The 63,652-nt window shown below is 35.7% G+C and overlaps 3 protein-coding genes across 4 annotated transcripts in view; 2 read left to right on the top strand and 1 right to left on the bottom strand.

Annotated features, from left to right (window-relative positions):
* Positions 1–3,024: 3,024 nt before the first annotated feature.
* Positions 3,025–22,584, bottom strand: LOC140150206 (mpv17-like protein). The gene is made up of 5 exons (XM_072172215.1): positions 22,345–22,584; positions 18,310–18,750; positions 13,504–13,604; positions 5,965–6,063; positions 3,025–4,877 (listed from the first exon to the last, which is right to left on the bottom strand). Exons 2-5 carry the CDS (start codon positions 18,644–18,646, stop codon positions 4,818–4,820), a joined length of 597 nt encoding a protein of 198 aa, XP_072028316.1. The 5' UTR covers positions 18,647–18,750; positions 22,345–22,584; the 3' UTR covers positions 3,025–4,817.
* Positions 22,585–25,781: 3,197 nt separating this feature from the next.
* On the top strand, positions 25,782–42,005 carry LOC140150192 (E3 ubiquitin-protein ligase CHIP-like). 2 transcript variants are annotated; one of them, XM_072172200.1, is made up of 7 exons: positions 25,782–26,028; positions 31,756–31,954; positions 32,645–32,810; positions 34,147–34,255; positions 38,798–38,854; positions 39,976–40,092; positions 41,195–42,005. In XM_072172200.1, exons 1-7 carry the CDS (start codon positions 25,918–25,920, stop codon positions 41,318–41,320), a joined length of 885 nt encoding a protein of 294 aa, XP_072028301.1. In that variant the 5' UTR covers positions 25,782–25,917; the 3' UTR covers positions 41,321–42,005. The 2 variants fall into 2 exon arrangements, with proteins under 2 accessions (XP_072028301.1, XP_072028308.1); XM_072172207.1 differs by lacking the exon at positions 25,782–26,028 and adding an exon at positions 31,426–31,552.
* Positions 42,006–48,210: 6,205 nt separating this feature from the next.
* LOC140150185 (uncharacterized) overlaps positions 48,211–63,652 on the top strand; it is a 21,555-nt gene continuing 6,113 nt past the window's right edge. Inside the window, exons 1-3 of the mRNA XM_072172192.1 lie at positions 48,211–48,396; positions 48,613–48,731; positions 51,506–51,603. Of these exons, the coding sequence (XP_072028293.1) occupies positions 48,626–48,731; positions 51,506–51,603 (204 nt within the window). The 5' untranslated portion in view covers positions 48,211–48,396; positions 48,613–48,625. The remainder of the gene's footprint in view (positions 48,397–48,612; positions 48,732–51,505; positions 51,604–63,652) is intronic.

The raw sequence follows: 63,652 nt of genomic DNA, 5'->3' as shown, positions 1-63,652 counted from the left end.
TGTTTTACTTACACCTATATAGATATATAGAGCTTTGCATTTGTTGCAAACTATAACTGAAGCACATGGCAGCTTTGAGGCCTTAATTACATGTATTTACATCCAAGAACACAAGTTTCACTATTATATTACTTGCACGCTGAATGTTATGCCAGATATTATGGCGACACAAACATTCTAATAACTTAATACTACCGTAATAGTCACTTGGGCGGATGGCAAACGGTCCGCTTTCTGTGACACATTGCAAGCACATTTCATACTTCACAGAAATGAAGATTCATACTTCATTTCTCTGATTTTGATCTTGTTCCTGTCTCATAGCAACATTTTTTTCAGGTTTCCCCCTTGTTGAAAAGTATACATGGCCTACTTGGGGGCAAAGCCAATTTCATCCCCATTTGTCAATTGTTGTCCCATTTTTAGTCATTTTCATGACACTTTAATCTTTGCCATCCCCTTTTTATCCTTGAAAATTTTCTGGGGGAATTTGCTCCCCATTAGCTACCCGTCTATGCCACTACATGCCCTATACACCACCTATCATGTGCAAGAAATGCCATAGGGATAATTATTGTTTATGTATAATAAATTGTTTATGACATTTATCTTTAATGAAAAAATGTGCAAAATACTAAGTTTTCACTAAATTTGCCTCAAATAACTTACCTGATATAAAAGTAGGTAAACAAATAACATAATGACATGTACTGACCCATGGTATTTCTCATACATCATAGTTGGTGTAGGTCATGATTACTTTTCAACAACTAAGAGGCTAACCTGTAAAAGTTCACTATAAAACCCCTTAACAAGAAAAGATCAAATGAAGTACGAATCAAAAGATTATTTTGTATTGTAGTTTTGTACTCAGTTTCTGTGGACAACAGAATGAGGGTGATTTTAAAAACTTGAAAAAAACAGTAAAACACAGCTGAGCCCATTTTATATGTTATATTTATGAGTTGCTGTTTTGCATGAAGCATTCTAGACAGGAGAAGATGAAACATGGTGAGAACACAACAAGCTTTTCCCCTGGACCTCTTCATCCCAGAAGAGCTTTGATCCGGTCCGTCGTGAGGATACAAACATTTCAGTTTCTATTCACCTTAGCATCACATCTCTATAAATCCCTCATGATTCAAGACATGCTTTTTAACCCATGCATGCTTATTATAGGCCCAACTGTCCTAAGATGGCCACTTCACAGACCCAGAGGTATACACAGGATTTTATTCATGTTATGGAGGAAAGGGGGCTCACCAATCTGCCAAACTTAGTTTCCACTGTCTTTTGAATATGGAAAGAGCTGTAGAAAAATGTGCTAAAGTTTATTTGATCATGGTGATATGAAAAAGACTTATCAGTGCTAATAGAGAGCCATCCATCAAATAACCGGGTTTGCCTTAATCTGAGTGAGGTGCTTTGACAAAAAATATGCCTTTTGGAATATTGTCAAATATAAGGGACTGAGGCTATATGAACGAGCTAGTATTGCCAGTACATTTACATACATCAGCATCAAGTTTACTGGGCACCTTGCAGATGAACAGGTAGTGACTTAAGTGTTATCATGGTTTAATCACCGATGACCAAAACATAACCAGTGTCCTCCTCAATCAGGTTTTATGCCGCATCTATCATATAACCTGACAGGCAATTGACAATTACACACATTTGACCATCACTATCGGAAAGTAGCCCTTATTTCAAAGACCTCTCAAAATATAGCTTCAGGAAAATTAGTTGCTAGCAGATTGCCTGTTTTGACCATTTCAATTATAAAAGTTTACATCCTATAGCAGCATTTTCAACCTCCAATTCCTTTAAAGCCATCTTTGTGAATCCAACGACAGGATGGCAGCTGCAGGTCAGGCTCTTATTATCAGAGCAGATGCATTCAAATATCACCAGCATACAATTCCACAAAAACACTTATTTATTACCTGCCCTTTTGATATGCAGGTGTTTGTATATATTTAAATATGGAGAGTTCAGGTGTAAAACATATATCCAATGCTGCCTTCTCTATGTTTTGTATTGATATTAATTTTCCTGGTTATTTTATATAATTGTAAACACTGAGTGATATAAAGGAGAGGTACTAAGTAATTGTTAAGTTATAACAGTACATGAAAACATAGACCATTTAAAATGGTCTATGATGAAAAGCTCTTAATTTTTAGTTTAAAAACAATAATTGCATTTACAGATGGGTGGTCCGATGGAAACACATTGGGCTTTCTGAAGCCCATCACCCAAACATCATTCTTATTCCAAGTTTTGGGTTATATTGCTTCAGCGGTTTAAATTCTAGAAGCAAAACTGTGTGTGATATTGGCCCATAGAACAGTATACTTCGGAGAACTTGTGTTAACCACTTAAACTACCTTGCTTTTGTCCATACTGCCTAAATAAAACATATTTCAGACCTAAAATCTCACTGCAGTTTATGTTGACAAAAATATGAGCTTTCACCTGAATATAGACTCATATGTGGATACTACAAGGCAGCACATACCATTTATCACATTTTGCACCCTGTACTCATCATATAGAGCAGGACCTAGAGGCTATGGCCAGCTGCAAATCATAACCCACCATTTTGTAAACAAGATTTATTATTCATAGTCAAGAGATTTTTACTTTTTTTAAAACAAGATTTGAAATTTTGAGCTTTAGCAATGGCAAAGACATTGTTGCAAATTTGTTTGGTGTTTTGTTTTTTACTCCATAAAACATTGTTACTATCGCTTATTATTTTTGAAATAAAATAACTTGTACCAATCATTATAGCCAACAGTGATTTAAATGATACAGCATATATGAGGTATCTTTGTCATATGCTGTATCTAACGTAAACAAGTTATGTATGAAGTGTGTCTCCAAAAAAATATATGTCTGGAGATCTGTACATGTACCACAATTATTTTAATGTAAGTAAATCCATAATTTTATTTTACTAGTACGGAAAGTTGTGTGAAATTTCATATGCACACTGACCCCACCACACACAAACAAAAATTGTGGAAAATTACAAATATTTATATTTTGCAAAATGTTTGCATTACCAATACAATTTTACACTACATGTACAAAGAATATTCCAAAATTTGTTCTCACATATTTGGTGAACCATATATCCCACAACCAGGATCCTTTTCCTCAGAATTACAATTAGAATTTCCTTAGGATTTTTTAACCTTACAATATTGTCAGTTCTGGTTGTAAGCCCTCACAAGATTCCTGCATTCTCCCAACAATGCTTCCTTGAGACAATTATGTGCATTTTTTGGTGATCCCACCGAAAAATCTTGTGCACACAAGTTGACTCAATGTTGATGTAACTGCTTGGAGAAATTAATAAAGTACTATAAAATGTTTAAGAATTTTAATTATTTCAAATGATGATAGCAGTGGAGTAGAGGTACCAGATTTTCATTACCAAAGTGGAAAAGAATTCATGTACAAAAATCTCACATGCACCCTGAGACTCAAGTTAAATTACACTAGTAATTTAGATTCATCATTAGTTTGTTATCAAAAACAGGTACACAAGTTTAACATACAATACAACAATACACTGTATATTATTGTTCGCAGGTACAAACAAATTAGATATTAAACATTTCATGATTAGAGAATGATATAAATGTTTAGTTCCATTAAAGATTGAATTACATTTTGGTCCAACAATACTTATTCAACATCCCATCACCCATGATCATTGGTTTCTTAATTCAATTTTTGCATTTGAGAGGACAGGGTGGTCTTCTCACTCGCTTCTCACCAGTGCGATCCAGGTTCAATTCCCTGTGTTGCTACATGTGAGTTTGGTTGCCGATCCATGACTCGTCCTCACTGGTTTTTCCCCCGGGTGCTCCGATTTTCCTCCTGCATCTAAAATCGGACTGCTTCCCATATCCCTGTCCCGTCATATTTGGTTGGCATCCCTTTAATTTAGCGACCTCTGAGCAATATTTGGCTTTGCATGGCTTCAGCCGATTGTTATAAATAAATGTTTGTCCTATAGTTTAAATGTTTTATCATAACCAGCCAACCTTACATTTTTAATAGCCTTTTCATTAAAACATAACCAATTCTTCTTATTCAGCAAGAAAAACATTGACTTTTTAGACTTTCTTAGAATAACACATTTCTCCAAGTGACAAGTCTGCCACCGGCAAACTTGCTTTGTATTATATACTTGTATCATTTCTGTAAGGAGCCATACCTTGTTATGATGACCCCTAGCAGACCAGCACAAAATTTGCTTTTTAAAATCTTCCCTGTAATTAGTATGTTTGCCGGTATGTTTGTTGCTGAATAAATGTGCATGTTATTCCAAAGAAGTCCTAAAAATAATGGTTTTCTCCCTGTGTAAGTAAATATGGTTGTTGCAATTATTCAGCAGGAGATGAACCGCTAATAGAATGGAATCCTTTTAGTAAGGCCAAAAATGTGCAAATCAATGAAAAAAGTTACATAAACCGATATGTAACATATCTCTCCATTTCCACTATTGCATTATACTTTTGTCCAATTTTCTTCAACATGATTGCTTGCTTGCTTTCATATTTTATTTCATTATTTTTCAAAGACTTTGTAATTATGTTGAAATTAATCTCTTTGATTTATGAAAACATCATACGGACATACAGAATAGAACTGTATCAAAATTGTGTGGTGTCTAACCCTGGGTGCCCAACTTAACTTGATTGCACAAGGAGTGCATTATTGTTGAAAATTCAAAATGGCGATCTATTATCATAAATATTTAGTAATTCCTTTGAGTCATGGAGAACCACAAACCTAATTCACCTCAAACTCTCCACCTCCTTTAACTGTTTGGCGTGTGTCAAGTGACTATCTTCTCCCTGTATAAGAAAAAGAAGAAAAAAGAAATGATTTATATTTTTTCATTTAAATTTAAATTTCCATTAATTACAAAGCACTATGTCTGACAATTTATATAAGAAACTTCCTTTTGCCATGGTCAGACAACCTTTAATAATAACATCTTGAGTGTTAACTCAAACCTCCTCTTATACAAAAAGTCTTGATGTATAATATTTTGGTACACATGCATAATTCCCATGACAATATTACATGTATGGCTACATGAAGTCTTTTTCTCCCATAAATCTTTTAAATTATTTTGTAAAATGATCTTGTATTTTGACAATAGTCCTGCAATCAAATGTTTGCGCAGCGAAGATTAAAGAAATTTTGCTTGTTTATAAATTATTCCTATATTATAATAGACTTTTATGAAACAGATTCACACATTTTAAATTTCACACTGGCTTATAAGATTGCCATAAGTGTGAACATTAATGTATCATGAAAATGTGCCCTATGCAGTACATTACTGCTTTATGCCCAAATTAGATCTGAATCTACACTCCACATTTCCCTGGTTCACAAGAAGTCAACCACCCAGTTCAATATTTGATTTAAAATGATTGGGAACCATCAGTGCCACATATGAAGCGCTAATGTATGCTGAAGTTCTCACTGCACTGCAAACTACTAAGTAAGTGTACATTGTATAATATACTTTCCGGCTTGTTGATAAATTACATCTAGAGGTAAAATGGCCATTTTGGTAAGGACTGTAAATAGTGTCTCCTGATAAAAGTGATATAGTGCCATAGAATAGTTTTTTCTCGTTGTCATCATCATTATCATCGTTATCATCCTCCTCCTCCTCCACATCATCATCCATATTGGCATCAGTGTCATCATCATAGTCCTCATCATCATCCTTGTTTATCATCAACATATTTGTTATATTCTTGTATATTCAAGAGAAACAATCTTGCTTCACAAGAAACAATGCATTGCTTCACAAAAAACAATGCATTGCTTCATGAGAAACAATGCATTTGAGTATATCCTGTTAAAACAATACACTTGGACATATCCTGTTAAACATATTGTTATGACCCTTTATCAACTTACCATTCTCTTCATATAGCAAAGGAAATTGCTCCAAATGAAACCTAATGATGCTATATACAAAACCCTGTATTGAGTTGGCAGGAAATAGAAATTCAACACCTGCAAAAAATTAAAGAAAAACAAAACCATAAGTAGACAATTTAAATTTCAACAATTCCATCAACTCTATCAACAGATCAAATTGACAATTCTGAAATTTTCTTTACACAGCCAAATTTCTCCTCCCTGGAGAACCTGGGAAATCAAATGTATGTACACCCTCTGGGTACCATACCTAGCCTGTACTCTCTGGAATACTACAACATGTACTATGTGTACCTATGTGGTAGTCAAAAAATCATCAGCTAAGTATCGGGCCAAGTAGTCACTTACTGGTTACCAAACAGGTTATATCAAAAGAACCACTGCTCCACCGTGCATGAATGGCCTACTGGTAGCAATGCAGTTAGTATATACTTCTGAGCAGGCTCGTCGGATCTATTTCAAAAGCAGTACTGCCACATGTTTGTTTTGAGTTGACAGGGATGCTTATCACAAACAGATTTTTGGTGAAATTCTAATTCATTAGATTCTAAATTTGACGGATTTGCTAAGGATGATATAGTGGATCCTGCAAAAAATGCCAGTTCTTATGATGAGTAGCAAGCACACTCATGGTTAAATGTAAATGAGGGTTGTCTGTTTTTGTTTTGCTTTTGGTATGTTTTTTAGGCTGAAAAGTGTAATTGTCGTACCTGCCATAGCGGTTCCGACAAGCTTGCTTCTGAGGTACCCCAAAGTCCGCCCAATGGTATTATTGTACAACAAACAAGAAGGGGACTATCTCATGCACAAAAATGAATTGCCAGAAATTATGGTATCAAACAAAGGATTATTGCTGTGAATTTGGAAGTCTAGAACTTCCTTCCACCTTTAGACACATGCATAATTCAATGAAGGCTTCATGTTGGTTATATAATGTTCATTAAATATTTACAAGCAGAGTCAGGTTTATAACAGAGCTATAAATATCCTACCAAAGTGAGTTATTAATTATTGACAATGTGATTTCAGATGTAATCTCCAAGTAAAGAAGTAGATTGAATTATAATTCCCCATTATCGTCATCTCATCATTGCCTCCGGTGAATGAAAGTAAAATACTGGGCCAGGCACTCAAATAATTTCATATATGCCAGAAAACAATCATTGTGTTTACACAAGGGTAAATGAAATATAATTCATGTTTTAATAATGAATAAGGTTTACAGAAACTCATTTTTGCTCTAATTATTGTATCTACAAAATATTTTCTGGTGAATACATTTGTTCCTCTACAATTCCTCCCCTGGCGATGATGGAAACTGGGTAATTCATTTCTTATTTGCTAGGAAGCAATCAATGTATTTATAAAATATGGGAGAGAGAATATTGTTATAGACAATTGTTCCTAAATATTTGTTCTATATCATTATTGCTCTAACTAGCAAGATTGGGTTTTTTCTTCTTCCTCTTCTTTTTATCTTCTTTTTCTTGTGTGATAGTCTTAATATTTTTTTAATCAATTGTGTTAGGGGATGGTCCATGCTGGCCTTATTGGCATTTTGAGTATCTTCTCCATAATTGTCTCCGTATTATTTTATATTTTGATGTGTATTGGAAATAACCATTCATGGCAATAAAGATTGATTGATTGATTGATTCCTTCATTCACTCCTCCTTTCCTCCCTTCCTTCCTTCCTTCCTTCCTTCCTTCCTTCCTTCCTTCCTTCCTTCATTCCTTCCTTCATGCATTCATTCATATTCAAATATATTCTGATATTGGTGTTTTTTTTCTTTCAAAACTGATCCAAACAGCTGATCCAAAGAGAGCATGAAATACTAATAGGATTAGAATTAGGGTTAGGGTTAGGATTTAGGGTTAGGGTTATGGTTATAGTTAGGGTAGGATTAGGGTTAGGATTAGAGTTGGGATTTGTTTGGTATTCTCTTACACGAAGGATACACCCAAACATATTTTGTCTTTTCAGATAAAATTTAAACTTTTTGCAATGTTTTTATTACAAAAAAGCAACATTTCAGTTTTGGGACTATTCACAAATTCTGTCAAAATCGGGTGCGACACAAAGTTGTGCATACTGACAGTCTCAATTTTCTTGAAATCTACATAATTCAAGCGATTTGTAGTACTGCAGATGAATTCCAAATTCCAGCACTACAGTAAATTACTTGGTGAAGTGTAATACATCCTGATTTATACAAGTCACTGTATTGTAATGAGATTTGTTTGAATTCATTTGATTTTCTTCTCAACTTACATTTAATACAGCATCTTTTTGACATGATCCCTTGCCGAGGGCTCTTAGCAACCTGTTTTCGTGTCAACTAGAGGTGTCTCCCGTTTTTTATTTTCTATAAAAAGGTTTGAATGGGCTTGATAAACTACACTGAAAACTGGTTGTGGCACTATAATAATTCAACTTCATGAACTCGCACACGGCGCTCCAAACGCTATGTTGTAATTTAATCGAAACAGTCTATGCTATGAGCATGAAGCTTTATACGAGCTATTCTACTCAACAATATCACTCCCAATACAAGTTGAGAAAAAGTAGATTTCATCTTCTCTTATTGTTTGTTGTAAATAATATAACTCAGTTGAGGGTTTTTGAAGACAACTCCTATAATAATGTTTAACACATATAAAATGTAAGATGCCTTTTGAACTTCAGAATTAAGTTTGCAGGGACAAAATTAATGAAAATTTCTTAAGTATGGCAAATTTGGGTATTTTGGAATCCACAAAATCCAAGCAGTCAATTTTAAAGGCCCATTCAGTGATTTGCTCATCCAGACGATCATAAAAATGATCCAAATTCATATTTTGGTACTTTTGTCATTGTCATAGATGTGCTAACATAACATGCTTGTGGTTCAGCCGAAAGCCGTGCATTTAAGACAAAATAAGACATTACACATGAATCTGTTATTTATATACTGACAGTATATAAATTAGCTACGTGTATTTGAATGTGGTTCAACTTCATCAATACTGCTGTTCTCTTCGTATTTTGCCAAATTTTTCATTTCAAAAATACCAAATGACAATTTGAATGACTTATCCTTCCCTTTTAAGTAAAAATTTTCATTTCTTTGCACTTGTGCTGGGATCACTGAATGGGTCATTAACTGTTGGACAGCTTGTTTTGTTGCTTGTTTGGTCAGATGTGTGTTATTTATTTGTCTGTAACCCTTCTACATGGGAGCGGGTGGGCTGTTTAGAACAGCTCATTTCACGAACTCTTATACTTTCTACTTACGAAGTGAGATATGGACTTTGACGTAAAATAAAGTCAATTAGATCAAGAAAGCTATTAGCAAGTCAAATTCCATTAGTAGAAGAGCTAAGATGTAAAGTAGGGATCCAGTTTCACCCACCACATGAGCGCACATCAATTCCATTCCCATTATATTGATGATGAAAACCGAGAATCCAAGATAGTCCATTTAAATTGGCAACTTGTGGAAAATTATATGTTGGTTAATGTTTGGCTCTTTAGGTTCTCTGATTTGTATTTTATGAATATAATGCATTGCTCAATCAGTTACAGCCATAATGTACGATTTCCATTAAATTTTAATTTTGTAATTCTTTACTCATATTGCTGAAATAATATAAGTAATCGGAAAGATTTAATTCCATTTTAAGCCAAAATAACAAGGTAAAGTGAAAGAAACCCCACTGGCTATTTTGGCTCTTTAACATAAGGGACTTAATATCTGAATATAATGTAAAAATTGCTCTCAAAAATTGCTCCGAAAAAAGAAAATCAATTTCATATAATAAGATCGTACATTATGGCTTTTAGTTGTTAATCTATTGTTTAAAAGTACTGTATAAGTGGAAATGTTTGTGCACATAAAGCATTGTGCCCAAATTCTAGTGCTTCCATACACTGAACTATACATAAAAGGAATATATTCCCTCAATGTCATTTTCATGGTAGCTGCTTGGAATGCAAAAAGCTTGAAAATAAATGTATAGTCTGTTTTGGATTTCTTTTCCTTATAGAACGAAAATCTTGCTATCACAAAATATCAATCGAAGTTGTTGTAATTTTGACAATTTTACACTGCAAAACAGATATTTGATACCAGGGGGTACTCAACTTTAATGATGGTAGGGATGTGTGGCGTGGAGCCATTGACTTCGGAATTGAGCGCTGATTCTTGGGCAAAAGACTGTTTTGAATGAAATTTCACCCATTCTTGTTTTGGTATAGTGAACTAAATTGGGCCATTTTATAGGCTGTGGAGCTAAGAAATTCATTTTTTTTCCAAATTTAAGCTAAAGAGCTGAATTTTGTGAGTTTTACTCAAGGTAAAGTTGATAGAGCTGGAGAATAATTCCAGAATGTTGGTCTTAATGCAGAACTGCTAGAGAGACTAAAAAAGGGACCCTTGATTGTTGCACATACCCGTACCACCTTCCCCCCTTCACCTTTACATGTGAGTTCCCCGCGGGACTTGATGCAACGTACCTAGTGCAGACTACTCGAGTCAATTGTGGATGTTTAATCGCTTGAGGAAAATGTATTAAATTTCTTGAATATGAGGACGGCAATGTTATTTGTTTCCTGCAATCATCTCATGAGTACCCCTTGGGGGCTACGGAAACCATTCCCTATTCTATGGAAATCAATCATGTTCATGAGAAGCTATAAGATGTCCCTTGTGGGCAGCAGCAGCAATGCATACCTTCGTTTTCTTTGCGTTTGCTTAAACATTATATGACTATGGAGGTAAATTGGCTTGTAAAACATTCAACAATATGTGGGCCAGTACAAATAATTCAAGTGTATTTCTATCCAGTTATTGTCAACATAGTCACTCTGCAATATTTGAAAAATATCACTGTTAAATTTGCAAGAGTTATCTTCCATTAAGTAAATTAACTTTTCCATCTAGAAATTGAAATGTGAGTGAAATAATTGTGATACGATCTGGTCCATGGGGCCAAAGGCGGCAAATTTGAAACTGAGATAAAGGTAATAATATCGAGTAAAAAACCAATGAAATACATAAGAAAATAGGCATCAAAAAACTTCATAACTTTAGAACCAAGTATGCTAGACCTTTGGTGTTTTCAGTAAATGATAACCTATTGTAGGCCTATGTATAATGTAATAATTACAGTAACTCAAATTTCAAAAATGCCTTCTTTGGCCCCATGGACCAGATCGTGTCACAATTGTAATTATCAACAGCATTTCTGGTTCTCAATCTATCTGGACAAAATATATCCAACAACATCAAGACTTGCTGCATAGCATTTAAAATTGATATCATAAAAAAAATTTGAATTCTTTTTTCACATGTACTAGTATTTGTTTTGTTTTTTATTTAACATCAAACTCATATTGCAAGTTTGATAAAGCCTGCACCTATCACTTCTTCTACTCAGTGAAGTGTCACAAATTCAATAGCATCATTTTTGTCACTCAGTGAAGAGTTAAAACTTACTGGGAAAAAAAATCAAAATGGCTGCATGGTTGTTTCTGTGAACACATGTCCCTAGAAATATTTTTCCATGGGGGAGGACATCCCTCTTAAAAATCCTAAGAGAAGAAAAAATGAAGCAAGAACTGCCTCATGCATCTTCCTTCTTAGCTCAAAAAACACTGTTTTGAGCCAAACTAGGGTAAAATTGCAAACTTCTGTGTGCTTCACGCACACTGGCCATGGCTAACCAAATAGCAATTTTAATTCACCTCATTTTGGACTAAAAAAAGTCTGAAATTAAAACTCTTTTACATCAATCCTTTGTGCACAAATATTGCAGTTGACCAAAATATGCTTGTCCTCCCCTAAATTGTAATGCTTCCGCTGCAACTGTACTGGCAGTGAACATTGCATTTGTGATGGTTTATAGCTTGTTTGGACCATGTTGATAATATAGATAGCCTTTCTATGTGGGAGAGGGGTCAGTGGCGGCACCAGGATTTTTTCAGGGGGGCAAAGTGAATTTTAGGGGGGGGGGGCAAACTACCAATTTTGCACAAAATTGCTGCAAAAAGTGGAAATTTGTGTGTTTTACATACATAAAAAATCACACCTCACACACAATGAGGTGCAATTTTTATGTATGTGAAACAAGTTGGTTTTGAAAATTGCAACAGGTTGCAAAGGCACTCCTGATGATGATTAGGGAGGATGCCATGAAGGCATAGGTGAGCATCTTACAAGAGTTTGCTTTCAATTAATACTGTGGGTGATTTTGCTCCTGCTTTTTTTAAAGTCCTTATATTGCACATAAAATTACAGAGGAGCCATTGACTTCATATTCCCGTGACAGAATATCACTTGACACAAATCAGTCTGTGGTTATTGGATCTGTCGCATCAGGCAAACCACTGTCACCAGTAAACGTGCCAAATAAGACAGACAACACGCTTTTTATTGAAACTACAACAGTAGCCGCCTGCGAGGAGTGTTGTAATACTCTATGACAGGTTTGAACAGGTAAAAAAGGTACTTGACCTAAGTAACATGAAGACTTGGGACCACTTATTTGTTATGCTGAGTCTGTAAAAGAGGCCAACATGGATTGTATGATGCCAAGTTTCTTGTAAAGAAAATTTTACAGAAAGGTAAACAGTGTATGCCATTGTATATAAGTGTACTAATGTAGAACAACATTATTCAGGTTACTGCAGCACTGTTTGAGGTTTCTGTAGATAGAACATCCAACAGAACCACTGACACTCATATGGAATGGACCATTTCATTTTTATAACTTCAAATAACAGTTTATATCTCAGAGCTAAATTAACAACAAATAATTTAAAATCAAATTCTCTCACTTATATGACTAAAATTTGCCATCTGTTGCCAATCCTTTTGAATATCCCTTACATAATTGATGCTGGCCACTGGGCTGCAACCTTTCATGGTGAAAAAGGTATAATTGCATCTGCTCAAAATGTCCAGTAGCAAGCAGTATTTCTAAGTTATTATGTAGAAGACTTTGACTCAACCGTGAATGAATTTTAAAAATTATGTAGGCCCATCACAATAAAAAAAAAAAAAAAAATAACAAAACAAAAAAAAAAATCCAATATAAACTCAAGTTAAATTTGATATATTTACAATATATATATCAAGTGTTCTGTGCACACCTTATGAAAATAACATGGGAAACTTGTCCTTTTGTCTGTTTCATTGTTGTCTGTGTTCGTTTTGTTCTGTCTTTTCTGATGTTAAAAAATTGTATATATCATAAAATCAGCCATCATTTATATTTTGTAAGTTGTTTAATAATAAATCATAGACAGTAACACTATGGCTGTCCAAAGATAAAAAGTGTTACAAGGAGAAAAAACAAATTTATAGTAAAAGACTGAAATAGATAGCATTATATGCAGTACTATAATAATGAACAAAAAAAGAAAAGGCTATTTTATAACTCATCAGTAGAAGGCGGACTCAACTCAAAATAGAAATGGGTTGTTTTATAATTCGGTAAAACCACTTACCCAATAGTTTATTAATCAGTATTTACCTGAGCACCCGGCCAGAAGCAGCAACTTGCAGCAAACGTTGGTGCAAATTTCTCTTTCAACTCAGATGTCACATCTTTCTTGCCTTCCAGTAAATTCATGACTGAGAAAACAAACAAAAATGTATAAATTCTGATAAAATATTATATCATATCATTTAATTTAATGCCTGCATAGCGACCATATTGTATGCATAGCATCACACCTGAAAAATAAAGATCAGAAGCATCCATTAAATTATGCATACCGTACACTGTTTGCCGCATTGAATTTGTAAAATGATCCTGAAATAAAATCAAATAACTTGATACAAATTTTAATAATGAAAAAATCCATGAATTTAAAATTGTACATGCTTTTGTAGTATACTTTGAAAGGGGATACTAAACATATGAACTTAGCTACAAATTGTAATATGGGACCCAATCAAGGGGAATGAGTCTAAATGCACTCAAACTGATTTTGAGTTAGTAGCAAAAAAAAGGGGCTCAAATTTCTTTGCTTTTTTTTTAACACCTGATAAATTGTCTGTAACTTGAATACTTGATATCAAAAGTTCAATTTTTGTGGGGTTTGCATCAAATCATGTGATCTTTAAAGGGCTAGTAACTGAAAACTTGAAATTGAATATTTTTGACATAGAGACTCATTTCCCTTTATTGTGTCATAATACACATATGTATGAAAATAAAAGCTCTATCAAACTGTCTTTTGTAGCATAGCCATTTAGAGAGAAAATAAAGTAACATAAACAGTAGGAACAACCAAAGATCAATGGAACCTTGTGAATGAAACTTGTTTTATTAGGGAGACAGGGCCGGCTGCCAGGGGTTGAAATATTGATATCTGTCTCCTACACTCTTAAACACATTAGTGTGTTTTTTTATATTGCGCAGGCTTATTCTTTTCATCAGTTGCAATATTTTTCTTTAGTGAATATGCATATTTGTTTTAAAGTATATGAAAGGTGTGCTCATGATGTATTTAATTTATTATAGTAAAATAAATTCTGAAATATATGGTTATGATATCTGGAGTATATTATACTATGCATATTCATTTTATATTACTATGCCATACAATGTAATCCTATTGCTCCAACTCATTTATTTTAATAAGCTACAAAAATGTATAGGAGACACACTTCCATATTAATCTTTTTCTTGGCAGAGTCTTCATCATATTCATATATATACCAATAGATTAGAATTAGATGATGTTGTGCTCTTTGGTCCCGAGCCCTGCAAGTGTAATACTTGAGCCAAAAATAAACTTTGGATGTGAAAATATGGTAACACATTAGGCAAGCTCACTGTGCAGTGCATCAGTGCTATCATGCATCAGTGCTATCAGCAGTAGACAGCAACATAATTACACACATGTATACAGAGGCCATTAACGTTTTCATAAAGAATGCAAACATGTTTTGACTTTAAATATTTTCAGAACTACTATATCATAGACAGTGATCATCTAAGAATGTCAATTTAACAATTTAACAGCAGTATGGTCTTTGTAAAAAATCCTTCTGGGGGTGTTCAATTACTTTACATGTTCAGTGGCTTGTCAGGGCCGGTTGTTTGAAGGCAAAGACAAAAAACATTTCCCAGTGAGAATCATTTTGGCCCTGTATTACTGTCATAATTGCACACAAAACATGCATTAATTTTCAATTGTACACTATTTTAGCTTTAAACAAATACCGTAAAACCCCCGTCTACAAGCATATATAGTGTTTTTTATAAAAGCTTAATTAATTCGAAGCAAGCGTTAATATACCAATACAATAGATCGGTCTTAAAATAATACTTGTTTGTACATGTATATGCTTGGATCCGTAATTTATTTGCTCAAACTCCATACTGGCGACTGGATTAATGTAGCTTTCATCAGAAGCACACTATATGCTTGTAGACGGGGTTTTACGGTATTGTTACAGCCAGGTAACTTACTTGGGAACAAAAATGAAAAAGATAATTCAGACCATTCACTTTTTTCAAAATACAATTTACCAAACCATTTTCATTCAGGTAGCTTTTTTATTTTTTATATAATTCTTTTCTTAGAAGAACCCTAGTCAAGCAAGCAGGTTGATTTCTTGAGAAGATGGAAGATTAGACAGATGGTTCAATGATGCACAGATAAGTACAGCATGATTAACTCTCAGTGGAAATAAATGCATATGTAATGCAACCAGGTGGGTAGAGAAGGGGCTTAGTTTTACTGCTTTACTTTCAACAGTGTAGGATTACTATGACTACACACTTTATGGGAAAATTCTGACTAGCTTTGGGTTTGCACTTACTTAGGAAGATGATTTTGTTTTAACATTTATTTGCACAATTTTTGAAAGTAGAATTTAGCATACCTGTCTTATTATCAACTTATCAGATGAGATGGAGCAATATTAAGATGTTTGAAATCTGAGATGTATTGATTGACAAAATACATTTGTAACATTTTAGCTTATTATTATCAGAAATACCAGTATTATATATTTTATGAGACATTTTCATTATTTACACAGCCTCTACTGGCAGGTGGCTGTAGATTTACTATTTAAAGAGCACAGTTGAATAGAAGCACTTTACTGACTAGTTAAACTGCATGCCGGAAAAGGATATTTGACTTTATCATTGAGTGTGGCTTTGAGCTGCTCTGCACAAAATTGAATCTAGGTTTGGGTGTCTTAACTAGGATGGTAAAATCTATCAATTCACCTACCTCAAAATACAGTTAGCACTGACATTAAGCCCATTATGGAGATATCATAATCAACACATGAAGAAGTTCATCTTTAGGAATGCATTTTGTATCACAATACATGTACAATGTAGTTGTTCTCCAAAAAAAAGTCCACATTTTATAGTCGGAACATTTCTAGTAAACTTGCAGCAGGCCATGGGAAAAAAATTGGAAATTATGAAGCTCAGTCCACAGAAATGTTACCATTGAAATGAAGTTGTTTCCCAAAAATAAACAAAATACGGTGATATAAAATTACCGTCATGGAAAATAGTACTATTTTCCAGGCCTGAATAGCAGAATCTAGTAATATATTATGTGCATCAGCAATTAATAAATGCTGATTTTACCCAATTTTGGTTCACCCAATTAATTTGATTGATTGGTTAAATTGGCTCCTAAAGATCACTTAGTTTGGCAGATAACTCCACTGCCCCCTCCTTCACATTGGCATGGCAATCACAATGGACAACTCCACTTCCCCCTCCCTAAACAGCTCCACTGCCCCTCCCTCACCTTGGCAATAGCAACAAACAGCTCCACTGCCCCCTCCCTCACATTGGCAAGGCAATAACAATGGACAACTCCACTGCCCCCTCCCTCACCTTGATAATAGCAATAAACAGCTTCACTTCCCCCTCCCACCACCTTGGTAATCGTGCAACAGCTCCACTTCCCCCTCCCCCACTTTGGTAATAGCAATAAATAGCTCCACTGCCCCTCTCTCACCTTGGCAATAGCAATAAACAGCTCCACTGCCCCTCTCTCACCTTGGCAATAGCAATAAACAGTTCCACTGCCCCCTCCCTCATCTTGGCAATAGCAATAAACAGCTCCACTGCCTCCTCCCTCACCTTGGCAATAGCAATAAACAGCTCCATTTCCCCCTCCCTCACCTTGGTAATAGCAATAAACAGCTCCACTGCCCCCTCCCTCAACTTGGCAATAGCAATAAACAGCTCCACTGCCCCCGCTCTCACCTTGGCAATAGCAATAAACAGCTCCACTGACCTCCCTCACCTTGGTAATAGCAATAAACAGCTCCATTTCCCCTCCCTCACCTTGGCAATAGCAATAAACAGCTCCATTTCCCCCTCCCTCACCTTGGCAATAGCAATAAACAGCTCCATTTCCCCCTCCCTCATCTTGGCAATAGCAATAAACAGCTCCATTTCCCCCTCCCTCACCTTGGCAATAGCAATAAACAGCTCCACTGACCTCCCTCACCTTGGTAATAGCAATAAACAGCTCCATTTCCCCCTCCCTCACCTTGGCAATAGCAATAAACAGCTCCATTTCCCCTCCCTCATCTTGGCAATAGCAATAAACAGCTCCATTTCCCCTCCCTCACCTTGGCAATAGAAATAAACAGCTCCATTTCCCCCTCCCTCACCTTGGTAATAGCAATAAACAGCTCCATTTCCCCCTCCCTCACCTTGGCAATAGCAATAAACAGCTCCATTTCCCCCTCCCTCATCTTGGTAATAGCAATAAACAGCTCCATTTCCCCCTCCCTCACCTTGGCAATAGCAATAAACAGCTCCATTTCCCCTCCCACCTTGGTAATAGCAATAAACAGCTCCATTTCCCCCTCCCTCACCTTGGCAATAGCAATAAACAGCTCCACTTCCCCCCCCCCCCTTGGCAATAGCAATAAACAGCTCCATTTCCCCTCCCTCATCTTGGCAATAGCAATAAACAGCTCCATTTCCCCCTCCCTCACCTTGGCAATAGCAATAAACAGCTCCATTGCCCCCCCCCTCACCTTGGCAATAGCAATAAACAGCTCCACTGCCCCCTCCCTCACCTTGGCAATAGCAATAAACAGCTCCATTTCCCCCTCCCTCACCTTGGCAATAGCAATAAACAGCTCCATTTCCCCCTCCCTCACCTTGGCAATAGCAATAAACAGCTCCACTTCCCCTCCCTCACCTTGGCAATAGCAATAAACAGCTCCATTTCCCCCTCCCTCACCTTGGCAATAGCAATGATGAGGCTCTTACCCTCCCTCACCTTGGCAATAGTAATGAGGTTCTTACAATTTAAACAAATTTTGAACTTACCTACAAAAAATATGGCAATAAATCCAGCGGAGCAAACCAATTGGTCTATCAACACTTTCCTGACTAAGACCCCTTTTGCCACACCGGGCAGGAAACCATCCAACCATTTATACCAGTAGTAACCAATAGGTCCAAAAAACCCGGTACCAACAATAGTGAAGTGACTGGCTCTGGCAAAGTCATATTTATCTACTCCAATGATAGTCTGTTGGGTTAACTCGGCACATGTATAAATGGTCCCGTAAGTGATTCCATTTGTTATTACTGGGTGTTTGGTGGCAAATCTTCGACCAGCATCCCATATTTGACGTAGCATAGATGGTTTAGGAGCAGCCATGGTGGATAGCGTATGATGGTTGGTTTACTTCACTGATGATAGTTTCATATGCTGCTACTTTGTGCTAGCTTGATGCTTATTTCAACATCCAGAAGACACAATCACTGTAAATCAAGAGGTTATGTACTGTTATTTATCAGAACCACAACAAACTTTAAACAAGTCTAGCTACCAGGACATTTACAAGAAATCCCACATGCAGTGTGACATACACAATGTGCCCCTCAATCAAAATTAATGTCAAAATTTGGAAAAATATCCCACTGATAGTACAATAAAACAGACTGCCCATTCAACCTGGCTTGGTGCTCCCCGTTATATGTCCCCCTCCCAAGCCCCTACAGACAGTGCCCCCTTAACCAGGCTTGGTGCTCCCAGGCATATGCCCAAGTCCCCTACAGACACTCAGATAGTGCCCCCTCAAGCAGCCTTGGTGCTCCCAGGCACATGTCTACCTCCCAAGGCCCTACAGATAGTGCCCCCACAACAAGATTTGAGTGCTCCTGGGCACATGCCCCCTCCCAAGCCCCTACATTTGTACAGACAGTCAAGCCTTGAAATAAGCAGTCTGGAACCAGGAGCAATTTGTTTCGAACATTGCTCCTGGTTCACTGGGATTTTACAAGAACCAGGAGCAATTTCTGAAGACACAGGAGCAATTTTCAAATATTAAATTCTTTTCTGCATATTACAATACAGCATACCAGCACGACTGCATTTAAGTGCAAAACTTTAACCAGGAGCAATTTATTTTAGAAAATTGCTCCTGGTTCATGTGAATTTTACAAGGACCAGGAGCAATTGGTGGCTTTACGAGAGCAAATTTGCTCCCCGCGCCTGCTTATTTCAAGGCTTGCAGACAGTGCCCCCTCAACAAGGCTTGGTGCGCTCTTAATTGGCCAATTGAATATTCAATCAAAAGATTGAATTTTCAATCTCGCCATCCCGAATTAGGGACAAATCGTTTTCGACTGTATATTCAGTCGGGTAATTTGAATTTTTCAACAGGAGTTGATTCTCAATCTTTTAGCAATTAAAAGTTAGTGGCAAATCTTTTTCGATTGAATTTTCAATAGAAAGGATTGATTTTCATTGTTTTTCAAACTTTTGCCGTCCCAAATTAGGGACACATACTTTCCAGTTGAAAATGCTCACTCTAAAACAGTTTGAAATCTCATTCCAAATATAATGCAACACATGTCATTTGGCAGTACATTAGGAATAACACTTGATTTTAGTGACATCAGTCTATAAAAAGGGGTTAGAGTGAAAACAAAAAACATTTCAATCTATTTTTCAATCTATTTAGATTGATTCCTATCATCAATCGTTAAAAGATATTTCAATCGGCCAATTTAAGAGAGTGCTACCAGGCACATGTCCGCCTCCCAAGCCCCTACAGACAGTACCCCTCAACCAGGCTTGGTGCTCCCAGGCACATGTCACCCTCCCAAGCCCCTACAGAGAGTGCCCCCTCAACAAGACTTGGTGCTCCCAGGCATATGTCCCCTCTCAAGCCCCTACAGATACCCATCAACCAGGCTTGGTGCTCCCAGGCACATGTCCCCCTCCCAAGCCCCTACAGATAAACCCCCTCAACCAGGCTTGGTGCTCCCAGGCACATGCCCCCCCTAGCCCCTACAGACAGTGCCCCCTCAACCAGACTTGGTGCTCCCAGGCACATCTCCACCTCCCAATCCCCTACAGACAGTGCCCCCTCAACCAGGCTTGGTCAGTTGGTGCTCCCAGGCACATGCTCCCCTCCCAATATTTCATTTCAAAAATACCAAATGACAATTTGAATGACTTATCCTTCACTTTTAAAGGAGGATTTCGTGATCCCAGCATCCGGGGGCACTTGTATTTCAAGGTGGACACCATGCTAGTTTAAAAAAACAAGTAAAAAACGGTTGTTTTTCAGCATTGGGCAAGTACAGCGCTGTACCTGTTTAGGGTGTCAAAAACGCGAAAAATCAGGAAAAAGGGTATACTTTCCCAAGCAAAATCTTGCTTAGGCCTTTTTAGGGTGCCAAAGTTTAATGGCAAAATAAAAAAGGGTTAAATAGGCTGATAGCTTCTATCAGAACAAATCGTAGGGTAAAACATTAAGAAACATCAAACTACTTATAATATTAAACCAATACAAACTATCGGTCCATTTTTCCTATTCCACTCCGTATTAAACCAGATGACCTCTACAAACCCCTGCATGCTACGCTATAGGACCAGCAACAGCCGTCTGCGGTTTAGTGTTAAAATCGGGAAAATTGTAATAGTCACAATTTATGCAGAGGTGTATATGGATTTCATATATATTTGTACACTTCGTGTATTTTTTTCGTGAATTTTGATGGCTGTTATACACACCGACCGATTTTTTTTGTACTAAAAATACTACAAAATCACCCATACCACAAAACATGCGACCTTGCATAGGACTGAGCTAGTCTCGCAGTGCACCAGCAGCTCTCTGCAGAAAAACTGCCCTGGAAAAGGATTGCAGTGTCGCATCAAATATGCAGAGGTGTCTGAACCTAGTTAACAGTTTATATTAACTAAATTTACCCTAGTTTACTTCAATAAGTAAACTATAAGCTCCGCCCATCAGTTTCAATTTGATAACGGTAAGATATTTCAGCAAGTTTTCAGGTCAAAATTTCTCTGCTTGTCAGGTCACGTAAACTTAAGGTTATTGAACGCCGTTCTCCACATAGGATATTTTGGTTGATTCCAGTTTTCAGCGGGTATGATTTTATAAAATATTTACTACGTGGCATGATTATATATGCTGCTTTTTTGTATATTTTAACAAATAGTGATTACTGTTACTTATATTTGTCTTTGGATGAACTACAGAAAACATATACTTTACGTTTCAGCGCATAAAAACTATTATATTGTTCCACTCTTTGTAATACCAACCACCTACTCGTGTGAATAATGCTACAGTCTGAATGGATATGGTAAATGGTAGCAAGGTCGTCCTTCGGTTAAGTTGCTGTTGAACCTGGTATATCATGGAAGGTTGTGATTAACCCAAATTAATAGACGTTTGTGAGACAAAGGTCGCGCCTATGCGCCACACAGTAGAAAGATTGAATTGACAAGAACCTGAACATGAATTTGTACCGGTACTTTCTTAGTGTTAAAAAAAATGGCAAAATACTTGTTTAGGGTATGTTTTACACGCGCTGAGTAATACTCGTTTAGGGTGCGTTTCGAGAGTCCATACATGAGCATGGTGTCCATCACGTAATGTAAGTGCCCCCCGGCAGCATCCTCTTTTATGACATTTTTTTTTACTGATCAGGTAGGCAAAAAAAAAAATTTCATCTCACTAGTGGGCAAATTTTTTTTGCTCACTAATGGGCAAAGTTGTTTTTTTCAAGAAACTCCCATGCCACCCCCTGGAAATCTAATGGTGCACCCATTATAAGATTGTCAGAGGATTGAATTTGCCAATCAGAACACCATTTCCAATAGTGTACTCTGATGCTATGCAGCAAGTGCCACACAATGTAGTCAGACCTTGACCTTGATGATAATTATTGACTGAATAGTGCACTCACAACATAGTCATCATAGACCCTATACTAGCTACGTGCTCAATGCATGTTACCATGATAATGTCGTGTTTTAGACTGAAGTCTTGTTTGCAGGACAAGTGCAAAGTTTTTGGTAAACTCAGAAACACTTACCATTTAAAAGTTGAAGACTAGTGGTGAAGTTCAATACTGAACCAAGGATCGCACAATACTGCCTAGCAGTAGCAATGATAAACTGGAGAAAACCAGTACCAGACTGCTGCTGTTCAAATCAGGCTTGCAATACAATGATATCTATCAGCTGATCATAACATCCAGTTTGCATACATGCACTGCACTGTTCACCCCTCCGTGCCGCCGTTTTCTATGTTCCTGCTGTGCACTGCATCTCTGTTTACAACAGGCCTGGTTTACAAATTGTATCCCGGAAGTCAACGGACTTGTTGCACGGAGCTATAACAGCAGATACACCACATTTCGCCATAAAACATTCTAGAAACGCTTGCTGTTAGAATAAGAAAAATTTTAATGCTAATTTATTGCACATTCTAGGGAAGCGTGGTTACCTTTTTAAAATAACCGAGTGAGAGGGTTTTCAAGAAAATATTTTTCCTGTCAAAACTGAAGCATCCTCTGTATAAAAGAAAATATGAATATTAACTGCACATCATATATAACGATTCGTGATACCCAATTGTGGCACATTTGATGTCGTTTAAGAAGCAGAGAATTTTATTTCAATTTTATATACGCCAAAATATTTTTTTAATTGAGCAAGAATAAGGATAGAAAAACGTTGAAAATCCTATGTGAATATTACATTAGACCCGGCAAAAGATTACTGTTTCGTTTTTATGGTAATCTAATCTTTTATTTCCTGAAAAACATTTGGGGTCTAAAATGGACTTTTTATGTAATTGATAAAAACATCGAACGTGTATACAAGAAAATGGTAGGTTTTCCTCTATAGTATTTTACTGACCATGGAAATGTACTGAGACACAAGCACGTGTCAAAATCGATATAATGTATTGTCCATACAGACGCCCAGTTATGTTTATTATTGGATTTTTTTTGTATAAAACACACAGTTAACAATAATTGAGCGCTAATAATACACATAAATGTTTTTAGGCAAATAAAATTCCAAAATATGGTACGTTTTCTGCCTTTGCTTGTCACGTGGTAGGCCTATGTTGAAGTTGCGATTATATGTTCAAATAAGTTTCAAATGAATTACAAGAAGACAAGTGGCCGAGTGGTCTAAGGCGCTGGGTTCATAGTGTATCCAAAGCAGTCCGCCGCCGTGAGTTCGAACCCCGCCTCCGCCAAACTTTAATGAAGTAAAATTAAAATTAAAATTTTACTTTAAAAAAATTTCATATTGGGGAAATGTGACTGGCAGAATTTATGTATGGCGTGGAGTGGTGTGAACAGCAGAGATGGTTATTCAAAAGATGGCGCTATCCTCATGTTGCGACTGGAACTGGACTAGAAGCACCACCTGGGAAGCACAGAAGCTGATCTGACTGGAAGCCTGACTGTAAGGCCGTATAAAATTAATGTTTTGGTTCTCGTCCAGAGGATTTTCATGAATTGATGAGGGAGGGAGGTGTTTTTTTTGTTTTGTTTTGTTTTTCAATGTATTAGCATTGTTAGTAGTTTTCGGTCTTCTCCAACAGTGCTCGAGGAAACGATGAGGCCCTTTTTTTTTTTTTTTTTCAAATGTGAGATTCTGAGGATAAACCCCTAGAGTACCACAAAAAGACTTGGAAGTGATGCTTGTTCTCTAATAAACTTATTTATATGTATGAAGATTTCATAAATCATTCCAAAGTCTAAAAAAAATTGAAAAATCTAAAAAAAAAAAAAAAATCTGACAAATCCCAGAAATTGAGGAGGGAGGGACGAGAACCAAAATATTAATTTTACACGGCCTAAGCATTGATTGCTTGATTGATTGCTTGATTGATTGATTGATTGATTGATTGATTGATCGATCGATCGATCGATCGATCGATTGATTGATTGATTGATTGTTTACCGGGATTGATTGATGATTGATATGTTGATTGATTAATTTATTGATTGATTAATATGTTGATATGTTGATTGATCAATCATTCGTTCGTTCGTTCATTCGTTCGTTCGACGTTCATTCATTCGGTCGTTCGGTCGGTCGGTCGTTCGTTCGTTTGTTCGTTCATTCATTCATTCATTCATTCATTCATTCATTGGATTGCTTGATTGGGTGCTTGACTGCTTGCTAGCGTACTTGAGTGCTTGCTTGATGATAGGCCTATGTACCGGTATGCATTGGTGATTATTGATCTATTGATTTTTCTTCGGAAGGGGGTCTCAAATTTATTAAAAGTCGGCGTCAATAAAATTGTGACCCCCCCCCCATTTCGGAAAAAAAATTGACCCCCCAACCAACACCTAGCCTGAATCCATCTGGCCTCTAATGGCGGCGCCTTTTATTTACCCACAATCCTTCACGTTGCCTAACCCGATGACCGTGCGTAGTTGTTGAAAGACTGAAGGATCCAGTCTAACCAACACCACCGATGCACCTTACCCCTAAACAGGCTAAAATTGTATTGAATTGTATAAAGTAACACACTATATTTAAGAAATGAAGGGTAATGCATTATCCTTTACACGCAAATAATGTGTCTCGCCCATTCTTTAAAAGTTTTTACTGCCGAGGACACATTATTTGCGTGTAAAGGATAATGCTGCACCCTTTATTTCTATTCTATTACCACAAAATAGTGCGATATAGTAGAGAAAATATCACATTTTTTGCCCAAATATTTCAAGTTGTTTACCTCAAGGTGGAGCACCTACGCGTAGCCAAAGCGTAAGTGATAGCGAGTATTGCAGAACGCGTATTAAACCAAGCGTAATGCTTTGCGTATAATGCATAACGACGCTGATTATACTACACCGCGCTTTGCTGTGCATGCGCTGTGATGCGAGAAGAACATAAAGTTTGTTGCCCTGGCCACTTTATTGCTAATTAATGGTCTTTCACGTGACACGTTTCAACAAATCAGAGTGCGCGATTTTGAATAATGGATCGTGGGGGTAATAGAATGTTTTTTATTGTATTTCTATCTGTGACTCCCTACATTTTGGTCATCAAATTTTTATGACCCCCCCCTATTTTTCTTTCCAGTATATTAATATATTTGCCCCCCCCAAGAAAATTAGCCCCTTATTGATATATTCATTGATTGATCATTTTGATAGGGGCCTAGAAAATTGATTGATTGAATGATCGATCGATTGATTGATCGGTTGGTTGGTTAATTGATTGGTTGATTGAAGTTGGTTGACGTTTGATTGATTGATCGTTTGAATGATCGTTTGAATGATCATTCGATTGATTGATTGATTGATTGATTGATTGATTGATTGATTGATTGATAAAAAGCAAGGTTGGTTCGTGGTTGGTTGCGTGTCAAGGAATTGACAATTCTTAGTTGTTGACATGTTCAATCAATCAGTAAACAGTTCTGCAACCACCCTCCTCTGAATCTGAATAGAGAAACAGAACAGCATTGTGGGTAATATTAAAGGGCAAATGGCGACCATATAAACACAGACATGACAGAATAGAGCTGGTGTTGATGCGAATAAAAACTTCTTTTTCAGACTCTTGTGGTATTTTAAACAATTCATCAATAATATATACCATGATATAAGATATTTACATTAATAATGAAGACCGAAACAAATAAGATGAGCGCTGGGGAGCTGAAGGAGCAAGGAAATCGTTTGTACGGAGCTCGCAAATACGATGAGGCCATTGCATGCTACAGCAAAGCAATAGTAAGTCTACTAAATTGTCATGATAATGTCGAACATGTTTTTATACAGAGCTATGCATGTAATATTTAGCTATAAATAATGGGCCTATTGGCTGTACATGTATGTGTAGATTCTTTATATTACGGTACTTTGGTTTAGAAAAATTAGTTTAGAAAAATTCGTGTACATCGTGGAACATTCAACTACATCATCCATGTATGCTTGTTACTCCGTCATTCCATGACTAATCATAATCATGCTAATACAGGAGCATATAATAGGTATGCTAGGTGAATTCAAATTTGCCATCAAATTGCATCATTTTATATATCAAATTAAAGCCCTTGAGTAAACTAAGCCAAAACTGAAAACCTTTTTTTCATAGCACTTTCTCAAAGTTACATCTTGTCAAAGATTGACTTTCATCAAAAAAGATTCAGCTAGCAAAATTCCCCAAAACGGCATTTCGGGGTGTTTCTAGATCTTAGTCTCATGGCGATAGCAGCTTTTTTAATGGAACTGCTATCAAAATCCTCTAAAATTCCATGTGCGACTTGATTATCACCATAAAAAATAATATATTTGGGTCAAGTGAAGTATAGAAAACATATTTATGTAGGTTTCCTTCACCCACCTATTCTCGAAAAAAATTCAAATTTCTATGTAAATATGCATTGTGTTGGGGCCCCGGTCTCGGCGAATTCGCTGACTAGTAAATGTGTTAACTAAGGTTTGCCTAGGTTACCTACATATAATGCTACTCTACGCATCCATATTAGTGAGGTTGTCTGCCTACACAGCTTACTACACACAGCCGTGCAAAGAGTGTGACAATGTACACGATTTAAATAATTTTTCTATACATTTAGGTATTTATGTCAGCTTAAAAATAAGTATCGTACCGCTTAAAGGCTTAATGTATGATTCCCTACAAATTTTAAATTTGTCATTATATACTCAAAATGCTGAAATAATACTAGTAATAATGATCGGGAATGGTTTCTGTCCATTTTGAGCTGAAATAACGAGGTAACGTGAAAGAAACACTGCTTGTTATTTTGGCCGTTTAACACGCAGTTCTATGGGTGGACATAAAGTCATAATTTCTTGAATTATGACTTTATGTCGAACTTTGCTCTCTTTACCTACAAACACAACAAATTTGGCTGATTCCATTTAGGTGCAAGTTATTATAAGATCGTACATTATGACTTTAATCTAGAACTCATAAGCTTCGAACTTGTGCATTGCGCATGGTAGTCACATATTCGATGCAAGAGTATGTTGCTATCATTTTTCGGTAGGACAGCGTTGACATTTTTTGTAACAGATGTTATATATGTATTCTGTTCATGTTGAAATTTGGATGAAAGTTATTTCAATGGTAAAGTCAACTGTATCTTTTGAGTAAAATTTGCCTATTTTGAACAGTCTAAACTTTTGTTGAAGTGCAATTTTAGCAACATTTTTGATGCGATCGCCCATTGTGATTGGCTGTGTTTACTTCTGAACTTCTATTGCTTTACACGGTGTCAATGCTTCAGCAAATCCGACTAGATTTTGAATGCAAAGGTCTCTAGCCTCGAATGTGAAGCTATCGGTGAGCAAATTCGTGGCTAGACTTCTCAAGTAAGTACTGTTAGTCCGAATAATCAGACCCAGAACAAAATATTAATTTCTGACATGATCCTGTTCTGGGTCTGAACTGTTTCGATATGAAATCGTGATGGCAAATAGGACAAAAGAAGCACATGGTTCTACTTGACAGCTTTTTAATCCCTATAATTCATTACGTGAATCACGCTATTGTGGACCATCCTTCTGATACTTGAGTGTTTGGACAAGCGGAACGGTCTTTTGTCTACCTCTCTGTTTGTAAACAAACCAGGAGGTCGAAATCGCCCTCCTCGCCGAATACGAAAGTCAGTGTAATAGTACGGCACTAAAGTACTGGTACATATTGTGACTACGTCGGTCGGTGCCAGAAAGCATGTAGTACCCGCCACTAGCAGTTGCTGACCGGCACTCAACTCACTCAACTTTCACACGCTTTCTTCTGACCGGCACAAAATTGAGCTAATAATTTATGATTATGTACTGGTACAGAATTTAGTAAATGGGCAATTCCAAGCGCATCATTCCGCAATGCAAAGTTTGCATTATGCAAATTAGGAAATTAGGGTGGTTTGGAAAAGCTTCTATTTATTACCGTAATCATTTACTTCCAAAAATAATTTCCATTTAGGTATTCACCTACATGTATTAAAAAGAAATTCATATGCAAACTTCGTGTTGCAGAATGATGCGCTTAGATTTCCCAAATGTCAAAAATCTAGGCTATAATCTGCTTTTCACATCCACATGCTTACAAAACTGCAATTTGCAGCAACATACACATTACACAATCGCCGTAACATTCACTTGATGGGTGTTTCCTTGTAAGTAAATTACCTGGCACTATTAAATTTAGGCTGGTCACAACCCTGCATGCTGGGCGTACATGTTACTCAAATTTATTTGCACACGATGCGGATGGGGGAAATGTTCACAAACAATTATGTCAGTATGTTATGAAACATTATTACACCTCATACATGTATATTCATATTTATACTATAATGGCTAGAATCTTTAATTGCAGATTATATGAAAATAAAATTATTGTCTATCCTAATGGTCAAATAAAGTGTTGCCAAAGTTTTGCATTCCTTGTGTTTCATTGTCTCTGTCTGAGGTTAATCTAATATTAGTCATCTTCGGTAGATAGCAGCATTTTAACATGATATCGTCAGACGATAACAGGATTAAAGCTAAGTATCATACAGTTAGAAATATGATTGTTTTAAGTTTTTGGTTTGGTCAAATGTTATGCTTACAATGCAATGAGAGTGCAGTTTTTCATTAAAATGCTTCTTGTTGCTGTTTTAAGATTTTATTTTCAATCTTGGGCATTTTGTCCTTAAGGGGGTACTACAGCCCTGCCCAATTTTGTGCCTAATTTTGCATTTTTCTCAAAAATTGGTGACACTGGAAATTTTATTTCAGCACAGACAACAGTTGTGGAGTTACAGTCAAAAATGAGGGAAACCAATATTTGATCAATAAATCAATAACTACTTGCCTTGAGTTGCTGAATTTTCAGTGCAGTAGTTGTAGTCCTTGCCCCTATAATACATGTATACATATCTTACTTGTCACCAATGTGCTATAATTTTTGAGAAAATTGCAAAAATAGGCACAGAATTGGCCAGGGGTGTAGTACCCCTTTAAGTGAATTATGATCATGTAAATGGGCATCCTTTAGGGGAACTAGCAGGACACCTGCGCTTCGCGCAGGTCCCTGCTAGATGAGTAAATGGGAGCGTTCACTACAACAGGAGGAATTACTGAATAGGTAGAGTAATTAAAAAGGTAAATTTTATTTATCTAAACCTGACTCCTTAGGCCTTCTTTCTTTTGAGTTTCTTCTACATGGGCTAATTTTGTTCCATTCCTTTTTAAAATAATTTTTGCTACTTAGCTTGTGATTTTCCGATTCCATGTTTTTTATTTATTTTTACCACATTCCCGTTATTTTCTATATCTGTCCTTTCTTACATTTCCCTTTTAGCTTCTTTTTTATTTGCTGCTTAGCTTGTGATTTCCCATTTCCATGTTATATTATTTATTTAATTCTGTTCTCAGTTAGCTTTTTAATTTATATTTCCTGATTAGTTTCTTATTTAAGCTTCTTTTTTTTTCTTACATTTCCTGTTTCTTTTCTTTCCTTCTTTAGCCTATTTTATTCCCGTTTTCATGTTCTTTAATTATAACCCACATACACATACCTTTTTTGTTCTCATTTTCTTTTCTTTTTGATTTATAGTACCGCTTTATGTTGTTTATATAGGCCTACTTTTTAACAAACATACATCTTTTTCCCGTATTTATTACGTCCTCTCATAGCGTGTCTACAGTAGTTAACCCATCATATCATAACGTGGCTCTGCTTCTTTTTTTTTCAATTTCAGTCACTATATACACTGTATAACAAACATTCATAATCTTAAGTGTGGGCTAAGGGTTTACTCATGATTTTAATATTGTATGTTTTACAATTAGTTATAAAAAAGTTTAGAAAAAGTATTTTCCAAAAATTATAATGCACAACCTGAAGTTAGAAGTCTTTGCATTTGATTGTCATACATGTAGCATACAAAAACACCTTAAACATGCATGTTTTTGGCCTTTTTTTTCAAAAATTTGGTCAAATATGTAAATTTGACTTTCATTGCCAGTTAGTTGTATGTAAAGGATTAGGATAGGTATTTTTCATTTGACCAAACAGGATAATATATTTTTTTTAATCCAAAAAAATGAGTGCTGTATATTGTCTGGAATCGGGAGTAGTTTGACATAGTATGATTAGACCTGGCCTGATGGAAACCAGTCAAGCCATAACATAACGGTCCATTACATATTCAATATTGTGCTGATTAAGGTCTGTTTTAATCACTAAATTGGTAGTTGTACTAATGAATGTTGGAGCTTTTCCTGAGTGGTAGGCCTACTGTTGCTTCCCAGACAGAAGCTAAAGAGTTACACAGTTCAAAACTACTTGTGTTACATATATACTTGCATTCATTTCAATAGTTCAATTGAAATTAATTGCTGTAGATTATACCAAAATGGTGATAATATAACTTCCTTTTGTACATTTCATCACTAGGCAACCAATAGTACTTTGATTGAAATGAAATAAATTATAAATATGAAGATGGATTCATTCACTCATGTTTCGTTAATTAGATAGTGAACTTAAAAGTATTGAATGTCACGATTCATTGCATTTACTGATCTTCGAGGTCATTGAAATATTATTAAATTTACTGAATCAAGGAGTGCATGTATTCTGTTTGGTGTCTTGACTTGTGTACAAATAATACTGTCATTACTCTATGGACAATATTAGGGCCAATTTGCTTCCACATTGATTCTGGATTTTATTGTGGCTTTCAGCATTTTTCTATTGGTCGTACGGTATTTTTCCAGATTAGAAGCAAACTGGAAAATAGTGGCTGAAGGGGTTTTCTACTTTGATAAAATACCAGGGAAATGATTGAAGCTGCAATCCTCGTTTGCATAATTACATGAGAAAGGTTTATCTGCTGGTATATAGGCCTACCTGTGTTGGCCATGCATTGTTTTTTCACAGGGATGCGCACTGATGGCAAACCTTACCAGTCTCTATTGGCATTAACTTGCTTTTTCCTTCGGCATTATCCTACTCTTTAAAGGGTAAATTCCAGAGAAATACTGGAGGAAGATCAGTCGGTGTTAGCACACATATGCCAGAGTGTAGCTTTTTTTACTGGACTTTTTAAATATGTGAACCGGTGTATTCCGGCTTTTTTCTTGCAATAGAAAAACACATTTGTGACAGATTTTGGATATAATGCATACATGTAGCTTATTGGATAATGGTTTATTTAACTTCAGTGAAATACTGATGGGCTTGATTTGTTCAAAAGGACAGGCTGCCATTCCTTTACATTATATGGTAACGGTAAGTGTATTGATACTAAAGGACTTTGACTTATATTATAGTATCCTTTTATGCACAAGATTGCAAGATTTTTAGTTTGAGTAAATTTTGTTTGTGCCCATTTTTGGATACAACAGTGATATTTGTGTATTATTTATGATTGAGCATTTCAGTAATTTTACACTTTTAGTATAAATTATGATATTAATTTTGTTTTTTTCCAGCAAAAAAATCCATCAGATCCACGATTCTTCACCAACCGTGCACTCTGTAAACTGCGATTACGGCGATGGGATGATGTTTGTCAAGACTGCAGACATGCATTGGACTTGGATGGAGTTAATGTCAAGGCTTATTTTTTCCTTGGTCAAGCCCAGTTAGAGCAAGACTTATATGATGAAGCAATCACAAGTCTTAAGAAAGGTAAGGATGAATCAAACTGATAGCTGCCTCTGTTTTTGGACAGATTTGAAGCAATTAATGTTACACACAAGCCAAAAAAAAATAACATATTATTTGATAGAAATGCTAGCATCGCTCAATCAATACATGTGTAATTGAAATCCTTGGGTCAGTTCAATTTTCCACCTAAAGAGGTGGCATGCGCAGAGCAACAAGTTTATTTTGGCTTTTTTGAGAGCAGCCAGGCAATTTGTCTAAAGCCTGCTAGAACTCAAAGATATTGTATATAGCAAGCTTTAGAAAAAAAGTTACACATTTTGGAGGAACCAAGGCATAAGCCCCCCCACCCCCACCCACATACTCTCAAGTAAGATAGCAGTCATCAAACTGCTATGTTGTTGCATCACCTAGGTGTGAAAATAATCACAATATTTTATCTTTAATATCAAAAATACATTGTATACCTGTACCTACTTTATACATTTGCTCAGGGTTTGGCAGCAGCACTGGATTTTTGTGAAAATGTATCTGATGGTAATAACAATAACAGAAATGTTCCAGAGTCATTGAATGTTTTTGTCTTTTTTACAATGCAAATCTACCTCACACTTATCATCATTGTAGTTGTTGGTATGAATCCTATATCTCTTTCAAGGCATCATTTGATCATCATAATGTGCATCTTATCTTAAACCATTTGTTTTTATATAGCACATGATTTAGCCAAAGAACAGAAGTTAAATTTTGGTGATGACATTGCCAGTGCATTAAGGGCAGCCAAGAAGAAGAAATGGATCAATCTTGAAGAGAAACGTATACAACAAGAGGTTGAACTACAATCCTATCTGAATCGGCTTATGCTGGAAGACAAAGACAGGTATATAAAAGTACAATGATTTAATACCAGTGTAGTTATTGGATAATAAACCTTGTAGTGGTTGCTGACAGGCTAGCTCTTGCACAAGCTGCCCCATGATCTGAGAACAGGTATTTGCCTAACTGTTGATCAACCCACATGTCTAACCTGCTTCTCAACTATAAAGTATATGACAGCTATTATGCCAGCAGCTTACATCACTTGGTTCAACCTATGGTCCTGCCAATTTGGCGCTGTTTACAGCATAAATACGGAAGTGGGTCTTGATTGGCTAATACAACAGCACCTCATTGGTCGAAAAAGCAGTCAGACACTGCTGAAGGACCTTGCCAAATACTATAGATAGATACACCAGCAACATTATCAAGTTGGCATCTTCACTGATTACTCTTGCCCCTTCTCCCTCAATCCTATAAGTTATCATCTAGTGCAAGAAGTTAGTGTGTACATGTAGCTGAAAGTAAACTATAGTTTGAGCAGCTGCTAATACATGTAGGTGGGAATTGTTAGGCTTTTACCACTATGCTAAAGAAGACCCATGTTAAGAGTAACATAGTTAACCTGTCTGGTCTATATTGTATTATAATTAAAATTACATTGGCCGTGAGACATTTTCGAGAGAATAAAATCATTACATGTTCAATTCGCCGGTAGATCCGCCATGAGCTGTTGTGGCGTGTGGTGGGGAGCTATACGACATGTAATCGTTTATAGTGCACGCTGGTTCGAATCCGAACGGTTCTGATTTTTTTCTCTCCTTTATTATATAATGCCAGTTTGTCTGAGCTCCGTTTCTTTAATTGGTCTATATTGTGTCTGTTAAATAAAGTAGACAAAGTATAGGACTTCAATAATAAATTGTGATGCTTCTGCCGAGATGTCACAAGGCAATTCTCAAAATAAAGTATATTGATAGTAATCCGCGATGTTATAAGGTTCGCCAATTACGAGCTGATCAAACTGTAGATGCAAAGTGAACAGAGAAATAAATGTAAAATTGTTGGCCTTAATGAATAATGATATACAATGCTAACCAGTCGTTTATTTCAGCTTTTGTCCATTTATTTGTTAATATTAGCTATTTGTTAAAATAAATGTGTGCAAAAGTTACAGGTAATCATGCTTGTTAGCTAGATTTAGCTTTATTTGTTTGCTTGGTTGAAAGTTAACTACCGTATAAGCACGTGCAGTAGGTAATTTGAAGAAGAAATAGGTTCAGTGGCAAAGAGGGACAAGGTGACTACATGTACTTTCAAGGCTACACCATTTAATAAGTTTGCCATATGTACTGTAAGAAGAAGTACTATAATGAGAACAAATATTTTTATTTTGACAGACAATTACAGAAATTAAAAGACAGCCCAAATGAAGATGAAAAGGAGGGGAAAGAGGAAGAAGTAAAAGAAGGATTAGAGGAACAGAAACAGCAAACTGAATCAGATTATGTAAGTACTGGTAGTCTTTCAGTGAAGAGGGCTATGATGCGGTAAGGGGGTGATAGAGTTACGCAATCTAATGTTCAGATATCGGTAGGCCTATATTTTGTTAGAGAAAAGAATGGTATAGCTATATATTTTACCTTTATGCAAATTAATTGCAAAGTTTTAGGTAAAAAGAAGCTATGTTTTGCTATGCAATAAATGCGTATAGAGGTTGTAATATGGGTGGTTGTGAAGAAATTACAACCAAAAGGCCATTAATTCCGTATAGGAAAAAAGACACTTGAGTTTCTCTATTTTTGAGAAATTACAGAAAGCTATCGTAGGACGTGTTTCGATTAATAGTGATCAAGACTTAGTTGATCTTTTTATTAATGGTAAGGGGGGTGATAGAGTTACGCAATCTAATGTTCAGATATCGGTAGGCCTATATTTTTTTAGAGAAAAGAATGGTATAGCTATATATTTTACCTTTATGCAAATTAATTGCAAAGTTTTAGGTAAAAAGAAGCTATATTTTGCTATGCTATGATGCAGTTGAGAGAATGGCAACATGTTTTTTTTTAAGAATTGATTCCTTTGTGTGATTTTGTGCCTTTATTTATTACCTAGTAGTTTGAGTAAATTCATAAGAAATCCTCAATCAGTGTTTTAGAAAGGCAGACAAAAGGTAGGTAAAGAGGTGAAAAAATGTTGGTCTTGGAGAAAAGAATGAAATATGTTAAGATAAATGGAATTACATACAACTCACACGTCTCTTGATATTGAGACAAACTTGTAATTCTCTTCCATATTTATTATGTAGACTGTATAATGATAAGACAATTTGGCTCGAGTTTCAAACATGATTATTAATTCAAAGGAATATGGATGGGTTATTTCCGGAACTACAAGTGCAATTTAATTATGCAGAGGGGAATCACAAATGGTATGATCCAGTGATATCGTTTGCATTTTTCCTTTGTATATCACATTTTTTGGCAATTATGAACAAAAAACATGATATACATCTAGATACTAAACATAATGAATAAGATCATATATTTTATTTTATTGGTATCATCATTGCAAAATAGCTAAAATTTGAAACAGATAAGGCCATCTTAATTAAATCCTGTGTCTCAAAGCTGCTGCCTGTGTTAGTAAAATTGTGCACATTATCCTCTTTGAAAATCAAGAAATTCATTTTTTTACGTCTTTTTATTTTTTTTTCAACAAAAAGGCAAAAATAATACCCATTCATATTTGATCATAAGTTTCAGATTTTTTTTGTGCAAATTTTGGACACGAAAACAATAAAAGAGAAGAAAAATAGTTTGTAGCAGTATCTTTATTTGTCTACTATTCCAATATTTGCAACATTGGATAATTTTTGCACAAAATTCTTGTCCGAAATCCTGAACTGACACATAAAAAAACACATTAAAAAATACAATAAAAAAAACCACGCATTCCGCATTAGGTTTTCAATTTCTCACAAGCTTTGAGACACAGGATTTAATTAAGATGGCCTAATATAGCAACGAAATGATTCTATGCAGAATCAGATGATGATCAAGATTTCAAAATAGCATAAAATGCAAAATAATTGTGACTGGCAATTAAAAAAAGAGACGAACTGTCTTTACTGGAAAACAGACCATAAATAAATGCACCTCAAAATAATTGACCTACAGCACCATTGGTGTAGATGTTGAAACTGTAAACAATTGGTAAACAAAAAACATTGTTCTATTTGTGTAAATATTGATCCTCAATTTGTAGAAAATCATTTGAATTTCAACAAAATCTTTTCTTGCTACAGATATTTATAAAAATACATTTTTGTTTAAGATCAAGCAGAAGATAGAGAACAGTACAATAAGTGGTGCATGCAATATTGAAGTAATATTACAGGGTAACAACATTATGAGGCATACTTCGATACTACTTCCATGTCATTATTTTCATGACTAGTTATCCTATTGCTTTTTTTTCTTCAATATGTTAGCCACACAACATCATAAAGTGGAATAGGTTTGTAAGACATAACAAGTTGGCAATAATATACTGCCTTACAGTACATTTTCAAATCTATATGATCTGTCCAACATTCAATATTTCAATATTAAAAATGATAATCCAGCTGTCAAATATTGCTGTGACATGAAATGAGAGTACCAAGCAGGCTATTACTTTGGTTGATTTTTTTTAAGATATTATAAATTGCATTTTGCTCTACTCTCTAACTGTAGAAAAAACACCAGACAGTCCTAGCATTTCAATAATTCCATAAAGAAAGCTTCAGAAAGGGAGAATTTTATAAACATACATATTCAGTCAAAAGGACAAAAATAGGTAAAAATATACTTCAGAATTTAGATTCTAAGATTACGTTATATTGCTGTGAAGCATGATCTGTAATTAAGAAGCAACCACTTTAAATTGTTGCAAATGAGTGAGGATCTTGCGTATAACTGATGGCAGTTTTGAAGTGCCATGTATTGTGTCCTCTTGTTGCATCTCAGAATAGGTTTTTCCTACATATAGATAGATGATGCATTAATGCTTGATGATGATGATTGATGATAATGATGATGACGATGATGACAATGACAAAGCTTTTGTTCAGTTTAAGTGAAGCGAAATAGCGAGGTCAAGTGAAAGATACAGTAGACAGATGTTGCATTATATTGATGCATTATAATTTTGATGATGATGATGATGATGACGATGACAACAACGATGACAATGACATCGACGATGATGAGAGAATCACTGTTAATTTTTAACCGAAATAGTGAGGTCAAGTGAAAGAAACCCCACTGGCTATTGTAGTCATTTCATGTGGAGTTTTAGGGGACTTAATGTCGTAAGACGACTTTATGACGAAATTGCTCAGTTGAACTTTTTATAAATTCAACAGATTTGACTAATTCCATTCAGGTGTAAGTTGGGATATATGTAAACATAGCAATTATGGCAAAAAATCAGGTTTGCAATTAAGTTAACTAATTTCACATTATGGCTTTAATAAAAAAATATCAAAATAGCCAAGCTAATTAATTATGTCATTACCATGACTACCACCAAGGCTTTTGCTAGAAATAAATAGGTCAGTTCATCTATATTTTCATGCATCTCTATTTTGTTGATGGGTTGGTCAAATTAATAAAAGGTGACCCACTTCATGGAGCAAAATGAGGATGATGTCAACAAAATAGTATTTTAAATTGTGGGCAAGTATACAGTTCAAATCCTTATTGTTATTTTTATTGATGATGACTTGACTTACTTGACTTATATGCGCAGGCCGGTGTGGCCTTTTGCGCTCTGCCGAGTAAGCCTCCTCCATTAAGTTCTGTCTGTTGCTTGTGTCTTTGCTTCCTGTGGGGTCATACCCAAGTCCCTCTGAATTTGGTCCTTCCATCTGGACGACCTGGTGGTCTTTTCTTGCTGAAGTCATTAATGTAAGCTTGGTGGGGAAGCCGATGTAGAGGCATCCTGAAGATGTGCCCAGCCCATTTCAAACGTCTCCGCAGATAACATCATTGATGGAGCTAGTGATGTTGAGACACTGTCTGATGGAATTGTTGCGGATTTTGTCAAGTAGGGAAACTCCAAGCATTGCCCTAAGGCATTGCATTTCAAAGACATCCAGTCTGTGTCGATCGGATTCATGTAGCGCCCATTGATGATATTATTTAGGGGTTCATTCATAGGATTGAGGGCATAAACAGCGATCATGCCCGAAATCCTATGAATGAACCCCGTTCATACATACCCAACATTCTTAGCAATTCAATACAGATGAAAATAATAAGGGTTTACAAGTTTAAATAACATTTCCATACCGTTTTCCTTCATAAATTGGAAGAAAATGAGTAGGCCTACTTGCAAGAAGCAGCTCGGCTCATGAGGTCAACGGCCGGGAGTCAACGCGTGATACGCGTCATCTTTGCGCTCCGCGTGAGATGGGCGCTGTGACATGCGCGTGCGTACGCAACACTAGCAAATCGTGGATCGTGTTAATTGGGTTCCGGGGCTGCGTGACGCAGCTTGTTTATGCCGCGCGTACTGGTCATAAACGGTATTTATGACCAGCAAAAAAGAGCGCAAATCCAATCAGAAACGTCGTTATATCGTGAGTATGTATGAATGGTAAATTTATTTCAATTAGGCCTACTGTCTACTGAATATTTTTTTAATCACATATTTTGATCTTTTTAAGACCAATATATAGCTTTAGAAATTTGGACCATTATTCAAGAGTTTAGTTTGGAAGCTTTGATGAAAAGATGCAAGAATATCAAAATTGAACTGAATGGGAACAAATGGGATCCATCACATAAAGAAAGGAAGATTTGATCGATCAGGAAGTCAGTAAGGAGAAATAACCAAATCGGATTGAAAAAGTGGTATATTGTATTAGTCTTCCAGATCATGTACTCAAAATGCAACATTTTGATGTTATAAACTGACATAATTAATAGAAGTAATGAGTTTTTATCTTATTATTTGGCCAGTGCAGTTAACAAGTATTTTAATCATATGTATATTTCATTTCAGAACAAGCATGTGCAGGAGTTGAATGAATTATTTGCAACCATTGATGACAGAAGAAGGGTAAGGATAAATGACCTTATTATACTTGGCTCTCTAACATCTTCACATAGTTTCCGCCAGCCAGACCCTAGCCACCGACCAGTTGTGGTTTGGCCCTTGAACAGCTCTGAAATGTACAGTAAACATGGCAAAACAATGTGTATTTGGCCCTCAAACAAAGATCTTTGAAATGATGACCAAGTTTATTTGAGAACCATTAATGTAGCATAACATGTTGTATATAGTTTATAGAGTCAACATTTCAAGGGAAGGAAGATAATTCCAAAGACATCCCTTTTGACAGCACCCAAAAAGTGTTATAGTCCTGCCCTAAATTGATTTAATAATGATTATAAACAGCATTTATTATTATAATATGATTTAATAATTAAACAAAACATTCTGCCATAAAAGGCATCAAATAGGATGAATGTTAAGTGTGGATGATTTTGTCCTGTCATTTCTAGAATAAGTGAACCTACAGGCTTTTTATTTGATGTAAAATATTTGATATAACATATCTACATTATTTAATCTATTCCCATTCTATTTCCCCGACGAATGTTTGATGATATTATACGTAACATATTATTGATTTTACGTCATCAAACATTTGTTAGAACTTAAACATTACTGTAAATAGAATGGGACTAGAGTAAACAATGTAGATATGTTACATCAAATATTATATGTTGAATACCAGGAGTTTGTAGTGGCCCTAAGGCCCTCCTCACCGTTATCCTGTTTGTAACACATACAGAGGTGCTGTAATGGCTAACCATGAATTGCATTGATAGTTACCATCAACAATGCAAATGGAATACCCATTTATATATTTTTAAGCTTGTGCATAATGCAACTTGAACAACCATTTGCTCATTTTCATTCACTTTCTCTCCAAAGTATGCAAATTTCCATTCCTATAGTGATCTTTACTGTCTAATAAACAACATAAAATGCTATGCAATTGCAACTGTATTCTTTTCAAGAATATGTTTAGTTGTTCATTTGATTTGTATAAATATGAGGAAAGCATTGAAGAATACATACACCTTTCATTTAGTCCTAGGTAAGATAATGAGCTCATCTGAAGAAGAACCACTGTATTTGTTTAATGTTATGAACATATTATTACATTTCAGAAACGAGAAGTTCCAGATTATTTGTGTGGTAAGATCAGTTTTGAGCTGATGAGAGAACCAGTGATAACACCAAGTGGTATTACATATGACAGAAAAGACATTGAAGAACATCTACAGGTAAGCATACAATAAATGTGGGATATAATAAGGCAACCAAAACATCTTGCCACTTGTTCTTTTTTCATCTGTTTTAACCAAACATTCAGATTTCCGAAACAAATGCTCAAATTTTGATGGCCATTATTAACAAGTTGGAAAATTCAGATTAATTATGTTCAATATCAATTTTGCTTGTTTGCATCAAAACTGTATTCCTGAAGTCACAAGATGCAAAAACAAATTGAAATGGGTCAGGTCAGAAGGCAGTCACTGCCCTAGCCACTGAGGTCTCTATCAGGTAATATTACATAGTTGTCACACACTGTTATGAAAGTCAGGAACTGAATTGCTTTTATGAAACTTGTGGGTGTGTGTTATATTTGATTTAAGTATATTCATGAAGACTTTCAACCCTTGTTAAAAGAAGACTGGACTGTTTGTGCATGCCATACCGTGGAATGTAGGCATGTTGCCAATGGGGTTCGATGATAAGTAAATGTTCGTTCATACTTCACTGCATCTGCGATGCATTACCGATATTTCGATCATATTCTGTCCAAACTTATCATCGCAACGCACTGCATATCCTGTCAAAATTAATTTAACTTTATGCGATATCGCAATGCTGTAGTTTAGGAAGAGACTGAAGTACGGGCATCGAAACTCACCACATCGCAGTGGAAGTCTGAACCAACCTTAAGGTTTGCATGAGGGAGCTCAAAAATAGCCCAAATATCGTGTGAGTACACAAAAGAGGCTTTGTGTGTAAGATGAGCGATATCGCCAGGTCTGAACGCTGTACCAGCGTCAGCTGAATTAAATTACGCTTAGAGGGCACAGGCAGGCATGGAACAAATTACGCTTAGAGGGCACAGGCAGGCATGGAACATTCCAATCTATGTGTTTATTAATCGTTGGTGTATGCCTATGGGGCTAATAAAAGAAATGCAAAAAATGGTACCTTTTCAGCTTCTAGAAATTGATCAAATGTTTTACAATCCCATGTTTTTACAAGAATTTTTTCAAAATTGTTGCCCACATTCTAACCTTGTAGAATCATGTAGTCATTGAATCATTGTTTTGTATAATCATGGCATGTTGTTTGTGTTTATCTTGACAGAGAGTGGGCCATTTTGATCCAGTAACAAGAGTAAAACTCAACCAAGATCAACTCACTCCAAACCTGGCTATGAAAGAAGTTATAGACTGTTTTGTCACAGAAAACCAATGGGTAGAAGAATTTTGATGCCAATCAACACAACTCTACTTCAATCATGATGGTTTTATTCCTCTGCTCATCATGACAGGTTCTTCTGTGTGTTATGAAAGTATAAATTTGTGTTCATACATTTACTGTACTAACCATTCAGCTTACTTCTATTCCACATACACCATGTGATTGCTGAGATGAATATACTCCAATATGCTGCAGTCACAAGTAAACTGACTAGGTACATTTCCTTCATTGATATCTTGTATGGTCTCTTCAGACTTGTTGGTGTTGAAGGGGGAAAAGGAGTGGACTGAAAACCCTTTCATCAGCATGTGTGCAAATAATATTGTGATTTTAAGTCCACATGAGGATTGGCTGAAGAAATACCTGTTTTCCAAAAAGGGTGTCTTTTCAAAAAGTCTGTCAATGTCAAGAATGTAAGCAATGTGCAACCAAAGGCTACTTTTTGACATAGCATTCATGGTTATTTACTACTTGATATGTGACGTGACTCTCATCTTAGTAGGTTTAATGATATAATTTTGTACGGACAATGTATGTCCAATATGAGTTATTTGACATTGCAGTTACTCAGAACTTTTGTGATGAGTATGGGTCAGTTATGATACAACTAGGTGTCTCTTGTTTTGTTCATACAATATACACAATTTAGTATTGTGTGAACAAACAGGGGACAATAAATTTATTATTCAGTAAACATTTGCTAATTTAAAAAAAAAATCCAAGCAAAATCAATACTGTTATAGTACAGAGCAATATATATAGGTTTTTCATATTATTCAGTGATCAACTCCAACTGAGTAATATGAAATAAATGTTATTGATCAATTTGTAGTATTGATGTCTAATGGATGATAAAACATAGTACATCTGGCTTTAGTTATCAAGAGTGGACACAGTGTTTCACAAATGGCAAGTTTGATGAGGCTTGCAACCTGAGATTAATTTTTTTGTCTCAGGTTGCAACATGATTTGATCAACTCTGGCCAAAAGTTGGGAATTGTGAAATTGTCCGTAAAGTAAGCTATTTATTCCCAAATTCCGACATCACTTGCATACTTTTTTTAGTTCCTCGCTCGTTATTTGTGTCCATCCACTACAAATGTGTTTTCACTCTTTGAGATATTGGACAGGCAAGTTCTCCACAAAATAAGCTTTACAATGATATATTACATGTCCCTGTTGTCTGTTTGCAAAATAGTAAACAACTATGATTGTATGGAGCATCCCCCTTTATAAAATATTGGGGGGGGATTTTTAATGATCCCCCCATCCCCCCCGGGATCTACACCTATGGCGTTACTCAAAACTTATGTGTTTTAATATAAACCACCATTTTGTCTTGTTGGATCAGGTCATAATTTCTAATGAATGTTCATTGAGTATTTAAGTACAAAATGATGTAATGCAGGTACATCAAAGCTGTTGGCTCAGCAACAGGGCTTTCATGCAGAAATAAAAGGATGCTAATTAATTGTTATATAGTATGTGCTGTCATGGCAACTGTCACTTCCATGTTAAACATCTGATAAAATTATATTGCAATTTGTAAAACTACTTTGAATTCAAAGGTATATAATTTCACATGGGAATTAAGATATGTGTAAATTTAAAACATTTTGTTTTTAGATGCAGGTTTGGAAATAATTTTGTATTTCTAGATTTACTACATATCTGTAAAAACACTGGTCATTTGGCTATTCATGATGGAAACCATAAATCCCTATGGAAAACATCACCTTAATCTTCCACGCATGGAGAGTGAATTTCAAATGGTATTATCTGAATGTATGACTCCATTTGAAATCTACACCCCTGTGAGGGAGAGTAAGGTCATACCTTCCATAGGGGGTATATGGATGACAACTGGAATACCCTATTGGTAATCTCTAAAATAAAGAACTGAAGTGTTCACTTTACAGTGTATGCAAAATATGTCAAATGCAAAAGAAGGATTTTTTTTTAAATTTTCATGATTTAATGAACTCACAACATATCACTGTTAATTTAAAAAAAAAGGTGGCTATCAAAATGCTATTACCGTAGATGGCATTTGATGAAAAATACATGAATATTCCATTGCTTTGGAAGTATGAATGTTATGTTGTAGTGATAACAAAACAATATGATCTGCAGATTATATAAGCAGGAGGCAGTGGAAACAGACACGTTGATTGCATGTAAAGCATGGTCCAACACATGTGTCAAACTTCAGTTAGATCTACCATGTGCAGATAATAGTTGGTATTCACCTCTTGCATGGTTCTGCCATATTGGGTAGAGCCTCAAACTGGTAATAGACATGAAAGAAAGAATTATGTCACTTTACACAATGTTATAAACGCATCCCAAAAAGAAAGTATCCAGTTTGATTTTGGTCCATAAATCAAAGATGGGGTCTTAAATCAAGACCTACCAAAAGTACGGTACAGGTGAATTTATTCCGCACAGTTTGATACCTCATTTGTCCAAATCGATGCAGAATTGATGACACAGTGACCTTTTAAATGCAATCACCTCAATTTGAAAAGTTGCAGTAATCCCTATTGATGTGGTTTTCCTGCTTCTCAAGATTCTTGAGATAGAGACGGTATAAGACTGTTTGAGATGCTCTTTTACTCCTTCCTCAATGTTTTACTCTTCACAGTCAATATCTGGTATGTCCTCCTGCTGCTTCAATGACTGCCAAACAGACATCTGCGGCGCATGCTTTTAGCGAGGCGTCTGATGCGCCCTGGCCTTGATCTATCGCTGCCCATATTGAACATGTTGAGTAGCAGGACCAAATCAATAGAAATTGACTGCAACTTTTAAAATTGAGGCGATTGCATTCAAAAGATCATTGTGTCATCAATTCTGCATCGATTTAGACAAATGAGGTATCAAAATGTGCGGAATAAATTTATCGGTAACATACTTTTGGTAGGTCTTGATTTAAGACCCCATCTTGGACTTATGGGCCAAAATCAAACTGGATACTTTCTTTTTGGGATGCGTTTATGACTCGTTCAATTCCCATTCATGCATACTGCCAGATGGAAGCTCTACCTTCAAACTTGATGACCATGCAAGAAGTGAACAGAGTTTACTTTAAATGAGTGCTTCTTGCCAAACAGTAAAAAGGTTTGGTCTATTTTAGAGAAGGGTTGATGTTGAATTCAGCATTGACTCTATTTTGTTGACTTTGTTAACAAAATTTCACGGGCCCTGTCATGGGCCCACAAGGTAGCATGATTTTTACTGGGTTTTGGCCTTATTTCTAATACTGGGTGAGAGGTGTCTATGTGGATTGAGTGCTATACAGTTCTCACATGCGAAGCATGGTTGCTGTGAATCAAGTGGACTGTTGGATTCATTTTTCTCACTTGAGCTGCTGAATACTGTCACCATGCTTATTCCATTAATCCTAACTCCAATTAAGGGCTTAACAAGGGAAGACACATTCGTACACACCCAAATTTGAGATTTCTTAATATTTATGAATACTAAAATGTATTTTTTCACTTGAAACTGATAAAATATAAGTTTTTAATGATGGACGGCGATGTTGATTCAGTCTTGCTCTGAGAGATTGGTATGTTTTGTCAATATAAGATAAACAATCCAACCGCTTGACTTTGCTAGTTTTGTCTCGACTGTGACCCTCAAAGAGATATGCTGGAATCTTTTGATGTAGAATCCTCATTTACATCCATTCCTGTGAAGGAAGCTATTAGTATCACTATGGACTCAACTTTAGTTGATAGGAAATCACTCCACGTTTCTGACATTAGACGCATGTTGTAGTTTTGTATGAATAATGCTTACTTCATGTTTAACATGTTTAAAGAGGTCCTATACCTTCAAACTAAAGGCCTGACGATAGGATCTCCCATCTCCCCACCACCAGTGGCTAACATGTTTATGGAGTTTTTTGAACGGGAAGCTCTTCTGAACGCTCCTAATCCACCTCGGATTTGGAAACGCTATGTTGATGACACATTCTGTGTTATCGAACACGAATACTTAGCGTCTTTTCTGACCAACCTGAACAATCTTCATATGGAAAAATCATTATTTCACTGACAAAATTGCTTTTTTTCACATGTGTTTTTTTTTTCAATATTTTGAAAAATGAGGCAAATTTCCAAAAAATAAATAAAAAAACCCTGATTTCATGTCTCTAATGTATGAAACGCTTAATGAAAACAAATTTTCTCCTGATTTTTTTTTGTATGTTGTCACAAAAACTTTGGGCAAAAAAGTGTATTTTTGTGATTTTTTAAAAAACTAAACAATTTTGTTTAAATCTGATGTTACCATATAAAGCTTACACGACTTGTTTCCATTCCAAAATTGTATAGTTTTATATACTTCAGACTTCAGAAATAACCATTACTCTGCCCTTGAATGAAATAGTTTATTTTTTGCAATGCAAGGTCAAGGTTTGTTCATTTTACATTGCCTGTATGCATTGATGCAATGCAAGCTTGCAATACAGGGTTGCAGCTTGCATTGTGAAGAATGTTGACTACCAACAAAGGCAGATTCATGCAGTGTAATAATGAGTGGTAATATTAAAGGAAGGTGACCTGATATACTTGGAAAATGGAATTCTTTAAAATTGATGTATAACAAAATGTCGTCCCTTTCAAGCATTCATGCAAAAAGAATATGTAAATGTTTCTTGTAAATGGGGCTAATTCCTTACGGAATTACTGACATTTATACAGTGTGATAATCATAATTAATATAGTCTACAGTGTTTTTATTAATGATATTAATGTAATAAATAGATATCAAATGAGAGATCCTATTTTTCTCATTATCATACTGAAATTAGATGTTCTAAATCGGTGTATTTCCGAAGGTATCGTCAAAAAACTGTCGAATTGGTCTCAAACGTGGTATACCACAGTTGAAACTAATTCAACAGTTTTTTGATGATTTTTGGTTATTATCTGACTAATATGTTCTACCATTTTGGTTATTATCTGACTAATAAAGTAATAAAACACAAAAATGCTCACAAACACTTCTGTAAAATGACCAAAATAATGTGGGTAGCGGAGAGGGGGGGGGGGCAAAGCTGGCTTTTAAGTTTTGTGAACTGTACGTGACCACTTCAGATGTTACTGATGGTGACGATTCATATATTTATCAATTCCATTACAAAAAAGAAAACCCAAATGCTCAATGGAAAGCAACTCTCCAAATAAAATAGCAAGTGTATGATAATTACTTTGCTAATGATATTTGGTGTATGAATAATGAACAAAACTTGTATATTTATGAGTATAACTGCTAATAGTTTATGTAAATACTCTTATGAGAATAAAACATTCAAAAACATGAAAACAATATTTCATTGTGTGTATGCATGGTATGTTTCTTTCAGCAATGTTGTAGATAAAGTAATTGTGTGGCACAATATTGCTGTTGCACAATTTCTTCTTTCATTGTGTGTATGCATGGTATGTTTCTTTCAGCAATGTTGTAGATAAAGTAATTGTGTGGCACAATATTGCTGTTGCACAATTTCTACTTTATTGTTTGTAACTTGCAAAGTTCAAGGCCATATTAGTTTCAGCAAAGTTGTAGATAAGATAAAGTAAGTGTGTCAAAAAAGAAAAAGAAAAAAGAAACTGGGTCAGTTGAAGACCATTCATCCGATGACTATAATTTGGTGCACTGACAAAAATGGGATTAAGTTTATTATGAAGATGACATGTGACCTTCATAAAAAGGTGTGCAACTATTAGATGCATTATATCATTTCTGATAGATTGGAAAAGGACAACGCCATCAAAGATTTAAGGTGGTGCTAATGCTAATTCACTTTTCAAAAGGTTGTGTGATCTTCATAATTCACATAAACAGTGTGAAACGTAACATATGTGAATGTTATAGGAGATTCTAAGAAGTTCGTAATTTAATAATGCACGTTCGTGAAATGTGTCTATCGAGATATGTGCCTAAATATGGAAAGGGAAATAAACCTCCCTTTTTTACCTTAATACCTGAATCGCAAAATCGACAGAACCGTGAGTAAAATAATAATATTCCACAACAGATTCCCTCGAAAAATATGCACAAAAACTATTTTTAAATTGATCAAAACGAATGTTTTCGCCATTTTCCTCCAACCAAGAGGGGCAGAAATGACACCCTTTATAATTCTCTAGCCTTGGGATTTCCTATAACCCATCCCATTCCTCTTGTGTGTCAGCTATATTTGTCTCAGTACTTGAGTGCAAACACACACTGCAGGTCATGCTCCCCCCCCCCCACCCGCCTTAAGGTTGGTCTGAACCCTGGAATTATGGAAACTTTCGGGCCTCATAACTTCTAAATTATTGGTCTAAAGTATATAAAAGTATACATATTTAGAATGACAAAGACTTGATAAGTTCATCTGTGAGGTCAAATTTGGGCCAAAATGCCATTTTTGGCCCAAAATCCCAAAATAACGGTTTTTGGTCCACTTCTTTTTCGTGCATCCTAACAAAAAAATTCTTGGGCCAAAATTGTTTTGTTATTAAGTTTTAAAAACTAGATCAAAATATCTAGGACCCGTTTTTTAATTTTTTTGAATTTCGACCAATTTCACCAAAATTATTTGAAATTTGGGCCAAAATCGGGCTTTTTTTTGTTGGAAAAAGAAGTAGGCCAAAAACCGTTATTTTTGGGATTTTGGGCCAAAAATGGCATTTTGGCCCAAATTTGACCTCACAGATGAACTTATCAAGTCTTTGCCATTCTAATTATGTATACTTTTATATACTTTAGACCAACAATTTAGAAGTTATGAGGCCCGAAAGTTTCCATAATTCCAGGGTTCAGACCAACCTTAAGGTGAATATCATACCTTTAAATTACCCATGGATTTACGAAGGCATCGTTGCAAATCAACTGTTGTGTATAAGCATTCGTATTTGGCATCGGTGCAAATCAACTTAATATTTTAGAGCATTCAGACTACAAATACCTAAATTTTAGCCTCGGTTTACAATAGTCGCCCTACATATCTGGACTTGAGTCGTTGGTATCTGGCATCATCTTGGTGGATTGATGAAAAACTCGCTTTGTGAATAATGCAATAATATAGGGTAGGTTAAATATGATTTTTGTTATGAATTCAGTGAAGAAAGAACATGGGAGTGTTTGTTAGGTATGTTTTGTAAATTGTTTTGATATTGCTTGGTTCATATTTCGTGTGTTGAATGACTAGACCTACTTTAATATCATGATTATTGAGTCTTATTGAAAAAAATATGTGTCCGCGTTTTTGAAAGAAAAGTATGATTAACTCTGTTTACTCACAGTTCTCATGCAAAAATGGCAGAAAAAGACACTCCAATTCGAATGTATATGGATGATCCGACAATTGTTTGGCGAAAAGGAAAGCCAGATTACTCAAAAGCAGATCAACTTTACTTGCAAGGTTAGTTTTACATGCTAATACATCTATATTTGAAAGGTTGTGTTCGACAGATGTGTTAATCAGGGCCGGATTTAACTTTTTGGGGGCCCTGGGCCAGGCCTAAATTTGGAGGCCCAAACCCACCGTAAAGGCGGCATGTGCACGCAAGTGGCCAAGTTTTGGTTTTTGTATAAGATCAACAGTGGCGGTGCATGGGAGCATGTAACAATTGAGAAGCAGACTAGCATAGATTTTACTAGAATGCGCTCGAAAACAATTTTAATTTCAGACTATTTTAGCCCATTTTGCTTTATAATGGGCCAGTTCGCGAGAAGTGCGCAAACTAAAGTTGTGCAATTTTACATAATTTTGTTCTAAAACATGGACATGGTGTTTTTGGGGCTAAAAAAGACGCACAGGGCAATTTTGGGGGCCCAAAAAAAATTGGGGACCTGGGCTCGCGTCCATCTGGCCAAATGGTAAGTAATCCGGCCCTGGTGTTAATTATAATACTTTCGTAATATCGAATGATAAGCAATTCAGATTTAGATCAAACCACTACATTATAGGCATACACCGTAGAAACAAAACCACACTTGGAATGTTCCTAGTTTTTTCTAAAGCGTTTGACGGCATTGATCACCAAAATATTATTGCATGCTATACGGTTTCAGAGGATTTGTCCAAGTAAAAGGTCTTTTGGAGCTGCAATCAATCAAAATCAAGGGCCTTTCTTGGCTTTCTTTTTCAAAAATTTATGAGTCTTTTGGAGCTGAAATTACTTGTACCAAATCATAGTTCTTTCAGAGCTATATTTTGGTCGAAATTTTAAAAAAAAAGGGGGGGGGGTATTCGAAATCGCTCATATTTTCAACCACTGGAATCTCAAGGCAGCAAATGTGTAGGATATAGCTCAATTTTGGCTCCAACTTTTATATTTTGCATAGGGTTCAATGTAAAATTAAAACTTCACATGCATTTTTCTGGAATTCCAAGTGCTTTTTTCCCAGGCTTTTTTCCTCTGGCGTCAAAAAAATAGAATTGATTCCGGATTGAAGTTTCTTAACGAGAACGCGCCTATTACTTGCGGACTTTGAGAAAAAAAAAGCGGGAAATTTAAATCAAATTTGCTCCACAGTTCCAAAGTACACAATGTGCTTATACAATGTGATTTAGCAGCTTACCTGTATACGCTGGCGAAGTTACGTAATAAATCCGATTAACTACCATAGCAATAGGTGAAAACAATTTTGAACATATCGCGCTGCACTACAAGCAGATTGAACTAATCACCTGTGTATGTCTGCAATCATAGATTGAACACAATACTGGTCTTTTCAAAGATACTAATCTTACAGGTGCAAGTGATCAGCATGATATGGTTCAATGCAGAGGTACCGCGTGAAAGTATCAGTGCAGCGCGGTATATTCAAAAATTGTTTTCACCTATTGCTATGGGTAGTTAATCCGATTATTGCGTAACTTCGCCAGCGTATATGTGTGAAATGCAGCCAATGGGCTGTCCCAGTTAAAATCCTTACACCCTCTATAGATGGAGGTCATGACGTCAATCTTGCACACAGGAGTGTAGATATCAAATGTAGTCACCCATTCAGGCAACTCCATTTGATATTCACACTCCCTGTGTGGAAGATGTCTTGCCGGGTGGGGAGTATGGAATTCAAATGGAATAGTCCAACACTTCTTCTTTTGTAGGATTTGAAGGATTTCATTTTTTAGGCCCCAGGTCACGTGGGGGGAAATGGTAAATCACACATATTTAGCAGCATTTCTCCTCATTTTTCACAATTTTGCAGAATTCAGCAGCCTGTTTTAAAGGATCCTAGCATCCTCTTTTTATGCCATTTTTCAGTACATATCCACGAAAAAAGCATATTCCCAAAATTTCAGTTGATTCCGATATTGCGTTTGCGAGTTATGCATGATTATGTGTATTACACACTGCTCCATAGACAATACGTTGTAATTTCGTTCTGGTGCACCAGAACGAAATTCAAATTTCACGATATCTTTGCTAAACGAATTAATCTGCAAGAAATATTTTGTACATAAACATTATGTAGCCAGAGGTTTCCAGTGATATAAAAATCTCAACTTTTTTTGAGAAAAGTGGGGGATGAGGCTGTGGATCAGGAAGTGCCCCTTTAACAGATTTTGTCGTTATTTTAGAAAATCTGGCTGTTTTTGTGTGATCTCCCATTTCCCCCATGCGACATGGGGCCTTAAAGTGTTAACTGTTTAAAAGACGAAGAATACAATTTTAGACTCCTTCAAACGCGAAACTTTCTATCTCTCTGTTTCTGACTACTGGCTGTATCTCATTCACATTAATAGTATACAGATTTTTGTCTATTGGTGCACCCATTTTGGTTCTTAAATTAACTAGTCTACTACTACTACTTTGCTGCAGGTTTTATTCTGCGAAAGTGTCTTGTCTACTTTGTAAAAGGCGCTTTAGAGATCCAATTGATTGTTTTATTTATGGAATTTGAACATTTTCAAATTACAAATGACCGGGCGGCGGAGAAGCACATTGGCTGAAATAGGCCGATTTTGCATGCTTTGCAGATTTTCGGAAGTCGAGCAAAATATGACATCACTACACTGCATGGGACAAAATGCGCACGAGAAATTACAATAATCTGCTAAATATAATTGTCCATAATGGGGTTAAACGAGCGTGTCATTCCAAATGAAATTCAATATGGCTAATTTATACCACGTAGGGCCTATATGTTTTTTCTCAATTTATAACTATGGACAAACATAAACAGGGAGGACGAAATTTCACGCACTGGACTCGGTCGAGAAAACTGTGAGCGATTTTGTGAAGACATTTGAAATGGAAGTAAGGCACAAACTACGACTAGAGGTACGGTATATATGGCAGTATCTATGCGTGTTATGTAAAATATCAAGCGCAAAAATGCAACGGCATAATATTTCCTTCGTATATAAAACATGATCGAGTAATACATATGTTTAATGCCTCTGAATACCTGATGGTTGATTTTTTAATAATGCTTGGGTTCCAAAGTTATCTAAAGGGACTAGAAAACAAGTTGGGTCATTTTTACCATATTTGTGGGTGCCCAGCAAACACAAAAACGTTTTAAAAACGTTTTAAATAAGTTATATTTTGGCTTTTGGTTTATGTAAAAACGTTTTACATTAAAATGTCGGGTTATATAAAGGTCATGATAACGTTTTGTATGAAAACACACTACAACAATATTTTTAAATGTTTTCAAAAAATGTTATTGTAAACTATTTTTGCAAACATTTTTGCCAAATATTGTGTAAATACTTAAATAATATTATGTTAAAATATTTGAACACAGCAAACACAGAAATGTTCTTAAAACGTTTTTTTTCAAAAGGTCATAAAGGTCATGAAAACGTTTTTAAAACGTTATTGAAAATATTTTGGGCAAACATTTTTCGCAAAATATTTTTTCAACCCCAAAATAATATTCTGTTTAGAATGTTCTGTATCAAGTTTTCAAGAATGTTTTTGGAATGTTATTAAAACGTTTTTATACCCTTTATATAACCCGACATTTAAACGTTTTCTGTAAAACATTTTTGTTTGCTGAGCAGTAGATTATCAATAAATGTTTTTTAAGGTTATGAAAACGTTTTATACTCTTAATATACCCTTTATATAACCCGACATTTAAACGTTTTCTGACAACATTTTATAACCTTTTGCGAATGATGTCAAAAACGTTTTGTGTTTGCTGGGTGGCTATCAAATTTGTTGCATGCCAAGTAATATAATTTAGGCCGAATTTAACCGTGCAGTGCGCATCAAGCAGAACAAAATTCCAGGGTCTATGGCCGAAAAACAAACCCAAAATCAAAACAAACATTATTTTTAATACTACTGAAAATTAATAATGCATGTTATTTCCTTATTTATTTAGAATTCATTAATAAAAAATATTGTTCATATTGAACGCAAAAAAATAAATAAAGTGAATTACTGTCGTGGCAATTTGGCTAGCTTTTACGTTTTATGTTTTTGGCTTTAGATTAACGAAATTGAGAAATGTTAAAAATTGTCGGTTCTATGAAAGTAAAATGGTATTGCTTTAATGCACCAATTACATTTAACGCAGTCCTATATTCAAGTAGTAAATCTAATTACGATAGCAACAGGGTTAACCAGCCAGTAATTGCACCAGAATCCATTTTAATGCATCCATCTAATGTTATTGTTATTAATTGCAGACTTCTCCGTAGTCCACTTGCCCCATTTTGTATACTTTGGCTATTACATTTAAGCATGAAACTCTGATTTGAATTAATTTGTGTGCAATTGATGGATTTTCACATCTGATCTTTTCAGTCACCGTACTCCCTCTGTTTGCTGGCTTTCCAAGTGGATTTTGTACTCGGGCTTTCGCGATCAATAAACTGGTAGATTCCAAAATCAGAATTATTCAGTACTGATATGTTGCATTCAATGAGGCCTACGTATATTTTACTTTTTCTGTTACTAATTATATAAACTCTTTATGACCATTTTACTGTTAATTTATACATCAGTATAATTTTGAGTCCAACAGGATGTGTTCATCATGATTAATAATAACATATTTTTTATTTATCAAAATTCGAATATGGCATAGTCTAATGTTATTGATGAACTACCCGATATCAGCAGTAGATAGTATCATTGATGAACTACCTGATATCAGCAGTAGATAGCATCATTGATGAACTACCTGATATCAGCAGTAGATAGCATCATTGATGAACTACCTGATATAAGCAGTAGATAGCATAATTGATGAACTACCTGATATCAGCCGTAGATAGCATCATTGATGAACTACCTGATATAAGCAGTAGATAGCATAATTGATGAACTACCTGATATCAGCAGTAGATAGCATCATTAATGAACTACCTGATATCAGCAGTAGATAGCATCATTGATGAACTACCTGATATAAGCAGTAAATAGCATCATTGATGAACTATCTGATATCAGCAGTAGATAGCATCATTGATGAACTACCTGATATCAGCAGTAGATAGCATCATTGATGAACTACCTGATATCAGCAGTAGATAGCATCATTGATGAACTACCTGATATCAGCAGTAGATAGCATCATTAATGAACCACCTGATACTAGCAGTAGATATATTAATGTTATTGATGAACTACCTGATATCAGCAGTAGATAGCATCATTGATGATTGATGAAATACCTGATATCAGCAGTAGATAGCATCATTGATGAACTACCTGATATCAGCAGTAGATAGCATCATTTACGAACTACCCGATATCAGCAGGAGATAGCATCATTGATGAACTACCTGATATCAGCAGTAGATAGCATCATTAATGAACTACCTGATATCAGCAGTAGATAGCATCATTGATGAACTACCTGATATAAGCAGTAAATAGCATCATTGATTAACTATCTGATATCAGCAGTAGATAGCATTATTGATGAACTACCTGATATCAGCAGTAGATAGCATCATTGATGAGCTACCTGATATCAGCAGTAGATAGCATCATTGATGAACTACCTGATATTTATCTTCAGGACAACCTGAAGTGGGACACCCAAGTTAATAACATGCTTAAAAAAGCCAACAATAGGTTGTTTATGCTAAGGTCCCTCAAGAGGTTTGGCTTTGATAGTGAAGAGCTGAGTAGATATATTAATGTTATTGATGAACTACCTGATATCAGCAGTAGATAGCATCATTGATGATTGATGAAATACCTGATATCAGCAGTAGATAGCATCATTGATGAACTACCTGATATCAGCAGTAGATAGCATCATTAATGAACTATCTGATATCAGCAGTAGATAGCATCATTAATGAACTACCTGATATCAGCAGTAGATAGCATCATTGATGAACTACCTGATATAAGCAGTAAATAGCATCATTGATGAACTATCTGATATCAGCAGTAGATAGCATTATTGATGAACTACCTGATATCAGCAGTAGATAGCATCATTGATGAGCTACCTGATATCAGCAGTAGACAGCATCATTGATGAACTACCTGATATTTATCTTCAGGACAACCTGAAGTGGGACACCCAAGTTAATAACATGCTTAAAAAAGCCAACAATAGGTTGTTTATGCTAAGGCCCCTCAAGAGGTTTGGCTTTGATAGTGAAGAGCTGAGTAGATATATTAATGTTATTGATGAACTACCTGATATCAGCAGTAGATAGCATCATTGGTGATTGATGAAATACCTGATATCAGCAGTAGATAGCATCATTGATGAACTACCTGATATCAGCAGTAGATAGCATCATTAATGAACTATCTGATATCAGCAGTAGATAGCATCATTAATGAACTACCTGATATCAGCAGTAGATAGCATCATTGATGAACTACCTGATATAAGCAGTAAATAGCATCATTGATGAACTATCTGATATCAGCAGTAGATAGCATCATTGATGAACTACCTGATATCAGCAGTAGATAGCATCATTGATGAACTACCTGATATCAGCAGTAGATAGCATCATTGATGAACTACCTAATATCAGCAGTAGATAGCATCATTGATAAACTACCTGATATCAGCAGTAGATAACATCATTAATGAATCACCTGATACTAGCAGTAGATATATTAATGTTATTGATGAACTACCTGATATCAGCAGTAGATAGCATCATTGATGAACTACCTGATATCAGCAGTAGATAGCATCATTGATGAACTACCTGATATCAGCAGTAGATAACATCATTGTTGAACTACCTGATATCAGCAGTAGATATATTAATGTTATTGATGAAGTACCTGATATAAGCAGTAGATTAATGTTGTTGATGAACTACCTGATATCAGCAGTAGATAGCATCATTTACGAACTACCCGATATCAGCAGGAGATAGCATCATTGATGAACTACCTGATATCAGCAGTAGATAGCATCATTGATGAACTACCTGATATCAGCAGTAGATAGCATCATTGATGAACTACCTGATACCAGCAGCAGATAACATCATTGTTGAACTACCTGATATCAGCAGTAGATATATTAATGTTATTGATGAAGTATATACCTGATATAAGCAGTAGATTAATGTTGTTGATGAACTACCTGATATCAGCAGTAGATAGCATCATTTACGAACTACCCGATATCAGCAGGAGATAGCATCATTGATGAACTACCTGATATCAGCAGTAGATAGCATCATTGATGAACTACCTGATATCAGCAGTAGATAGCATCATTGATGAACTACCTGATACCAGCAGCAGATAACATCATTGTTGAACTACCTGATATCAGCAGTAGATATATTAATGTTATTGATGAAGTACCTGATATAAGCAGTAGATTAATGTTGTTGACGAACTACCTGGTACCAGCAGTAGATAACTTCATTGATGACCTACCTGATATCAGCAGTAGATAGCATCATTAATGAACTACCTGATATCAGCAGTAGATAGCATTATTGATGAACTACCTGATATCAGCAGTAGATAGCATCATTGATGAGCTACCTGATATCAGCAGTAGATAGCATCATTGATGAACTACCTGATATCAGCAGTAGATATCATCATTGATAAACTACCTGATATCAGCAGTAGATAACATCATTAATGAATCACCTGATACTGATACTAGCAGTAGATATATTAATGTCATTGATGAACTACCTGATATCAGCAGTAGATAGCATCATTGATGAATTACCTGATATCAGCAGTAGATAGCATCATTGATGAACTACCTGATATCAGCAGTAGATAACATCATTGTTGAACTACCTGATATCAGCAGTAGATATATTAATGTTATTGATGAAGTACCTGATATAAGCAGTAGATTAATGTTGTTGATGAACTACCTGATATCAGCAGTAGATGGCATCATTTACGAACTACCCGACATCAGCAGGAGATAGCATCATTGATGAACTACCTGATATCAGCAGTAGATAGCATCATTGATGAACTACCTGATATCAGCAGTAGATTAATGTTGTTGATGAACTACCTGATACCAGCAGTAGATAACTTCATTGATGACCTACCTGATATCAGTAGTAGATAGCATCATTAATGAACTACCTGATATCAGCAGTAGATAGCATTATTGATGAACTACCTGATATCAGCAGTAGATAGCATCATTGATGAGCTACCTGATATCAGCAGTAGATAGCATCATTGATGAACTACCTGATATTTATCTTCAGGACAACCTGAAGTGGGACACCCAAGTTAATAACATGCTTAAAAAAGCCAACAATGACGTTTTTCAAAGTTGAAAATCTTTTAAAAACCAGATTGTCTCAGCATCAGGGAAACTTGGGCATTCATGTGCAGCCAAGTCTGGACAATTATCCTATCAGTTCCACTTGAGCCATATCAAGTCCTCTTGAAAGTTTATGCTATTGATTTGGGTCATGGTATTGGAATGATGTAGGTTGTTGTGTTGTTATAGCAACAATCCCAGATTCTTGGCCATTCATATGGCACTTTAGTGGGGTGCAGCCAATCAGGTCTCTGCTTTAATTCCATTTCTTTTGTTGTGTTCACACCTTTCTTAGTAAGTCACTTGCATTTGCTCCTCCGATCATGCTGGACCAAAAAATCCCACCCACCCTCCCAGCAGCTGGAAGGGTAAATCAGTTATCTCATTTGTCAAAGATGCTTCAATAAAAGTATGTCAAATTATGCTACTCTCCGCTTTGTCTGGAGTTTCTTCAAATCCTGAAGAATCTCGTCAGTAGATTGTCTCCACTTTCTACTACGCTGCGTTGTCTGGAGTTTCTTCAAATCCTGAGGAATCTCGTCAGTAGATTGTCTCCACTTTCTACTATGCTGCTTTGTCTGGAGTTTCTTCAAATCCTGAGGAATCTCGTCAGTAGATTGTCTCCACTTTCTACTACGCTGCGTTGTTGGGAGTTTCTTCAAATCCTGAGGAATCTCGTCAGTAGATTGTCTCCACTTTCTACTATGCTGCTTTGTCTGGAGTTTCTTCAAATCCTGAGGAATCTCGTCAGTAGATTGTCTCCACTTTCTACTAAGCTTTGTGCTGGCTTAATGAATGCTTTGTCTGGAGTTTCTTCAAATCCTGAGGAATCTCGTCTGTAGATTGTCTCCACTTTCTACTACGCTTTGTGCTGGCTTAATGAATGCTTTGTATGGAGTTCTTCAAATCCTGAAGAATCTCGTCTGTAGATTGTCTCCACTTTCTACTACGCTTTGTGCTGGCTTAATGAATGCTTTGTATGGAGTTCTTCAAATCCTGAAGAATCTCGTCTGTAGATTGTCTCCACTTTCTACTACGCTTTGTGCTGGCTTAATGAATGCTTTGTATGGAGTTCTTCAAATCCTGAAGAATCTCGTCTGTAGATTGTCTCCACTTTCTACTACGCTTTGTGCTGGCTTAATGAATGCTTTGTATGGAGTTCTTCAAATCCTGAAGAATCTCGTCTGTAGATTGTCTCCACTTTCTACTACGCTTTGTGCTGGCTTAATGAATGCTTTGTATGGAGTTCTTCAAATCCTGAAGAATCTCGTCTGTAGATTGTCTCCACTTTCTACTACGCTTTGTGCTGGCTTAATGAATGCTTTGTATGGAGTTCTTCAAATCCTGAAGAATCTCGTCTGTAGATTGTTTCCACTTTCTACTACGCTTTGTGCTGGCTTAATAAATGCTTTGTATGGAGTTTCTTCAAATCCTGAAGAATCTCGTCAGTAGATTGTCTCCACTTTCTACTATGCTGCTTTGTCTGGAGTTTCTTCAAATCCTGAGGAATCTCGTCAGTAGATTGTCTCCACTTTCTACTACGCTGCGTTGTCTGGAGTTTCTTCAAATCCTGAGGAATCTCGTCAGTAGATTGTCTCCACTTTCTACTATGCTGCTTTGTCTGGAGTTTCTTCAAATCCTGAAGAATCTCATCAGTAGATTGTCTCCACTTTCTACTACGCTTTATGTAAGAGTAATTTATGCTTATTTGAAGTATCTTTTTGGCTTGATTGTTTTTGTCAGTGGATTATTTCATTTATTAATATTATTTTATAGTAAATTTTGGCTCACTTTTCAATAATTACCAGCTTATATAGGGATTTAAAGATATAATTCATTGATAGAGTTGGCATTGTTTCTTCTTTTGGAGATTTCTGTTTATTTAATAATTGCGTTATAAATATTGTTTTCCAATTCAATCCTCTGTTTGATCCAAAGAGGTATCTGTATTTGCTTAAGATGAAATTTGGTTAAATGTGATACAGAAGTCAATTCTTGCATGTCCAGCCTATATGGTTGGCTTGTTGTACACATTTTTCCAATAATTCTTGTATTGTGTTATTAATAATATTTATTGGAAGATAAATAACTATTTATATTATGTCTTAACTGCTATGAAAGTGCTATGATTATTATATTATTATTATATTATGAAATATATCATTATTTATCATTATTTATCTCAATTATATTTATGTATATGAATATAAAATTGTTGAATGGTCATAAATAGCTTAATAAATGGTCCTCATGATCGGGAGGGCAATGCGGAGTCTAATCATTGCTTTGGTGTTGTGTTTTCCTGATGTCTCGAGACAATAGGTTGTTTATGCTAAGGTCCCTCAAGAGGTTTGGCTTTGATAGTGAAGAGCTGAGTGTCGTTTACAGTGGTAGATAGCATCATTAATGAACTGCCTGATATCAGCAGTAGATAGCATCATTAATGAACTGCCTGATATCAGCAGTAGATATATTGATGAACTACGTGATATCAGCAGTAGATAACAAAATTAATATACTACCTGATATCAGCAGTAGATAGCATTATTGATGAACTACCTAATACCAGCAGTTGGTAACATCATTGATGAACTACCTAATACCAGCAGTTGATAACATCATTGATGAACTACCTAATACCAGCAGTTGATAACATCATTGATGAACTACCTAATACCAGCAGTTGATAACATCATTGATGAACTACCTGATACCAGCAGTTGATAACATCATTGATGAACTATCTAATACCAGCAGTTGATAACATAATTGATGAACTACCTGATATCAGCAGTAGATTAATGTTATAGATGATCCACCTGATATCAGTAGTAGATAACATAATTGATGAAGTATCTAATATCAGCAGTAGATAACATCATTGATGAAATACCTAATACCAGCAGTAGATAATATCATTGATGAACTACCTGCTATCAGCAGTAGATTAGTGTCATTGATGAACTACCTGATATCAGCAGTAGATATATTAATGTTATTGATGACGTACCTGATATCAGCAGTAGATAGCATCATTGACGAACTACCTGATATCAGCAGTAGATAGCATCATTTATGAACTACCCGATATCAGCAGGAGATAGCATCATTGATGAACTACCTGATATCAGCAGTAGATAGCACCATTGATGAACTACCTGATACCAGCAGCAGATAACATCATTGATGAACTACCTGATATCAGCAGTAGATATATTAATGTCATTGATGAAATACCTGATATAAGCAGTAGATTAATGTTGTTGATGAACTACCTGATATCAGCAGTAGATAGCATCATTAATGAACTACCTGATATCAGCAGTAGATAGCATCATTGATGAGCTACCTGATACCAGCAGTAGATAGCATCATTGATGAATTGATGAACTACCTGATATTTATCTTCAGGACAACCTGAAGTGGGACACCCAGTTTAATAACATGCTTAAAAAAGCCAACAATAGGTTGTTTATGCGATCAATAAACTGGTAGATTCCAAAATCAGAATTATTCAGTACTGATATGTTGTATTCAATGAGGCCTACGTATATTTTACTTTTTCTGTTACTAATTATATAAACTCTTTATGACCATTTTACTGTTAATTTATACATCAGTATAATTTTGAGTCCAACAGGATGTGTTCATCATGATTAATAATAACATATTTTTTATTTATCAAAATTCGAATATGGCATAGTCTAATGTTATTGATGAACTACCTGATATCAGCAGTAGATAGTATCATTGATGAACTACCTGATATCAGCAGTAGATAGCATCATTAATGAACTACCTGATATCAGCAGTAGATAGCATCATTGATGAACTACCTGATATCAGCAGTAGATAGCATCATTGATGAACTACCTGATATAAGCAGTAGATAGCATCATTGATGAACTACCTGATATCAGCAGTAGATAGCATCATTGATGAACTACCTGATATCAGCAGTAGATAGCATCATTGATGAACTACCTGATATCAGCAGTAGATAGCATCATTAATGAACTACCTGATATCAGCAGTAGATAGCATCATTGATGAACTACCTAATATAAGCAGTAAATAGCATCATTGATGAACTATCTGATATCAGCAGTAGATAGCATCATTGATGAACTACCTGATATCAGCAGTAGATAGCATCACTGATGAACTACCTGATATCAGCAGTAGATAACATCATTAATGAACCACCTGATACTAGCAGTAGATATATTAATGTTATTGATGAACTACCTGATATCAGCAGTAGATAGCATCATTGATGATTGATGAACTACCTGATATCAGCAGTAGATAGCATCATTGATGAACTACCTGATATCAGCAGTAGATAGCATCATTAATGAACTACCTGATATCAGCAGTAGATAGCATCATTAATGAACTACCTGATATCAGCAGTAGATAGCATCATTGATGAACTACCTGATATAAGCAGTAAATAGCATCATTGATGAACTATCTGATATCAGCAGTAGATAGCATCATTGATGAACTACCTGATATCAGCAGTAGATATCATCATTGATAAACTACCTGATATCAGCAGTAGATTAATGTTGTTGATGAACTACCTGATACCAGCAGTAGATAACTTCATTGATGACCTACCTGATATCAGTAGTAGATAGCATCATTAATGAACTACCTGATATCAGCAGTAGATAGCATTATTGATGAACTACCTGATATCAGCAGTAGATAGCATCATTGATGAACTACCTAATATCAGCAGTAGATAGCATCATTGATAAACTACCTGATATCAGCAGTAGATAACATCATTAATGAATCACCTGATACTAGCAGTAGATATATTAATGTTATTGATGAACTACCTGATATCAGCAGTAGATAGCATCATTGATGAACTACCTGATATCAGCAGTAGATAGCATCATTGATGAACTACCTGATATCAGCAGTAGATAACATCATTGTTGAACTACCTGATATCAGCAGTAGATATATTTATGTTATTGATGAAGTACCTGATATAAGCAGTAGATTAATGTTGTTGATGAACTACCTGATATCAGCAGTAGATAGCATCATTTACTAACTACCCGATATCAGCAGGAGATAGCATCATTGATGAACTACCTGATATCAGCAGTAGATAGCATCATTGATGAACTACCTGATATCAGCAGTAGATAGCATCATTGATGAACTACCTGATACCAGCAGCAGATAACATCATTGTTGAACTACCTGATATCAGCAGTAGATATATTAATGTTATTGATGAAGTACCTGATATAAGCAGTAGATTAATGTTGTTGATGAACTACCTGGTACCAGCAGTAGATAATTTCATTGATGACCTACCTGATATCAGCAGTAGATAGCATCATTAATGAACTACCTGATATCAGCAGTAGATAGCATCATTGATGAGCTACCTGATATCAGCAGTAGATAGCATCATTGATGAACTACCTGATATCAGCAGTAGATATCATCATTGATAAACTACCTGATATCAGCAGTAGATAACATCATTAATGAATCACCTGATACTAGCAGTAGATATATTAATGTCATTGATGAACTACCTGATATCAGCAGTAGATAGCATCATTGATGAACTACCTGATATCAGCAGTAGATAACATCATTGTTGAACTACCTGATATCAGCAGTAGATAACATCATTAATGAATCACCTGATACTAGCAGTAGATATATTAATGTCATTGATGAACTACCTGATATCAGCAGTAGATAGCATCATTGATGAGCTACCTGATATCAGCAGTAGATAGCATCATTGATGAACTACCTGATATCAGCAGTAGATATCATCATTGATAAACTACCTGATATCAGCAGTAGATAACATCATTAATGAATCACCTGATACTAGCAGTAGATATATTAATGTCATTGATGAACTACCTGATATCAGCAGTAGATAGCATCATTGATGAACTACCTGATATCAGCAGTAGATAGCATCATTGATGAACTACCTGATATCAGCAGTAGATAACATCATTGTTGAACTACCTGATATCAGCAGTAGATATATTAATGTTATTGATGAAGTACCTGATATAAGCAGTAGATTAATGTTGTTGATGAACTACCTGATATCAGCAGTAGATAGCATCATTTACGAACTACCCGATATCAGCAGGAGATAGCATCATTGATGAACTACCTGATATCAGCAGTAGATAGCATCATTGATGAACTACCTGATATCAGCAGTAGATTAATGTTGTTGATGAACTACCTGATACCAGCAGTAGATAACTTCATTGATGACCTACCTGATATCAGTAGTAGATAGCATCATTAATGAACTACCTGATATCAGCAGTAGATAGCATTATTGATGAACTACCTGATATCAGCAGTAGATAGCATCATTGATGAGCTACCTGATATCAGCAGTAGATAGCATCATTGATGAACTACCTGATATTTATCTTCAGGACAACCTGAAGTGGGACACCCAAGTTAATAACATGCTTAAAAAAGCCAACAATAGGTTGTTTATGCTAAGGTCCCTCAAGAGGTTTGGCTTTGATAGTGAAGAGCTGAGTGTCGTTTACAGTGGTAGATAGCATCATTAATGAACTGCCTGATATCAGCAGTAGA

This window comes from Amphiura filiformis, chromosome 1 (assembly GCF_039555335.1).
Source record: "Amphiura filiformis chromosome 1, Afil_fr2py, whole genome shotgun sequence".
Classification (NCBI taxonomy): Eukaryota; Metazoa; Echinodermata; class Ophiuroidea; order Amphilepidida; family Amphiuridae; genus Amphiura; species Amphiura filiformis.
The sequence above is the reverse complement of the archived record's forward strand: the minus strand, read 5'-3'. Positions and strand labels throughout refer to the sequence as shown.

Excerpts from the sequence above, each read along its gene's own strand:
- LOC140150206 (XM_072172215.1), bottom strand. The coding sequence starts at position 18,646 with ATGGCTGCTCCTAAACCATCTATGCTACGTCAAATATGGGATGCTGGT. Across the intron at positions 6,064-13,503 it reads GCTTCTGGCCGGGTGCTCAG|GTGTTGAATTTCTATTTCCT; the intron begins GTAAATACTGAT and ends AATTTTTTGCAG. Across the intron at positions 4,878-5,964 it reads TTTGCTATATGAAGAGAATG|GGAGAAGATAGTCACTTGAC; the intron begins GTAAGTTGATAA and ends TTTCTTATACAG.
- LOC140150192 (XM_072172200.1), top strand. The coding sequence starts at position 25,918 with ATGAAGACCGAAACAAATAAGATGAGCGCTGGGGAGCTGAAGGAGCAA. Across the intron at positions 26,029-31,755 it reads CATGCTACAGCAAAGCAATA|CAAAAAAATCCATCAGATCC; the intron begins GTAAGTCTACTA and ends GTTTTTTTCCAG. Across the intron at positions 31,955-32,644 it reads AATCACAAGTCTTAAGAAAG|CACATGATTTAGCCAAAGAA; the intron begins GTAAGGATGAAT and ends GTTTTTATATAG.